The 63,569-nt window shown below is 41.6% G+C and overlaps 3 protein-coding genes across 6 annotated transcripts in view; 2 read left to right on the top strand and 1 right to left on the bottom strand.

Moving 5' to 3' along the window:
• Positions 1-12,303: 12,303 nt before the first annotated feature.
• Positions 12,304-38,008, top strand: CDC42EP5 (CDC42 effector protein 5). 2 transcript variants are annotated; one of them, XM_014065784.2, is made up of 3 exons: positions 12,304-12,407; positions 23,140-23,511; positions 32,896-38,008. In XM_014065784.2, the coding sequence occupies exon 3, from the start codon at positions 32,896-32,898 to the stop codon at positions 33,580-33,582; it is 687 nt and encodes a 228-aa protein (XP_013921259.2). In that variant the 5' UTR covers positions 12,304-12,407; positions 23,140-23,511; the 3' UTR covers positions 33,583-38,008. The 2 variants fall into 2 exon arrangements, with proteins under 2 accessions (XP_013921259.2, XP_087570006.1); XM_087713880.1 differs by lacking the exon at positions 12,304-12,407 and adding an exon at positions 12,465-12,778.
• An 11,920-nt stretch (positions 38,009-49,928) lies between these two features.
• LENG9 (leukocyte receptor cluster member 9) lies at positions 49,929-53,030 on the top strand. Of its 2 annotated transcripts, none has more exons than XM_087713878.1 (2): positions 49,929-50,042; positions 51,489-53,030. In XM_087713878.1, the coding sequence occupies exon 2, from the start codon at positions 51,491-51,493 to the stop codon at positions 53,006-53,008; it is 1,518 nt and encodes a 505-aa protein (XP_087570004.1). In that variant the 5' UTR covers positions 49,929-50,042; positions 51,489-51,490; the 3' UTR covers positions 53,009-53,030. The 2 variants fall into 2 exon arrangements, with proteins under 2 accessions (XP_087570004.1, XP_013921249.2); XM_014065774.2 differs by lacking the exon at positions 49,929-50,042 and adding an exon at positions 50,093-50,299.
• Positions 53,031-57,164: 4,134 nt separating this feature from the next.
• The window catches only part of LENG8 (leukocyte receptor cluster member 8), a 25,305-nt gene continuing 18,900 nt past the window's right edge, over positions 57,165-63,569 (bottom strand). For both annotated transcript variants that reach the window (XM_014065777.2, XM_087713877.1), the window contains exons 13-15: positions 61,698-61,827; positions 60,873-61,080; positions 57,165-58,889 (exon numbers count right to left, since the gene is read on the bottom strand). In XM_014065777.2, coding sequence (XP_013921252.2) covers positions 58,727-58,889; positions 60,873-61,080; positions 61,698-61,827 — 501 coding nt within the window. In that variant the 3' untranslated portion in view covers positions 57,165-58,726. The remainder of the gene's footprint in view (positions 58,890-60,872; positions 61,081-61,697; positions 61,828-63,569) is intronic.

The following is a 63,569-nucleotide window of genomic DNA, read 5'->3' as shown; positions in this document are numbered from 1 at the left end:
TCAGAGATGATTCACACCCTGGTCAGTGTCTATTCGCACTTCTACCATCAGGCAGAAGACATCAAAACATAGCCAGTCGAACAAATAGGTTTTAAAATAGTCTCTATCCTTGGGCGGTCAGACTCTTAAATACAACCACAATCACTCCATGCACACGTGGAAACGTATGACTAGTTTTTCTTTTTCTTTCTTTCTTTCCCCTCTTAACTACTTGCACAGGGATTATTCTTTATACTATTTATGTTGTTTATATTTTTGGTCATGGATTGCACCAGTGAGGCTAAAGCCAATTTCGTTGTATACATGATGTACAATGACGATAAAGGCTATACTATACTATACTATACTATACTATACTATACTATACTATACTATACTATACTATACTATACTATACTACCCTACCCTACCCTACCCTACCCTACCCTACCCTACCCTACCCTACCCTACCCTACCTTACCCTCAGAGGTGGGTTTCTACCAGTTCACCCCTATTCGGTAGAACCGGTTCGTCAAATCTACCGAACCGGTTAGAAGAGGTTCCACCAGTGGACCTGGAAAGCAGGCCACACCTACAGAAGAAGAGGTTCCAAACTTTTTTGAAACCCACCACTGTCTACCCTACCATACCATTCCATACCATACCATACCATACCATACCATACCATACTATACTATCTATATTGAGGGGTCCTTGGTGCTCTCTGACCTTGGTTGTTTTCTTGCAGACATTTCATTACCCAAACTAGGTAACACCACCAGTGCATCATGAGCACTGATGATGTTACCTAGTTTGGGTAATGAAATGTCTGCAAGAAAACCACCAAGGTCAGAGAATACCAAGGACCCTTTCATTTCAACCCTGAGCTACAAATATTCTCCTTTATTGGTAACGTCTGCAGTCTAAACTTACACTTCAGGTGTAAGATCTATCTCCCTGGGAAATTTGCAAGTACCCTGTAATCAACAAGTAGTTACTCTGTGGTTCCTCCAATCTACCTCATCTGTTCTCTATTTCTTTGAGTAATTAGGAGTTTTAGCCTCAGCTTGCAGGTTTTCCCAGCTCTCGTACACTACAATAACTTTCCAGACGAGGAGGAATTTCTTTCAGTCAATTTTCTCTGTTGTGTATATCTACCTTCAGATTCATGTTTGAGCCTCCCACACAGGCCAGGGCCCAGCACAGGAAATCTGCAGCCTTGGGCCCAGGAGGGGAATAAGCAGTGCCTGTAACGCATTTCCTGCCCTCTACTTAGCTTGCAACCAATTGATTTAGTGGGGAAACGAAAAACTTATTCCCTCCCCAGCTCAGCTGACAATATCTCAGCTGAAAATCTACTATTTACCCCCGCCCCCAAATCCATTAACTGGTTGTTGAGTTTTTCTGGGAAAGAAATGCATCTCAGAGAGGTGGAAGATTGCTCAAAGCCAGGGGTCTTAAGTATCCTGCAGTCTTATATGATTGCACTAGAGGGGAAAATGGCTTGATTTTTCTCTCTCTCAGAGGCAAACTCAGAAATCAGCAGAATGGGATGTCTGAAGCAAATCTTGCTTCTGGTGGATAATCTTCTCTTCCCACATGGCAATTCAGAGGTATTTGTGGCAAAATCTGCCTGCCAGGCTGCTTTGGACACTCACAACTTTAATTCACATGAATTCCTGGAGTTTCTCAGAAGACCCGGCAAGGACCAATTTAAAGGAGATATCAAGGAAGAACCACTGCAGCCAACCCTAAAATAACCAAGCAAATATCTATGTCATCTAGGTCATGGTTGTCCCATGGTTGTTTTTTCAAGAGGCAATGAGACTTTCATTCTTTCCACAATCCTTCCATTCTCTACCATTCATTCAGAACCGAAGAAGCTTCTCGGATGGGAAGTAAAATGTCTCAAGGAAAAACAAAGAAGTCCAGTTGCCTCTTGAAAAAATTCCCTTTGGGACCACCAAACAAAAATAGACCTACTTTTAATCCATGTAGAACTTGTATTTATATCCCTCCATTGCAAAAAACGATGACTAATTCTTACTGTCTGCTTTTTTAAGACAAGCATTTTAATTTGCAGTTGAGTTTCATCCAATTTATAGAAAATCCAAATTATATGGACCATAGTTGATAACCTTCATATGTTTTGCTGTCACTACAAGTAGTTTTCGACTTGTGACTACAATTGAACCCAAAATTTCTGTTGCTAAATAAAAAGTTTTGTTAAGCGAGCTTTGCCTATTTTACGACTTTTCTTGCCACAGTTGTTAAGTAAATCACTACAATTGTTAAGTTAGCAACATGGTTATTAAGTGAATCTGGTTTCCGCATTGACTTTGCTTATCAGAATGTTGCAAAAGGGGATCACATGACCCTGGGACACTGCAAAAATCATAATTATAAGTCAGATGCCAAGCATCTAAATTTTGATCGCATCACTGTGGGAATGGTGCAATGGTTATAAATGTGAAAAACGGTTATAAATCTCATTTCAGTGCCATTGTAACTTTGAATGGTTACTAAATGAACTTGTCTTTGTTTTTCTTCTAAAGAGGGAAGGGTGTAGAGGTGATATTCAGTAGGTTCTGACCAGTTCCAGAGAACAGATAGCAGAAATTTTGAGTTCAGTAAATGCCACCTCTGACTGGCCCTGCCCCCATCTGTTCTCTGCCTCCCGAGTCCCAGCTGATCAGGAAGACATGGAGATTTTGCAGTAACCTTCCCCTGCCACGCCCACCAAGACACGCCCCACAGAACCGGTAGTAAAAAAATAATAATAATCCCACCATTGGAAGTGTGCTCTGTTCTTTAGCAGATTACTGATTTTTAAGAAGATCTCTGATTATTTTTTTATTTCAAGAGTTTTGAAAAGGATTTTGTCAAAAACCTTCTGTAACTTATCTATCTGTTGCTCTTTTTCATCACACTTTAAAAGCCTCAAACAGGAGTTCATTCTGCTTGCTGAAGGCCTGTCTTTTTTTATCGCTTTAACAATACATTGTTAAGTATGTAAAAACAATATTTTTCAACCATGGGAATTTTAATATATGCAGACTTCACCTCGCAGAATTCTTGAAGTTTAAGACACATCTTAAAGTTGTCAAAGTTGGAAAAAACACTGTTTTCCATGATTAACATCTTGCTAAAGCTTGTCATCAACTTCATCAGAATAAACAGGCTGATTATAATTTCCTGGACCTTTTGTGGAACAGGAAAGAATTGAGGTCAAATATAACTTTAAAGTCACTGAAAAAGCAGAGCCCATTGTTTGAGAGAGAAGGGAATTGCCCATAATCTTAAAAGGGCAAAATCACAAAACATTTTAATAATAATTAGTTGTAAATTCTGACGTCGGAAAGTCTCTGTATTCCCTTTTGTCTCACATGTAATTCTAATTAAACTCACTGGCTGACTCTCCTGGGAAGTAGTAATCATTCATATTAATTGGACCTTAAGGCAGGTGTTAATATGTTCGGACCTCTACTTTCTTTTCAACTATCTATCTGTTACATGGAAACTAAAGGCCCCTCAATGGCGTTACATTCTCTACCCTTTTCTTAAGATTGACATGAAGAGAATAGCCCAACAAAGGAAAGATAAATTGATAGCCCCAATTATTCTGTGGATGGGAAAACCTGACAACCTGTGACATGAACAAGAGGTAAATTATGCTTGATTACAGTGAAATGGGATTGTGGCATCTCATTGATATAGCTGTGTAAAACTATATTGTATAGCTTTAATCATAATCAACAATATGACCGTCTTCTAGTTCAATCCCCTGCTCCAGCAGGAGACCCTATGCCTTTTCAGTCAAGTGGCTGTCCAGTCTCTTCTTAAAAACCTCCACTGATGAAGCACTTACAACTTCTGAAGGATAGCCATTCCACTGAGTAATTGTTCTCATTGTTATGAAGTTTCTTCTTAATTCCAGGTTGCTTCTCTCCTCGATTAGTTTCCATCCATTGTTTCTCATCTTGCCTTCTGGTGCTTCGGAAAATAAATTGACCTCTTCTTTATGGCAACCCCTGAAATACTGGGTTCAGCAGGTTCTGACAGGTTCTGGAGAACTAGGAGCAGAAATATTGAGTAGTTCAGAGAACCAGCAAATACCACCTGTGGCTGGCGCCAGAGTGGGGAGGGAATGGAGATTTTTCAGTATCCTTCCTCTGCCACGCCCACCAAGCCACGCCCACAGAACTGGTAGAATTTATTTTTTTTTTAATTTGACCACTGCCTGTATTTATCCTAATTGCTCTTCTCTGGACTTTTTCCAAAATCTCAACATCTTTTTTGTAATGTGGTGATCAAAATTGGATGCATTATTCCATACGTATGTTGTCCCCAAAACTGGGCTCTTGCTTGGTGTCGAAGCAAAGTCTGATAAGTTACCAGACACAAGGTGTGATACAGAATTACACTTTTATTTTGGTACCAAGATATAAGGACCCTGGTTCGAAAGCTCTTGCACTTGTTATGCTAAATAGCTAAATGTCGTGTCACCTGCCAACCCAGGTCAGTGGTATCTTGCAAAGTGTGCCAGCTATGTGGTTTTTGGGGTTTTTCTTAGAAGCGAGCTATTCTTGTGTCTAATATTCTGGCTAATGATTTTCTAATAGGTAAGGTCCTAACTTCTGTCCCACTACGACTGTGCAGCCTCCCCACCTTCCTATTGCAGAGCAGAATAAAAGAACAAACAATTTTGTCTCAAGGCAGCACCCCCACTCCCCCACAAGCCCCTCCTTCTGCAGAGAAAAATAAAAGCAGTTGTATGTTTTTGTCTGAGGTAGCATCCCCACTATCACCCCCGCAACCCCTGCCTCCTTCTGCAGTGAGAGAAGACAAGAAAGAGCAAAATTATTAAGTGTTTGTTGTAAGACAAAGAAATGGAGACAAGAGAAAAAGTTTTAACAGAATTCATATTCCTTACACTCCTGTCCTTTCCATCCATACCTGGGTCCTATCTCCACATATGACACTTCCTCTGATCCCCAGGGCCTCATCTGTACATACATTCCATCATCTGATCGTTCAGGTAACTAATGTTTTATAAAGTAGTACTAATACTTCACATGATTTTGTTTCTATATCTCCGTTTATACAACCAAAGATTGTACTAGCTTTCGTGGCTGTTGCCACACACTGCTGGCTATATCTTCTATCACCTTTATTTATTATGTGCCTGCCTGCCTGCCTGCCTGCCTGCCTGCCTGCCTGCCTGCCTGCCTGCCTGTCTATATCTATCTATCTAACTATCTATCTATCTATCTATCTATCTATCTATCTATCTATCTATCTATCTATCTATCTATCTATCTATCTACCTACCTACCTACCTACCTACCTACCTACCTACCTACCTACCTATCTATCTGTCTTCTGTATAGGAGAATTCACACACCTATGTCTGTGTATGTAAATTTTTATTTGCTTTTATTTATTTATTTCTTTTGATTTATTAACTTTAAGAGAAAACAAAAGACAAAATATCTCACGAACTGTCTGGCTTTCACAGATTCAAAGTTGGCATCTACTTTTTGTGAGAAGCAATAGCCCTCCACAACATACCCAAACTGGTAGGACTTAAACATTCCCATTTCACTTTCTGGGATGCCAGCCAATACATTGGCATGGCCTTTGCTTAGCCCATAGATCCCTGGAACACTAACCTAGGCAACCCAATGTATATGAATTGTCTGGTGTGCAGAAACCACAATGACCCAATTCAAATCCTCATAGATTGATCACCTCATCATGCTATATATAAAGCAGTCTCTTGGTTACCAAAATCACCATCCAAATCCATTTTCCATTCTTCAGACATTGTCTTTCCAAGACAATGGAATCCAACTTTTTCTGATGGTTCAACGAAATGATCACATGACCTTAGTTTTACTTTAATAGGAGTCTTCTAATATTTGAGAGCCTGTCATAGAGAAGAGGGGATCAACCTTTTCTCCAAAGCACTTGAGGGCAGGACAAGTAACAGATGGAAACTTACCAAGGAGAGAAGCAATCTAGGATAACTTTTCTGACAATGAGAATAATTAACCAGTGGAACAGCTTGCCTTCTGAAGTGGTGAGTGCTCCATCACTGGAGGTTTTAAAGAAGAGATTGGACAGCCATTTCTGAAATAGTACTATAGGGTGAATCAAGATTAGTGATTTTTCTCTGCTGTAGAAAAATCACTAAACCATTTCTGCATAACCCCCCCCCCCCCGCTTTAAAAAAAGCCTTTTTCTGTTCTTATATGTATAGGAGTTTTGGGGAAATTAATTCTCCAAACTTAACTGCTATTTTTTTTTTTTACGGAAAAATTATTTCCAGTGTGATTGTTTTGGGGAAGGTAGGAGGAGAAGATGAGAAGGAAGGAAGGAGAAACAATTCTGAGGAAAAAAGAGGAAGGCTGGAGGACAGATACTTAAGCATACATTGTAAAATGCAGATTTCTGAGTTGTAAAGAAGCTGTGATTTCTCCTCTAAATTGCTTTGAAAATTGTGGATTGGCCACAGATGGAAAAGGTGGCTGTTTGCGTGCTGGCTGAAGGTCCCAGTCCACTTCAAAAGTTCATTTTATCTGCCTCAGAAGGAGTAAGAGGCAAATTTGATCAAGCAGTTCAAAAGACAAGCCTAAACACTGCTCAAGATTTGTATTGGCTCTGGACACGAGAAAGAATTTACTCAAAGGGTGTAATCTTTTTGGAAGCTTCTGATCTCAAGGCAACCAATTCTTACAGCAATTCAGGGACAGGGAAAGGGTGGCATCCCCCACCATTGACCATGCTGGCAATGACTGATAGGTCCTGGAATTCCAACATGTGTATAGGCTATATTTGGCCAATCTGATTTTGTGCCATGATAGGAAGTTGACCCGGGACTTGTCACAGCTTTAATCTGATTTAGTAGTTCAGGCATTATCCTGTTTATGTACTTTCAATCAACTTAGCCATAATATATATATTTATTTTTCTTCTTCTCAGATAACACCAGAAAATATTACTCTGTCTGTTCCATAATGCTTGATTTTTTTTTTTACAGTAGGAAGGCCAGAAACTCAGTTTAGTTAGGAATAGAGAGGGATTACCATTCTTAATTGATTTTCATTGCTTTAATGTTAGGTTGATTCAATTTATTGGAATTTTTCTTGGAATCTGAAATAGTTAGATAATGTCTTTAGTGGTATATAGATAAATGGTAGATGGTAGATGGTAGATGGTAGATGGTAGATGGTAGAGTAGATAGATAGATAGATAGATAGATAGATAGATAGATAGATAGATAGATAGATAGATAGATAGACAGACAGACAGACAGACAGACAGACAGACAGACAGACAGACAGACAAAGATGATAGACAATATTAGAAAAGGCAATTGATAAAAGAACTAAACAGTTAACAATTCTCAACTATTGGAAGACAATATAACATATACAGTACAAGTTTAGAATGCATTTCTTTTTGTTATAAGTGGGTTTTTTAAAAAAACCTGTTTTTAACAATTGTGTTTGAATTTTGTTGATTGTCTTTTAAATGTGTATGCCATTTGAAGTCATATGCATGAGATGGGCAGCTATATACTATATAAATGTAATAAATAACTAAATAACAACAGGCTGTGGCAGTCTGATAAATCAACATCACCATGCCCATTCAGATTAATAAGTTCAAAAATAATGTTGAGTTGGAGAGTCAACTAAGAATTTCTAGTCTAATAAATTTTTGGGTGAATTTATGGTATTACAACACAGTCACAGAGCATCTACTGGTACCTAAATATCTAACAGGCCCATAAAGATTAAGGGTTTTGTCAAATACATGCAGAAAAGGCTGCATTTCAATTACACTGTGAGGTTGCACTTTTACTTCTTGAGTTGCAGGAGAGGGAACCCACTGAATGCAGCAGGATTTGACCATAAGTGAACAAGCTGTATAGAACTGAATTCAAGCCTTTAGTAAAATAGTCATTTCACAAAATCTACAGGTTTCATTTTGATTCAACATTCAAAATCTGATACAGAGTTGGAAAGGTTTGAAGTTTTTTTTAAAAAAAGACAACCAAAATCATGAGATGAGGATAACAGTATTTGAAATGCCAACAATTAGCCAAGAGACTATGTCTCAGACGTCTATAAAATTTTGAGTAACATTCCTCAAGGAGGCAGGAATTTTCCTATCCTTACTGGCTCCAGGAGGGCTCTTATGGAAATTGATTGGGTAGCGCATACTCACTCAGACAAACAGAAATTAATCTATGGATGTTGTTTCTACTGTATGCGGTGATGACCTCTGATAAGAAGACAGATGACTTAAATTTCTATTTGCCAAAGGAGGGACTCTGATTTGCATTCATCCCTGAACAAACAGCAATGTTGGCACAGGGGAAGAATTATTTCCTTGCTTTGTAGTAGTTTGGGTTTGCAAAAAGAATGCAGTTTATTTCTTGTTATAAAAAGGAGTAGACAACCTGTGATAGGTTGAGTCATTGTTTCAAAGTTGTTTCCTTACCAAAGAAAGGAGGAGATGGCCATGGGACAATGGTAGTGGGAGTGACTTCTGATTTCCTGTCGGCTTTCTCAGTTACTTTCCTTGTAGGAAACTGAGAGGGCATATTGGAAATGATGATCACACGACTGAAATCACGTAGCGGTACTGAAGCCACCACCTTTTTGTCAAATTTTAATCCCACAGAGTCAGATTTTGGACGCATTCTTTAAATTAGCCCATTTGAGGTATGTTGATTCAAAAACTGTTGCCCTTGGGGGCACTGTTTAACCCAGCTGAAGATTGCAAACAATCAAACTGACACTAGATTTTTAATAGAATTTAGAGTAGCAAATTAAATTATGAAAAGGGTTTTTCAACCCTGGCAACTTTAAGGTATGTAGACTTCAACAACCAAAATTCTTCATGCCGACTGGGGACATCTGAAGTTCATATACCTTAAAGTTGCTAAGATTGAGAAATACAGATCCGGACAATTAGTTCTACTGTAGAGCTGGTACCAAAAAGAAAGAGAGAGAGAGAGAGGGAGGGAGGGAGGGAGGGAGGGAGGGAAGGAGAGAGAGGGAGGCCATTATTGCTTCCATGCTTATTAAACATTTCCTCAAAGTTTTCCTGACTGAGTTTCTCCCAGTTGTCACAGGAGTGGGAAATACAGAAGACTGAAGTTGTCCTACTGGAACCTCTCAGTGGTGTTAATATTACACGGGATGCCCCAACACTACTGTTGTTTTCACTGTACTTGTAATTGCTGGGAAAATTCATTCTGATCTGATGGTGTTACCTTCTGAAAGTTCACATTGACATTCTAGATAACTTTATTAGAAAGGATACTGCAGCATTAGTACATAACGTCGTAATGATGAAGATGCAGCTCATCAAGAGAAGTTTGGCTGATGTGAAAATGTATTAGTCTGTTTTACAAATATATTAGTTACTAGCTGGATATTCGTGCTTTGCTACATGACCATTTTTCACACTTACGACCATAGTAGCATCCCCATGGTCTTGACATCATTGTCATCATCACCAACAAAGTATATATGTAGAAATGAAGGTTGCTGCTGATGCCATGCCATGATACTCCCTATCCTGTGGTAGGCCTGCCCCTGCACTTTGAATGTTGGCATAAAAATTCCCCCCCTTCACCTCTCTGGATCCAAAAGAAGTCAATTTGAAGCATCCGTTGTACTTCCTGGCAGCAGAAAGACAGTCTTTTCCCTTTAACTGATGTTACAGTAGAAGGAACAAATTCATCTTCACTGAGGTCAGTGCAAGAAGTGAGTTGGGGCTGGGACACTTGCAGGAGAAATTTGGTTCACAATCCATTGGCTTAGTGATGGTCGGCGACTGAAACACATAAGGGAATATTGCTCCCGACGCCTTGAATCCAGAAGCAGTTCTATCCGCGGAAGGCAGATACATTTTGGTGAGGTCCCGACGTTTAGTACTGTAAGGAGTCCCAGACCGCTCCTGAGTGAAGGAATGGAACATCTGCCAGTCTGAACTGAGGTAATGGAATGTGAGGCAACTGGCAGTTGGAAAGTTTCAGGTGGGGAGAGGGAATAGAACACTGTTTCTCAACCTTGGCAACTTGAAGATGTCCGGACTTCAACTCCCAGAATTCCCCAGCCAGCATTCGCTGGCTGGGGAATTCTGGGAGTTGAAGTCCAGACATCTTCAAATTGCCAAGGTTGAGAAACACTGGAATAGAACATCTAACTCCTTAGCATCAGAGCGTGTTAATATATTGTATATGAATATACTGCATATGAAATACTAATGATCTGATCTTCATTTCAAAAAATCTTTTCTTAGCGAGTACCTAGAAACCAAGAGGAACATACATGCCAAATTTCAAGTTTGTAGGCTTTACTGTTCTGGAGATTTTGTGATGAATGAGGGAATTTTGCTTGTGTGTGTGTGTGTGTGTGTGTGTGTGTGTAATACACTTTTTATTATTACACAGGTGGCTCTCAACTTTCGATCACAATTGGAACCAGAATTTCTGTTGGCAAGCAAGATGCTCATTGACATGACACCCAATTTTAAGATTTTTACCACTGATATCAAGTGAATCATGCAGTTATTAATCTGATTTCGCTTGTCAAAAGCCTGTTGAGAAGGTAGCAAATGGTGACCACATGATCCTTGGACACGGCACGTGTCATATGCACATGCCAGTTGCCAAAGGACCAGTTTTTTGCCATGTGACTATGGGATACTGTGGCAGTCATAAATTCAAGGACTGGTTGCAAGTCACTTTTTTCAGCGCCATCATAACTTTGAATGGTCCCAAATCAAATGGTCATAAGTCAAAGACTATCTGCAATCTTCTTATGTAAGATGTCATATCACTTACAATGATGGACTTTATACATTGACCCATTTAGGGTTAATAATGCATTTGTATATTTTCCTCATTACTTACTTTATTATGGGGGTGCTTTTTTATTTTTCAACATTTGCTGGATTGTGATATTTTGTTTCCTGGAAAACAATGGGAAAAATTAAAAAAAATGGGAACATCGAAAAAAGAAAGAGAAGAAAAGAAAGAAAAACAAGAGAAAAATGGAAAAGAGAAAAAACAAGAAGAAAAGAATGGGGGAGAAAAAGTAAAAAATGATAAAGAGAAAAAAAATAAATGTAAAGCAATGGGAGAAAAAGAGGGGGATAAAGCAGGGGAACACGGAAAAAAGAAATCTGATCGACTCCACTCAGCCATAGCTCCGTTGTTCCTGGGGAATTCCCAAGAGATTTTCCCCGGAAAATACGATCTCCCCCAAAAAGGCTTCATCAGGGAGGCCCCCAATTGCAAATACCCCATCGCCGTTCCCACCTACTCCCCGGCCCGTGGGAAGGCATCAGTAGCAGAATCTGGACGCGCTCGCATTGGAGAGGTAAGAGCAGGAGGCTGTTCCCGAGTCACCCCCTCCCCAAAACTCCTAGACCCGGGAAGTGAGCGGTGCGTTAGGCTGCATTTTGGCTGTTTCTAATTCTTAGACCCAGCTGGTGGGGAATGCCCTGAAGCCTCGCGTCACCTGAACGCAAGACCCTTGTTCTCCCGCCTGCCTGCTCTTCATTCACACGCGTTGGAAAGAAGCAGACGTGACCAAGCTTTATCGAACGTGCTTAGAACAAGCTTGCTTTTGCTCTGTACGTGCGAAGGTGCCTCCGTCTCCGCTCGCTCAGTCATTCAGTCGCCTGGTGCCTACCCACCAGACACTCGCCCGCGTTATGTCCTGCGCTCTCTTGCCCGCCCTTCTCTGGTTTCCCAAAGCAGAAAGCGTGTCGACCGGGGAGGTGATCAGACAAACTGAAATCCTCCCATCTGGAGGGCGCCAGGTTTGAGAAAGGCGGACCCTCCATACCTTCTAGCCTCCTTCTCCTGAGCTTTACTATATTCCAACAATCCTCCTGCTTTTCCTCCCCCTTTCCCCCCTTCCATCTGGAACTAATTATTCTCCCTGGGAAAGAAACTTTCAGGAAATTCCATCCTCGGGCTGGGTAAACCTTGGGATGGGCGGGAGGGGGGCGGGGATAGAGCGAGAGTCCCTTTCTCAGCAATGCGCTTTCCCTTCTGCCTCCTCCTCCTCCTCCTCTTCCTCCTCCTCTCCACGATCTACATTCTTCCTCTGGGTCTCCTAGAAAGCGTTTCTCTCCCGGCAGCCCCCTTTCCATTTCCCAACCGTTTGTTTGTTTGTTGATCGCCTCCAGCGCTTGCAATTACTTGCCCAAATCTCGACCTGGGATGGGATTGGGGGGGGGGGGTGCTCCTTTAAGAAAAAAGACAGCTAGGGCAAAAACCCCGGGAAAGTGGGCGTGTCTTGCGAGACACACCCCTCCCTTTTAACCGCTAGCTTGCCGGAGCTGCCTGCTTGGAAGGCGGTAAGCCGGATCAGAGGCTGGGAGTGACGCTCCAGGTAAGAGCGCGTCCCTGGTATAAAACATTGGGATTATTGCTCCGGTTTGGGGCGGTGGGGAGGGAAAGGGAATAATAAGAAGCAGAGCAAGAGATCAGGAAGTCCTGGGCTCGGAAAGAAAGAAAAACCTTCCTGGGATCTCAACAGATTAACGGGATTCTTGGGTTCGCTGGAAGGGGACGTGTGGTTTACAGTGGATTAGAAACGGTGTGGGATCGCTTCAAGGTGATTGCGGAGAGGGGAGCGGCGCAGCCCGAAGGATCCCTTCGCGTGGGGCAGCGCGGACTAGTGGATTCGCAGCCGAACAAAAGGCACCCCGTGTCTGCGATTCGTGGCAGAAGGGAGTGGAGCTTAACAGAGAGTTCCAGCGGGTAACTGAAATTGTGGGGTTTTTTTCCCTGGGAAAGGCGTCGAGCTGCAGGAATCCCATGGTTTTGCCGCTTTGGCTGTGTCCACCTCAGAGAGAGAGGTTAGATCCAGGTGGGGTGGGGCTGGGCGGGCTAGCGGTGGAGAAATGTGGCATCTCAATACGTGGGGTGATGAACTGTGGGCCACCGGAGTGAGCAATGCAAATGCCAAGCGATGAATCGAATCAATCCAAAAGGAATGGCAGGAGGCGTACAATGACGGCGAAACAAAGGGTGGAGGGCGTAAAACTGCAGGGACGCCAGAGCCTCCCCCTCACCCCCAATCTCCTGGGCATGTTCCCGACCAGTCCTCCTTTTTTCCTTCTAAAGGTGTGTTAGGTCAAATCGCCTTTCTTCTCCATAGTCTTAGCCCTGCTGGGTAAGGATGGTGGGAGCTGTAGTCCACCCAGGCTCGAGGTTAATAAGCGCGGACGAAGATGTATCTTGCTCCTTGTGCATTGTACCATATTGTGGCGGGTTTTTTTTTTAGCGGCATTGGGTTGGGGCAGGACTGGAAAAATAAATGGGGGGCGAACAACGAATTAGGGCTCAGAGCATTTGGGAACCAGTGGTTACTTTAGGTAGAAGGTGGGGAAGAATGTTTCTGCATTTATTTGATGTTTGGGGTTATCCAAGAGATTAGAAACTCAGGACAGCTCAGCCGCTGGGTTTACAGAATTATTGGGGTGCAGAATTGTGGATTTTCTAGTGAACTTTAGTAACAATGTGGCATCCTTGAGCTGCATGAAGCAAGGTTAGCCTGTGTCCCCAGGCAAAACCTGCCCTATTTGGGCTGAGGTCTATACTCCCAGCCGCACCTTTCAAGATCACATGAGTAGGAGGCATGTTTGAAGCATGTTCCTGATCTCCAGGGCAGTGGGAGGGGGCAGGGCACCATGGATCTCCCGCATGTTATATAAATTGGGTTCTTTGATTGAACAGCACCACGTGATTCATTTTCCCCCCTTCTTGCATAAGGGATTGATTTCCCCCCCTCTCTCTGTTTTAATGTTGCTGCTGTCTGTTAGGTCACTTTCACATGAAAATTGGATTAGCCATGCTAGGCACACTAGTCTTGTACATGTTAAAACTGTCAGTCTTGCTTTTTAGCGTCTATTTTTTGCTCTAGCCTGACCTACCTCACAGGGTTGTTATGAGGGGAAAAGTGGAAGAAAGCACTGAGGACACTAAGTAACTCACCTTGAGCTCCTAAAGCAGTGTTTCTCAACCTTGGCAACTTGAAGATGTCTGGACTTCAACTCCCAGAATTCCCCAGCCAGCGAATGCTGGGAGTTGAAGTCCAGACATCTTCAAGTTGCCAAGGTTGAGAAACACTGTCCTAAAGGGAAGGTGGAATATAAGTTTGTTAAAGAAATAAACAAAGTATTGCTGATTGTTATAGTTAGGCCAACTGCTTTCAGCAGCCAGAATTGTCATGAGGCAAAAAGTCAATAGGTAGAGCTGGTCACAGTGGCAATTTCTCAGTCGAACCTGTATTTGAAGAACTACTTCTCCTGTATAGGGAAGTTCTATTTAACTATAGAAAGTCCTCGACTTATGACCACAATTGAACACAAAATTTCTGTTGCTTTTGCCAAATTTTATGACCTTTCTTGCCACAGTTGTTAAGTCAATCACTTCCATTAAGTTAGTAACATGGTTGTTAAGTGAATCTGGCTTCCCCTTTGACTTTGCTTGTCATAAGGTTGCAAAAGGGGATCACATGACTCCATGACACAGCAACAGTCATAAATACATGCCAATTGCCAAACATTCAAATTTTGATCATGTAACCATGGAAGTGCTGCAATGGTCATAAGTGTGAAAAATGGTCATAACTCACTTTTCAACCCTGTTGTAACTTCGGTCGGTCACTAAACAAGTGTTGGTAAGTTGAGAACAACCTGTATTCTAATAACTGCTGGCTTACAGGTAGACCTCAAGTTACAACCATTTATTGAGCAATCATTTGAAGTTACAACAGCACTGTAAAAAGTGATTTGTGACCAGTCCTCATAGTTATGACCATTGCAGCATCCCCACAGTCACTTGAGCACTTAACAACTGGCATGTATTTATGGTGATTGCAGTTTCCCAAATCATGAGATTGTCATTCGCAACTTTTTCAGCTGGTTTCTGACAAGTCAGCAGGTTAAGCTGAAGCACAGGATTCATTTAACAACTGCAGTGATTCATTTAACAACGATGACAAAAAGTCGTAAAACTGGACACGACTCACTTAACAACCACCTGGCTTAGCAGTGGAAAATCTGGTGCTAATTGTGATTATAAGTAAAGGACAACTTGTATATCAAAAGGGATAGCAAGGATATGCTCTCATCTTTGCGAACTCTGGCATAGTCTTCTCATGTTTTTGGATGGAGTAATTGGGTCTAAGTGAAATTGAATTCTCAAAAGTAACATGGTCAAACAGGGCATGTTGTTTGCTGCTTATTAAAAGGCCATCCCAGGGCATGCTTTGTAAACTGCCCGGAGTGTGGAGCTGAATTTCAATGTTCTGACTACTCAACCAGATTCGCACCCTGGCTTACAACCAATATCATAGGCAGAACATTTTAGGAGAAAATCTTCAGCTCACCCAAGTTCAGCCTTTATCTTTTAGTTGGAGATGCCAAACCACTTTCGGAAAAGTGTTGCTGTTTAGCACCCCAGCAGGGAAAAAGAAACAGGACATTAAACTTTGGCACAAACCAAGAGCAGTAACATTTGAAAACCTGTTTATCACTTTGCTTGCCACAGCAAATGGTTTCTCTAGTGTAGGAGGGATAACATCTAAAAATAATGTTGGCTGGGTTATGGTGGCTGCCTAGAAGGAAATTCTGCCTGGCTCTATTTTCTCAGTTCATTCTGAAATGATCCAATTCCAGGATCTATTGGATGAAATTCTGCGCTTGATCTTATATGGTAATATTTCTGGGGTTTTTTTTTTTGCCCAATCATTTTGGTATGTGGAACATCCAATGCAATATCTGTGATCTCCTCTGTGTATGTAGATGGAAACTAGATGGCCCATAGCTTTCTTGCATATTTACAAGGACAGGTACAGGTAGTCCTCGACTTATAACAGTTCTTTCAGTGACTGTTCAAAGTTTCAACGGCACTGAAAAAAGTGACTTAATGACAATTTTTCACACTTTACGACCATTGCAGCATTTCCATAGCCACGTGTTCAGAATTCAGGTACTTGACACCTGACCCACATTTATGACGGTTGCAATGTTCTGCAGCCATGTGACCTCCTTTTTCAATTTCTGACAAGCAAAGTCAATGGAGGAAGCCTGATTCACTTAACAACCGTGCTACTAACTTAACAATTGCAGTGATTCACTTAACGACTGCAAGCAGCAAGAAAGGTGGTAAAATGGGGCAAAACTCACTTAATAAATGTGTCGCTTAGCAACATAAAGTTTGGGCTGAATTGTGATCATAAGTCAAGGACTACCTGTAGCGCTTCTGTAGATTTTGAATTCCTATTATCCTGTACTTGCAACTGCAGCTAACAAGCTCATTATGACCCTGCACCTCAAAATGAGTTTAGGATGATTCTGTATTATAGATTTGGTGAATAGGCTGTTTTGCCTAATAAATCAAAACTACCCCTTGTCCTTGACATATAACCATTAGTTTAGTGACCATCCGAGGTTACAATAGTACTGAAAAAAGTGCCTCACAACTGGTCATTGCACTTACGCCCATTAAAACAGCCCCATGGTCACATGATTAAAATTGGGATGCTTGGCAACACAAAGATGACATTACAGCATCCCGGGGTCAGGTGACTGTCACTTGGGACCTTCCAAGTAGCCTTCCAACAAGCAAAGTCAATAAGAGAGCCAGAATTGCTTAATGACTATGTGATTCACTTAACAACTTAAGAGATTTTGGTCCCAACTGTGGTCATAATTCGAGGACTATTTCAGCTTCTGCATCTGCAAAGACACTATGATCACAGGTTTTGCATGCTTTCTTACTCAAAAGTAATATCTTTGACAGATGTCAGTGAAGTGGTCCTGAGTTTCCACCTATCAGATTCGGTTCCTTTTCCAAAGAATGTTGGACTCCTTGTTTAATCATCAGGAAACCAAATTTGACACCATTATTTATGGACGAAACTTTAAAACCTTTGTCTTACTGGCCTATGCCTGAGACCTCATTATTTCACCCTTGCCAAACCTGGTAGCCCCTAAACCAGGGGTCCCTAACCCCAATCGGTAGACTGAGCCCAAGCCACAGCAGGCCATAAATTGGACCGCACAAACAAGCAAAGCCCCATCCGAAGGATGCAGGCAGCACATGGAACCATTCCCCCTCCAGTCTATGGGAAAAGCCTCTCTCCATGGAACTAGTCCCTGGTGCCCAAAAGGTTGGGGCGGGGGTCACTGCTCTAAACCTCAAAGGAGAGCTATATGCAATGAAATTTCATTTTAATGTATGGCGGTTAGTGTACATTCAAAGTGACAATAAAATTATTCTAAGTCTAACATCTATCACTAAGTGTTGTATACCAAGTGTTCATATCTTCAGAGAGCCAAGGTGGCGCAGTGGTTAAATGCAGCACTGCAGGCTACTGCTAGATCAGCAGGTCAGCGGTTCAAATCTCACCGGCTCAGGGTTGACTCAGCCTTCCATCCTTCCGAGGTGGGTAAAAATGAGGACCCAGATTGTTGGGGGCAATAAGCTGATTCTCTGTAAACCGCTTAGAGAGGCCTGAAAGGCCTATGAAGCGGTATATAAGTCTACTGCTATTGCTATCTTAATAATTTAATAATTAAAATTAATTAATTAATTTAATAAGTGTTATATTACTAAGGATTGTATACTAAATGTTCTAAGTCTAATATCTGTCACTAAGTGTTGTATCTTATGATTCTTGATGAACGTATTCTATTTTATTTTTCTTTACGTACACTGAGAGAAGACAAATTCCTTGTGTGTCCAATCACACTTGGCCAATAAAGAATTCTATTCTATTCCATTCCATTCCATTCCACTCTATTCTACTCTATTCTATTCTATCACCCAGGCTTTGTTGGATTTGCAGCTTCGCTATCTGGAATGCTCTAGACGGGGGAAGCCTATCCCATTTGACTCTAATTAAAGCAGGGGTATTCAACTTTAGCAACTTTAGCAACTTTTAAAACCTATGAACTTCAGCTCCCAGAATTTCTCAGCCAGCATTGTTGGTTGGGGAATTCTGGAGTTGAAATCTACAGGTCTTAAAGTTGCTAAAGTTTAAAGTCTGTGTCTGATGCATCTCTGTATGTAAACCTTTCACACAATAGCAAAATCAAAGTTCAGATGCTGTTAAGTAGCAGTATGCAATGGAATGGCTTTATGGGGGGGGGGGAAACCACAGGGGATTTTTAGCATATCATTGATATGGTATTTCTTTTGGGGGGGATGAGCTATTTTTAATTCATGATAGGCAACCTGGAGGAATCTGATTGTTTTAGCTTGTACTTTCTCAATATCTGGCTGTTGGCTAGATAGGGCTGGTACATCTAAAACTCCAGAACATCTCAAGGGCACCCATTTGCCAGTGCCTGAAGGCATAAAAAAGTAGAAACAGCTTTCCAATTAAAAAAAAAACCCATTAATCATATGGTTCATTTCCCCCTATAGTTGATAAATCAATACTCTATTTTTCTCACTGTCCTCCAAGGGTCCCATATTTTGCTCATTTTTAAACATGTTCACATTTATTCCATGATAACTGTTCCTCCTCTTGACTTGAGAAACATTTCACGTTTTTAATATGATACACTACTACTATCATGCTTGGATGAGACAGCTTCCATTTTTTTCCTTTAGTCTGATCAGAACAATATAGGACTCTTAAGAAAATAACTGATGGGTTTAACCTGAATTCACCATTCTGTTTCTTGAGCCTAAAATTACTCCAGAAGGCTGTGTTAAGGACCGTCACTGTATGGTTGTATGAGCCCATAATTGAGGACTGTAGGGCCACCTGAAGCTTAGTTAGGGGTTTCTGAACCAGTTTCCAGCATCCCTTGCTGTAAAGGTGATCCTCACTTGGGATTTGAACTGGTGTTTTGCCAATCTCTGTATGTTTTCTTGATGGCTTTTTAAAAAGTCTATTATGTGACAAGATACACTCACAGAAATGGGGTTTTCTTACTGATTAAATAAGTATTATGCTAACTGACAGCCAGTTTGGTCTAATGCAGCTAGGTAAGCAATAGCAATAGCAGTTAGACTTATATACCGCTTCATAGGGCTTTCAGTCCTCTCTAAGCGGTTTACAGAGTCAGCATATTGCCCCCAACAACAATCTGGGTTCTCAACTATGGCAACTTTAGGACTGTGGACTTCAACTCCCTGAATGCCCATCTCTGATCTAGTGATTAAGGCACCAGGTTAGAAAGTATGAGACCATACATTCAAGTCTCACCTTAGCTTCATCTCACCTCACAAGGTTGTTGTTGTGGGGGAAATAGGAGGAGAAAAGAGTACTGGATTTGTTCCCATGATTTAGGCCTTGAATTATTTGTAAAAATAATAAAGGTGGGGTATTAATCAAAATAAAATCCTAGACATGGGCAATCCTGACATTCCCCCCCCTCCAAAGAGAAATAGTTTTAATTCATTTTCCTTACCCCACCCTTCCAAGATGTTCAATCCCCCTTCAATGTTTTTCTCTTCTTCTTTGAGCAGCATCTCAAAATAACCAACTGGGATTACAACTTTTTATACTCTGCAGAGATATTTGAGGCCCAAGGTCATCTCATTAAGAAATTAAGATATTAAAAACAGGACATTTGTTCTACTGCCTTGCGGTTTCCTTTAAAATGAAAGGAAATTCATGTTAGGCAGAGCTCAAAGGTGCCCAGAGGAAGTATCCCAAGGCGATATATTCCTACCCCTGCATTAGGCTAACCATAGTTTTTTTTGTCATAGGTTTAACTCTTCCAATTGCATAAAGCTATCCATTTTTATAGGGCTAATAAAACAAGAAAAAAGTTACAATTTAGACATGCAATAAAGTAGGAAGGATTGTGATCAAGTATGCCAGTTAAGATGACTAGAGGGTTAAACCCCCCCCCCAATTCCTGCTTGCTAGAAGCCAACCTGAGTATGCAGAAACAAAGACCGTCTTCTCTGAATTTTTTTGTTGTTGCTATAACTAAATAAAGACCTAAAGATTAAATAAAGATAAAGAAGAAAGATGCTGAGATGGGGTGGGGGTGGGGGGAGAATGTGGTCTACAGAGACCCATAGCTGTCTCTTGCTCATCCTTTGATCTCCTTACCCATTTCTTGTTTTGTCCACTCTAAAATATAAGCTTTGAACCTGATGTTCACAAACAGAGATAAAAAAATCCTCCACTCTTTGAGATTTATGGCTATTTGCACTAACCTCTCTCACCCCTGGGTTCCAACACACCAACCCAGATCTGCCTTCCCATTTTTTTTAAAAAAAAACACAACTAATCTTCCGAGCAATCACTCTCTCAAACCATTCATCTTTTAGTCTTTTCCTTTCCTTAATCCCACCCTCTGTCTATCTTTCCAACACTACATCAATCCATTGGAATGCAGAAGCCATGTTTGTCAACTCTGATTTGAGTCAATTGCTCAATTAAAAAATAATAATAATAATATTCTGAAGTCTGGGCTGATTCATTTATCTGTGGGTCTCTTCACACATTCTCCAAAAGGGAAAAAAAATGAGCTTCTTGGTCAGAGGCAAAATATCAACAGCAAAAAAAAATTTGTATTAGGGTTTTATTTCTGTTCTGGTCAATTCAAGGATTACTTCAGGCAATGAGGAAATGTTCTTCAAACATGTGCAGAGTGCAGGTAGTCTTCAACTTGAACTGGAATGAACTCCCCCGCAGGGATTCGGACCCTCACCTCTCTACAGGCCTTCCGAAAAGCCGTCAAAACCTGGCTTTGCCGGCAGGCCTGGGGGTGATAGGTTCCCTCCCCTCTCGACATGTATGGTTGTCCGACTGTTGTCTACTTTTATTATTTGTATTTTGTCTTTTTATGTTCTCCCTTTTTCCCCCCCTTGAATTGTTCGCCGCCCTGAGTCCTCCCGGAGAAGGTCAGCATACAAATAATACAATACAATACAATACAATACAACTTACAACAGTTTGTTTAGTAAGCATTCAAAGTTCCAACGAAGTTTTCCACAGTTATAACCTTTGCATCCCCATGATCATGTGATCAAAATTCAGATTGGCAACTGATTTCTATTTATGATTGTTACTGTGTCCCAAGGTCATAAGATCTCCTATTGCAACCTTCTGGCAAGCAAAGTCAATGGGGAAGCCAGATTCACTTAACATCTGGCATACTAACTTAACTGCAGTAATTCACTTAACAACTGATGCAAGAAAGGTCATAAAATGGGGCAAAACTCACTTAGCAAATGTCTCACTTAACAACCTAAATTGTGGCTTAAATTAAGTCGAGGACTACCTGTACACTGTGTTATATGCAGTTGCCATAAACCCTCTATCCGTATATGTTTGGTTTCTTAGTCCACCTTTCTGCTAAAAGTAACAATTCAAGCCAGCTAATGATGAGATTATAAAAAAGCTATAATAGAAACCTGGATTGAAGCAACCTGTTAAACAACTCTGAAAAAATGGCTGGCATGTTAGAAGGAAATGCTCTGCTTTTCTTGCTGGTGTAGATTTTTTATTTATGAAGAGTTTCACATTGAAAGTTAATGACTGATGACCATTTCTCTTTTTTTTCCCCATCTCTGATTGCTCACCACAATTGTGTTCCTTAAAATGCATGAGATGCTTAAAAAGCATGAATTATGTTTCATGCTGATCAACAGAATGTGTCTCTGCTTGGCAAAACAGGATTTAAACCAGGATATGTTTTAAATGCTGATCTATACAACATGTCATGTATTGTTTATTAATGTGTTTATTGCATTTTATTGGAATGGTGATTTAAACATTTCTTTGTCTCTGTGATTTATGTGCAAATTTGCACACATGTACATTCATACAAGCATTTTTCTTTAAAAAAAAAAACCTGACGAAGCTTCTGTTACTTTAAGTGTTTAAAACACTTCAAAATATATTCTTACATTAAGAAATATTTTAAATATAAAGTATCTATACAAGGGGAGTTGTCAAATTTGCTGCCACTGCCACCAGACCAAAGAACTAAAGTTATCTGGGAAAGGTGCAGATGTAGAACAATGCAAATTTTTGTGCTGCCATATCTTCAGAACCAATGTTAAGGACTAGAAAGTTAAGGAGAGGGACACAAAGTGGAGATGTGTTGTGTCTTTGTAAGTTGTAAGTTTATAAGTTGTAGAAGACTAGGGAACTTGGCTCTGTCTGTAGAGGTATATGTCCCCTCAGCCAGCCAATTCTGTGTTAGTGGTTCTACACTATTGATCTCCTTCAAGGATATACTTTTACAGGTAATCATTGACATGAAGCCATTTATTTAACAACCATTCAAAGTTATAACATCATTAAAAAAAAATGACTTAGAACTGTTCCTCCCTCACAACAGCCATCACATGATCCCCAGGGTCAAAATTTGGGTGATTGACAACAGGCCTGTATTTACGATAGGTGCAGCATCCCGATGTCACATGATCCACCATTTGCAACTTTTCCAGTTGGCTTCCAACAAGTGAGGGAATCCAGGTTCGCTTAACGACCACACGATTCACTTAACAACTTGCAACAATTTGTTTAACGACCATGGCAAAGAGGTTGAGTGTAAAACTGAATGTGAATCACTTCACAACAGCTTTATTTAGAAAGGAAATTCTATTCCCAATTGTGGTCGTAAGTCGAGGACTGCCCGTACCTCAAAATAAGGCAGTTCTAACACAGTTTCGATGTGTCTGCTTTTTTTCTTCCCGTACAACTTCCAAGTTTCTTTGGAAAAAGTGAAGGTGAAGGTGAAGGTGAGGCTAGTTCAGCCATCCTTGCCTAACTAGTCCCTCTCTGTGTGTGGTATGTGTGTCACACACCCCAGAACGTGTCACTTCACTTTTCAAAGCCTAACATTTAGAGACGCTCCTTTCACATCCCTGCATTATCTATCATTTGGTTCTTAGCCGGGTTTCTGAATATGCCAACCAAACTCCGGAATTCAGGAATGTGCTGAACTTTATACAAAGTTAGAGGCTGTTTATTTTCCCCCTAATGTGTGGGTATGCGTTTAAATTTCCTGCCCGGGGATAATATTTGTTTTGGCTTTTGTTTCCCAGTTTCTCTCTTACAATATCCTCTGTGGCGCAGTTCGGATTTTATTGGTGTTTCTGACATTTGCGATATTTTCTCTCTTGTTCAGGTACAAATAAATAACTTTCTGGGGGCGCCACCTAAGAAGGGGTGGAGTGAAAGCTGGTGAAGAAGGAGGAAAAAGAAAAAGAGAGCCAGAGAAGTGGACAAATGAAAGGGGGAAAAAAGAAATTTTCTGGGGATTTCTGAGAAACTCGAAGCAAACTTCCCGGACATTGCTGGACAAAAGTGGAACAGGATCCAACTCTGAATGCTGGGAGGATATTGAGTGGGTTGGTTTTTTTTGTGGGTTGCTTTGGCACTGCCCCTTGGCGGAGGCAGCGGATTGGGGCGACTACAAAAGCAGGAAGAGAGTCGGGACGTTCCTGTGAGTCACTTGAGGTGTGGGAAAAAGGCAGTTGCCGCGCTCTTTTTAGCAAAGGTGAGTTTGCTAACTTAAAAGCCTTTTTCTCCCCCCCTTATCTTTCGGCGCCTGGGGAACTCTGGCTGGGCAGTTGGAAAAAGACATGTGTTGAACCATCTGACATCTCTCCTGGCTGCAGGGAATTACGGTTGCGGTGGGGCTGGGATGGGGGGAGGAGGGGGGCGACTCTGACTGTAGCTTGGGCTGTAGTAAAATAAGCCAGCTAGGAACTGGAACTCATTAGTCCCCCATTATAGAGTGTGATTTAATATGGCTAGCTGATGATCTGGAAACGAAGGTGAGGCAGAGGATTGTAGGTTCAGAATGTAACCCGGGAATCCGGAGAGTTGAAAAAGAAAGCAATTTCACCTGGAGAACAGCTAACCTTAACCAGGTGGCCAGCGCAGGCATTGGGAAAGCAGGATGGTCTCTTTGGATAGCCCTCTTCTCTAAAGGAGGGGAGTGCAGGGGATGAACTGACCTTTAATCTCGCACAAGGATCAAAAGGAAACTTGGGGGTGTGGTAGCACAAAGTCTTGTCTGTCTGTCTGTGTATGTGTGTGTCTGGAAGGGAAGGAATAAGTGAGTAGTCATAAATCAAACCGCTGCCAGGTTGAAAGCAAGACAGAGAAGGGGCTGCGGCTAAGCCACATTGACACCACGACCACCCCCAGCCACATATCTCTGCCTTGGTTTCTTGAGATATTTCTCCTGGCATCTCAAAACTTTTAACACAACCACCACTCTGCCCCCTCCCACCCTGCCCCACCCCCACTGTTTTGAGGTTCTCTCTTCAATGACCTAATTCTTGGAGGACCCCTGATATAAAATGCTCCTTTGTTCCTTGTAGATCCTTTCTTCTGTGGTTCCCTAGATTTTTCTCCTGGCCCACCAACTCTCCCCTTGAAATCGCAATTTGGTTTTTTTTAGCCCAATATCCCTTCTTTCTGTAAGGACCCCAGAATATATTCTCCTAACTCATTCTCCGCTTCTTGCTTGCTGGATCTAGCTCCTTTTCTAGATAAATCCAGAATACGGGCCCCTTCCCCACATAGATGTAGTTTCTCTGCTCCATCAGAGTTAGACAATCCCACCAGATCTCACCCCCTGCCCAGCGCCTAACTGTTTCCTTAATCCCAGCTGTGCACAAGCATTTCCAAAGGATTTGTGCTAATTTTTTGAAGGAAATTCCGTCATTGTCCTCTGGGGCTAGTAACCATATCTGTCATCCGCAGACAGAGAGGGGAAGGATGGAAGGGAAAGGAATAGATATATTTTCCCAAGAGACTTTTTAGAATAAGCCCGCTTGGGATCATGCCAAGATCGTGTCAGATCCAGTGGTTCTGATTCTCAGCTGCTCCACGCCTCACATTTTTGCATGCCCTCTTGATGTGTTTTTGTGGTAGACAGCCAACGTGCCATCCCTGAAGGCTGGGATTCTGCTGAAAAACTTTTTTTAAAAAACACACCACCAAATGAAAGTATATTGTCCACAAGCTGCACAAATCCTCTCTTTCGGCAGCCCCCAAGTGGTCATAGGGACCTTCAAGCAAAAAAGCTTGAAGGAAAAATAGACTTATTTGATAAAAGTTTGTTTGATCCAATGAATAGCTTAGGCCGGAGTTTCTCAACCTTAAAACTTGAAAATGTATGGACTTTCGACTCCCAGAATTCCCCAGCCAGCCAGATTGCCCTAAATTAGAAACACTGGTTTAAGGGCAGTTCATTCTTAAAGGTAATTTGTTTATCCGGTGATATGTGAATGTCATGCTTCCCACAAATATATGCATATGGCTTTCTCAAGCTAGTTCCTTCACCCTATCCCTACTGCTTTGTCTCGATGCTAGAGCATTTCCCAGAAAAATCAGTTAATTTATTTTCATTTTTAAAAAGGAAGAAGCCTTCCTTACCCCTTGGGATATTTTGATTTAAACTTCATCTTAGGAGAGGAACACATTTCTGCCTCTGCCTCTTTTTCCCTCTTTGCTCCTTCCATTCATAAGGTTTAAGCTCATCCTAAGTTCACAGTTATGTCACTTTATGGCCAATTATCCCTTAAACTGATAATCAAGGACTCTTGGATTACAAGGATTGCATTTGAGAGCCCACTTCCAAATTGGAATCATCATAGAATAAGTTGTCCCTGTACCGTACATTTCAGCAGAAACCAAGCAAGCTTTGATCTCTTTCTTGGCTTGCATAGGAAACTATTTGACAGTCGAGTTCTCCACTTACAACCAGAATTGGGACCAGACATTTGGTTGCTAAGCAAGGTGTCAAATCAAATAAGTTTATTACAGTCAAAGACCAGAACATGTTAAGAACACTCCAGGAGTACCCAGTTAAAAATTCGAGAATAAAATAATAAATAACAGATAAAATCTACATTATAATCACAATTTGGCATTCAATCACAGAAAAACACAGCATGGCCTAACTATTACGATATCAATTCTTAAATGTGAGGCCCTTAATAATTGAATATTAAAATGCAAAAGAGTAGTAATGCAAAAGGGTTTGCCAGAATTCCCAGAGCTGTTGCACGGAATCTAGCCTCCTGCGCTGCAGTCACAGTTTGTTCATCCTTAAGCAGCCACTGGAGGTAAGTAGTACCGAAATGGCCAGGATACCTATCGATTATGATGTATCTCTATAAAAAGAGATATCCCCCCTGAATCTATCATCTATCTATCTATCTATCTATCTATCTATCTATCTATCTATCTATCTATCTATCTATCTATCTATCTATCTATCTATCTATCTATCTATCTAGCTATCTAGCTATCTAGCTATCTAGCTATCTAGCTATCTAGCTATCTAGCTATCTAGCTATCTAGCTATCTAGCTATCTAGCTATCTAGCTATCTAGCTATCTAGCTATCTAGCTATCTAGCTATCTATCATCTACGGCATAACTCTGGAACACCTCAAGCAATTTCAACCAAACTTGGTACACAGATGACTTACTCCCTGGAAACAAATACTGTGGCGGGTAAGACACCCCTAACACTCCTAGGGGTTTATGTTCTGTTAAGATGCAGCCTGTTTGCCTTTAAATGGATTCTACTGCACTGCTGTAAAATGGCTTCTACTGTACAGTGTAGTGGAGTTGCCACGGTAACATCTTCACAGTATTCCATAAGGAGGTTCTCTCTGGTAAGGGAGAAAAACATTGGAAATTACGTTTGGTCCGGACATTTCTCCCCTATAAATAAATACCCGGGCAACGCCAGGTTATCGGCTAGTATCTCTATAAAAAGATCATCGAAGGAGAATGTGTTCAATGGTCTCCACCTTTCCTGAGCCACAAGAATAGAGTCTTTCAGTCAATGGTATATTTTTTACATTTGCTGCGCAGAACGGCCGATGGAAGCACAAGGCAGGCACTGTGCAAGCAAAAATGCTTTCCCGCGGTTCACAGTCTCCCAATTGGTGGTTGTTCAATGAGGCACACTGATTTTATGACCTTTTTTGCTATGGTTGTTAAATGAATTATTATAGTTGTTAAGTGAATCATGTCACTAAGCGAATCCAGCTTCCTCGATTCCCCCCTCCCCCCATTAATTTTGCTTATTGGAAGTCAGCTGGGAAGTGACAATCACATGATCCCAGGATTCTCCAACCATTGTAAATACCTGCCGGGTTGCCAAGCGCCCAGATTTTGATCACATGACTCTGCGGGTGCTGCAACAGTCGTACATAGGACTGATCATCAGTCACTGGCTAGACTACTGTAATGTGCTCTATATGGGGCTGCCCTTGAAGGGTATCTGGAAGCTTCAGCTGCTGCAAAATGTTTCAGCTGGCGCAAGGTGTTACAGGAAGTCCTCCACTTACAACAGTTCGTTTAGTGACCATTCAAGGTTACAACAGCACTGAAAAAAGTGACTTATGACCATTGCAGCATTCCCACGGTCATGATCAAAATTCAGACACTTGGAAACTGGTTCATATTTATGATGGTCGTAGTGTCCCAGGGTAATATAACCAACCTTTTGTGACCTTCAGACAAAGTGAATGGGTAAGCCGTTATTCGTTTAATAACTATCGGTAATTTAACAAGTGCAATGATTCACTTAATGTGTTTCCCCGAAAATAAGGCAGGGTCTTATTTTCTTTTGACCTGAAATAAGCACTTGGCCTTATTTTGGGGGAGGTCTTATTTTTTTTGAGGTGCAGGAGGGGGCGAGCGTGGTCACCTCATGGCTTCTGCTGTGTTGCAATATTTTTGGGAAGGGCTTATTTTAGCGCATGCGCTCGAAAGCCCGATGTGGTTTATTATCCAGGGAATCTTATTTTAGGAGAAACAGGGTAACAACTATGGCAAGAAAAGTTGTAAAATGGGGCAAAGCTCACAACTGTCTCACTTAGAAACAGAAATCTTGGGATCATTTGTGGTCATAAGTTGAGGACTTTACCTGTTTTTGTCTGTCTGGAATATATGTTGTCCTTCTGTTTTGTGAGCTGCACCGGTTTCCAAGTTTGTTTCTGGGTCCAGTTCAAGGTGATAGTTTTGACCTTTGAAGCCCTACATGGCATGGGACCAGATTGCCAGAGGACCACTTCTGTCCAATTACATCTGCCCATCTCACCAGACCCAGCAGAGAGGGAATGGATCCCATTGGCTAGGGAACCAGCATGTTTTCCCCAAAATAAGAAAGACAGGGTCTTATTTTCTTTTGACCCCTAAAATAAGTGCTTGGCCTTATTTTCAGGGGTGACTTATTATTTTTGAGATACAGGAAGCGGCGAGCATGGTCACCTCATGGCAGCTGCTGTAATATTTTCGGGGAGGGCTTATTTTCAGGGGAGGGCTTATTTTAGTGAATGTGTTCAAAATCCCGATTGGGTTTACTTTGCAGGGGGTTTTTATTTTCAGGGAAACAGGGTACATTTGATGGGTCTCAGGCAGCAGACTTTTTCTATGGAGGTGCCCAATTTAGGAAACCAAAGTGGGCACCTCCATAGAGGTGAGGCAACCAAAAGTGAGGCTGGCCTCGTTCCTTTTGTCTTTCTAGAAGGCAACAAAACCTACCATTAGTTCTGGGGACCCCATGGGACCAGGGAGACGAATATTATCCGCAAAACCAGGGTCGTGTTTCAAGGACTTTACAAAGAGAGATGATGGATGGCAGAAAGTAAGAGTAGCATGGTCCATGAACCAAGGAAGATGGGATGATGGTGCTGCTATGGAAGACTTGATGAGGTCTTTTCATTTAGGCCAGCCCTGCACCCCAAACCATTGACCATGGCCCGCTAATGGACCGCAGCCTGCTTGAAACTGGACTGTGGGAAAAATGAGCAATTGTGTATGCCTGAAGCTCCACTTGCACAAGGAGTGGACGAGCACGAGAGAGAGAAACTCTATGCATGGAAGCAGAGAGCACTTGCACTCGTGTGTGAAGTTCCACTCATGTGAGTGGAGGGTGCTCGTGAGAATGGAGCTTCACGTGTGAGCACAAGTGCCCCCCGCTCGCTTGAGCGGAAGTTCATGCGTGAGCATGCACCTGGCCCAGAGGTGGGTTCCTACTGGTTTGGCTGAGTAGGAAGTAACTCAGCCTGCCATGCCCCCGAACTGGTTCTCTTGGCGGCATCATAGACACCACCATCTTGCTTTTTGCTTCTGTGCATGCACAGAAGCAAGTTTTTTTAGTAATATGCATGTGCGCTTAGCACACACAGCACATCCCTGAGTAAACTGGCACTAGCAGCAGCCATGAACCCACCCCTGACCTCCCCCCCACACACACACACTGCACCACGCCAGGCCATCAAGCTGGAAAGATTGGGGATCGTTGATTTAGGCCATGAAATGCTGGCAGTGAATTCTGGGAACTGAAGACCACACACCTTGAAGTTGCCAAGATTGAGAAACATTGATTTGGGCTGGTTTCAGATCACTGCAGGCTATGTCAAAGGTCTTCAGCCTATGCACCTTTTGGGTTTAGTTCCAAAAAGTTATTTAAGGCAGTTGCATCTTTTGTGTAACAGCCCTCCATAGCTGCCTTGCAATCTTGAGCAAAAATGTTAGTGCTTTGGATAGGTAAGGTGCTTTTGTTCCTGTTTGATTTAAAATAACTTTTATGGAACTGAATCCCGAGAATTGGCTTTATTTCTACCAAACGGCTAATAGCACCCACTAACAAGTAGTTCTCTTTGGTAGAATAGCCAGAGGCAACATTGGGCTGATGCAATGCAAACTATCCCCTTATATACGTATCTTGGAGTTGCTCATGAGTGTGAAAGGGTAGGAGCTTGTGATGTAATGCTGAGTGTTGCTTTGGTCATTTTGGAACGCATGGATACTTAGAGGGCACTCCTAAAAAAATTCCCTACGAGGAAATGACATCCTTGAAGGGTGATTTCCTCTCATTACCTCTGGATACTGTTGGAGGATTGGTGTTTTTTCTTGTGTGCTTCTAGTACTTTCCAATAAAAAGGAATAGAGCAGTGGTTCCCAACCTTTTTTTGGCCATGCCCCACCTAAGCATCTCTAAAATCCTGGTCCCCCCGCCTGTGACATGTAATTCTTACTTTACTCAAAAAGTGAACTCTGCTCATGTGCAGGAAGCCTAAAAGGCCATTAACTTGGTTTAAACAAGGTTCAAATTGCTCCCCTATGGGGTGTGGGCCCAAGTTGGGAACCACTGGAATAGAGTAAAAAGGAATTACGACAAGAATTGAGCCCAAAATTTCTGTTGCTAAGTGAGTTTTGACCCATTTTATGATCTATCTTGCTACCATTGTTAAGTAAATCACTGCAGTGGTTAAGTTAGTAATATGGTTGTTAAGCAAATCTGGCTTCCCCATCGACTTTGCTTACCCGAAGGTCGCAAAAGCTGATCGCGTGACCCTGGGACAGTGCAACCATCATAAATATGATTGTTAAAAGAGTCTGAATTTTGATCACGTGGGAATGCTGCAATGGTTGTAAGTGTGAAAAACGGTCATTAGTCACTTTTTTTTTTAGTGCCATTGTAAGTTCGAACGATCACTAAATGAACTGTTGTAAGTTGAAGGACTACTTGTAATGCCCTTTATTCCTCATCCCTTCTCATCCACAAAGGAGAAGGCTCCTATCCATCCATCCTTCGCCAACTCCTGAAACTGGCATTGGTATCACAGGGATTCGTAATCCAGTCGGAGAGCTTCTTCCTAGATTCCAAAGAAAGGGAACAATGAAGTTCAGGAGATTAGATGAAGGAATCCAGGATTCCTGAGTGTTTTTTTCCCCTGTCTCCCGATACCTACACTGGGTTATTTACCACCCACAGCTGACTCAACTCTTAGGCCGTTTTCCACTCCTGTCAGCACTTTCTGATCTTGGGAAGGAAGGAGAAGCCTTGCTTGACTCTCCCCTCCCCTCCTCTGCCTCCCTCCTTTACACTTGCCCAGACAATGTCTCCCTTCCACCCCCAGTGCAGCTCCATTATTCCCATTCAACATGAATCACCTCTCTTAGCTCATCACACCTCCGACAAGAACATTGCACTGTTGGGCAGGTACGAGGAGAGACAGGAAACTCCAGCATCTGTAGGCCTGGTCCACCTTGCGTGTAGGGGAGGGCCAACCATGCCATCAGGACAATATTTTGGGGAAAGCATCCAAACACGAAAGGAAGGAGGGGGAATCTTCCTTGCAGTCTGGTTTCCTGTATCTGAGTCAAGGGAAGTAAAACTCTCTCTTGCTTTAAACAGCCAGTCACTTCCACACCTCAAATTCCATACCAAAGTATCCAACAATATTTCTGCTGTGATTACCACAAGTGTTCACAGCATTGTAGAGAAAGAAACTCCCTGTTTCTTAGATAATGCATCCATTCCTGTTACCCATGGATAGACCTAGTTTGGTTTAATACAACAAGTTACGGTTGCAGTTTAGTGTTCTGAGCGAACACAGCTATTCGGGTTTCCTAACCATGGGTTGATGTGTTAAAACTGGGTAATTGTGGATTAATAAACTACAATTAAGTAAATAATGTCTTAGGTCTTGTGTAAATTCAAACATAGATCCTATAGAGCAGAGGTCTTCAAACCTGGCAACTTTAAGACTGGTGGACTATAACTCCCAGAATTCTCCAGCCAGAGAATTCTGAAAGTTGAAGACCACAAGTCTTAAAATTGCCAAGTTTGAGGAGCCCTGCTGTAGAAGATCTGTGATATCTTGAATATGCTCTACTCTGCTATGAATAACAGAAGCTAAATTCTGCTTCTGTTGACGAAATGATACCTAGATTGGGTTTTTTCCCTCTTGGGCGTCTTTAAAATCTTCTATCCTCCAGATCGTGCTCCTCTTCTTCAGGAACTTGAGTCTTCCAAAGCAGCCTAAGTGTTCCTCAGTCAAAGAACTGGTTGGACAAGTTATATGTGGGTGGCCAGTAGGTGTGAAATATCCTAAGCTGGGTCAGGAGGGAGCAGTATTCCCGCAACTCTTTCGTTTATCCCAGGCCTTTGTCCCCTCAGACTGAAAGGAAAGTAAGGCCGGATCGGTTCCTGTAAAAGTTGTGAAATTTAGCACATTTTGTGTGAATTCGGTAGATTGAACAAAACCAAGAGAATACCTTGGTGTGAAGGATTCTCTCTTTTGTCTAGTCTATCTCAGAGAAGCTAAAATATGATGGTCACCATAATTAGCACCTCGTAAAAAAAAAAAAAAAATCCAGACAGGGTAACTGCTTTTCAAAACTTGTCTTCTGAGATTATTATTCTTTCATATCATTGGTCCCTGTGCTATCTCTCTTAGAAGAAAACCACAACAATCTCCTGGCTGCCTTCAAGTCGAACAAATTTATTACGGGAGAAGATTTCGTGATGAGTCATGGGCCCAAAGTGTTAGCTAAGTTACAGATAAACTCAGAGCTGGCTAGAAAGGAGGGACAGTAGATGTGAGTCAAGGAAAATGTGAAATACGGGAAGCCAAGGACTGCTACCTGGAAGGCTGCCACAAATTAACACTAGCACTAAAAGCAAACATCCTGCCATGGGTAAAGTAATTAATGTATGGTGTGATTAAAAATGGATTGTGTTCATTTAGGGCAAAAATGATAGCCTTAATGCAATGGGAATTGATAGGGAGCCGCCCGGAATTGGCTTTAAGGTAGGCAACTATATAAATGTTTTAAACAAATAAACAAACAAGTAAATAACTCATGCTTTGGTTTCATGTTTCAGCTATATAAATGTTTTAAATAAACAAACAGCTTATGCTTTGGTTTCGTACTTCGGCCTCCTGGCTTGCACTGGGATGTGCAATCTTTTATTTATCCCCAGAAGGCCCCCTTTGTTCTCCTGGGCCTCACAAAAAGTGGGGCCTAGGTTGTCAGTAGGGGATTTTGTGGCAGACTTTGTGCTGGTTCCAGTGGGAACGCTTTGGACCCTAATCTTATGCCTCTCTTTTCAGATGCCCATCCTCAAGCAGTCTCCAGTTTCTCATTCCAAGAAGAGGCCCCGTCTGGATCGAGCCATGATTAGCGCCCCTTTGGGGGATTTTCGACATACAATGCACATTGGCCGCGGGGGCGATGCTTTTGGAGACACATCATTCCTCAGCAACCACGGGGGTGCCAAAACCAATGGGTTGCCTCACGATGTAGCAGTGTCTCCTGGGTCTCTTGGTTCTCCTGGAGATGTTTCTGGTTGCTTTGAATTGCTCTCTCCTCCTGGGAGCGGGAATGGAGTAGTCCAGAGTCCAACAACATCAACCCCTGATGGCAGCTTCATGGTACTGCAGAGCCCAGAGAAGGCTGACTGGAATCCCCCTAATGGAAAAGGTTGGGACCTGCAAGAGAAGTTCTCCCTGGATAGCCCCACTCTGGACCACGCTGAATCCCTTCTCTCTTTCCAGCTGGACTTGGGCCCTTCCATCTTGGAGGATGTGCTGGGAGTGATGGATAAAGATTGGGACAATATTAAAGGGCAGGATCAGGAAGTATTGAGAGATGAGAGCTTAAGCCCATTGGGATGCTCCCAGCAGGAAGATGAAAAAGAACAGGAGGAAGAAGAAGAGGAGGAGGAGGAAGAGGAGGAGGAAGAGGAGGGACAGGGCTACAGTTTTGAAGATGAACAAGATGAAGAGATTGGGTTATAGGAGGAGGAACATCTTGGTTTTTCTCTTTCTTTTCCCCACCCTTAAATTTCTGCCAGCCTGCTCTTGCAGAGTCTTTCAGCCTCTACTACTGCAGTAGTCAGCAACTGGCAGCCTTTTGGCCGTATGAGGCCAGCAAATGACTATTTGTAATCCACCATTTTATCCCTGCTTCTTCCCATAGAGAAGCCTTTTTTTTTACCTTCAGATTTCTTATTGTGGTGTTGAAACAGGAAAACGCCAATCAGAATCCTATGGCACATTCCATGATGCTACTTCTGAAAAATAAGTTCCAGAAGGTGCTTAATAATCCTTGTTCTTTCCCCCATCTTCTTGTATTCCTTCCAAGTCCTGGGACAGTGCAGCTTCTTTGTACTGGAAAAATACGTCTTGGCTTCAGCCCATCTCTCTATCTGGAATCTAAGTGACATACCACTGAGCCTGTTACGAAACTCTCTGTCCATCATCTGCTCTTATGTTTATCATTTTTTTTTTACTTAACCATCTTGAATTCCAGCTGTCTAACCCCCACTGTTGGTTTCCCTCTATGAACTTGGAATGTGCTTTGAGGAAAGGTCACCTAAGAGAACAGAGTGAGAGAATGTGAGGACAGAGTCTTAACCAAGAGTCACATGGTTGAAAATACAGACTAAGAATGAATGATACCATTTTGGAAACTCTCTAATGATCTCCAACTATGTGGCCAATCTCTTGTACCAACAAGTGTGCTGTTGGGACATTCAAAGGTATGAAGCCTTCTTCTGTCCACCAGTCCCTTTTCAACGGATGAACATAACTTAGCTCAATAGCTTCCATTTCAGAATTCATTCACTTTTTTTCCTCTTAAACCTGTGGATCTGTACATCCAAGCAGTATTGTGTATCCAAGCAATTGTGAGATGTCTTCTTAAGAGATGATCTTGTGTTAAGAAAAGAACAGGATTAGAGGGAAGACAGAAGAACTTTGACATGTTTTCTTGAAGTCAATGAAAAGGATAAAGATCCTTTCATGGCATGAAGAATGAAGAAAAGATATTTGGTTCATAACTAGAAGAGACAGATGAGTGGCCTGCAATTAGCCATGTACCCTAGCTGCCTCTGACAAGGGACAGAATTTTCTGCCAGCGGCCCACCTCAATGTTTTTTGCACCCTGTATAAAAGAAGCATCTGTTTTTGTCAGCAAAGTCATGTACAAAAAAGGACAAAGTTTTCAACAGATATGATAGCTGGAACAATTCTGTGTTATTTTTCGCTCTCTTTTGGCTAGTCACTTTTTAAACAGATTTATTTATGAAGGACAAAACTTGGAGTGCTCGTGTGGAAAAAATATGCATCATTTTTTTTCTTCATTAAAGCTGTGATGGGGTTGAGTGGTAAGGCAAGGTTGCATCCATAGATAGCATCTCTATCCAATTTGAACTGGATAACCTTTTAAATCAGGTGCTTTTAAATTAATAAAATTCAATGGGCTGGAAGCGGCAATAACTGGAGAGGGATTTATACTGGCCAACGTATTTTTGAACAACACTTTTATAATCCCAGATCCTTCAAATTAATAGCTTGTCTTTTTGCCCATCAGATATTTTTTTTACATTCTTTTTAAAGTGATATTCTGTTACAGCTATCTTGGCTTCCCTAAACTGGCCTGCGGGGAACATTGTCAACTCATTTTTGGAAGTTAATGGTAAACAGTTGGGAAACAAATCTGCCTGTTCTCTGTACATATGCAGAGGTGGTGGTACAGCTGTAGATTTGTTTGTGCTAAATGCAAGAATACGTATATAGAAATAATGCCTTTCCCTTACTGTACCCCTTGGTCCTGTCCCATTAAACTTTATTCATCCTCCTGTTCCTAGTCTAGATCTATCGGCTCCTTAGGGCAATGTTTCTTAATCTTGGCAACTTTAAGAGGTATGGACTTCAACCCCCACAATTCCCCAGCCAACATCTTAAAATAGCCAAGGTTGGGAAATGATGTCTTAGGGATTGCTTATAGACAGATCTAGTCTATATGTTTTTTTTTTATTCCACTGTGTTTCTGCTTTTGTGTTCTTACTCCCAATTCATTTATTGCAATGGAAAAGGTATATAGAACTGCAATGTATATGGCCTTACCTGAAGTATTTATCTGCTACAAAAAAAGAATAAGTTGTTTTTACTGCCAGAGTGAGTGTTACCACCTCCCTCCTCTCTGCCTAAACGGGACAAGGTTTAAATATGTCAGAATTAAAGTAGATAAGGATGCTCAGTACATTACTACAATTGACATTGCTACAAGATAAGATATTGATCTTAACCTTAGCATCTTTAAGATGAGTGGACTTCAGCTCCCAGAATTCCCCAGCCAACATGGGAATTGAAATCCACTTCTGGGATTTGACTTCCACCTATTTCAAAGCTGCTAATGTTGAGAAACACTAAGCTAACCGGTGGCTCCGAGAAGCTATGGATGTAGCCAATGAACTTCTCCAGAAGTTGCTACTGAGTTGTAGTTTTTAATATAAGGAAGGAGGAAGAAATAATTAATTTCACAGAGAGCAATCATGCAGACTCTGTTTTGTTTAAAACTCAATGTCTTTGTCTGGCTTTGAGAGCACATGCCAATTAAACAGCCAGATGCATCCTTCTGATCATAAAGAGATAAATATCTTTGCAGTAGATCTCAGTTACTTACCGTTTAGTAGTCTATGGAGAGTCTCAGTCAACCAGGTCATTGTTGTCCCAAAAGTGCTTTTTCAAGAGGCAACTGGAATTTTTTTTTGTTCTTCCTTGAGCAGGTTTTGCTTTTTATCTTGGATGTCTTCAAGGAAAAACAAAATCCAGTCGCCTCTTGAAAAAGCACCTTTGGGATTAAACCTTGCATATAGCACCAGACATCTCTGCTTTTTTGCAAAAGAGACAGGCGAGTGGGGATGGGAGAGTAGGAAAGACTGTTCAAGTTGTGACCATGTTTTTGCATCACACATCCTTTCTTAGAAAGCTGTCCTGGCTTTGTGGTGGGAAACATGCTTTCTAGTTTAGTTTTGCTGGATCCCATGTGCCAGCAAAGCAATTTCAAGACTGAAAGTGAATATAGTGCCACTTACCTGTGTTTCTTAGCTGAAGAATGTAGGTTTGGATAGGGGGGGGTATCAGTGAAGCTTAAGGAAATGGGGGTTCTCCATCATTTGGGATTCTCCATGTGAGGTATAAGGAGAGTTTTAATGTATGAGGACAGAACGGTTGGGTTTTCTAGGAAGTAATGTACAGACAGTTTCAACAGAAGCTAGAGTCCCATAAATTAATGTTAGTCAATACTCAGATTTATTATGGGTGGAGATATCTTCCAACTGCAGCTAACTACCAACAGGAGCTTTTCTGAAGAGTGTTTCACAATATACTACCAGTTATTGCTCCAAATAGTTAGTGCATCAAGTATAATTTATGGCAGGAGACTGCTCTGGAATTCTGGTTTTCAACAACCGACTCCCTGAAAGTAACAAGATGATAGAAGTGTGATGCTGTTTATGAAGAAGACAAAATAAAAATATTGGGATGACAAAGAGGTGGGGAGAGCAGGGGGGGGGAGTAAAGATATGGGTGTGTCTTTCAAAGTTACAATTCCACTGTTTGATTCTTCTTTACTGTGTGGTGACTTTACCCACGTAATATAAGCTACAGTTCCTAAAGCAGTATGTCTGCATTGTGAGTATACTCCAAAAGAGGAGGAGGTTTCTAATTCACATAAAAAGAAATAAAAATGTCTCTCATGTATCATCAGGGGGTTAAACGTGGGTTCTTGAGGAGTGAATATTACAGCGTTCAAAACTCTCCAACCTGCGAGCATGACAGATGTTGTAGTCCAGGTTATATGGAGGCCTCTCTGCCCCAATGTATATTGTAATCCCAAATTGCCCCTCTACTTATCTCCATGTTAAAATAGGGGAAACTGGACACTTTTTTTTTCCTCCTGTGGTGGTGAGTGTGTTTTATCTCTGTGGTATGATTTTAAAGTTGTTCCATTAATGAGGTTTGGTTATTGACTGCAAATGAGATTGGGGCTGGTCTCTTATCTCCAGTTTTCCTTTGGGAGAATAAAACCACCTACCTGTTTGCTATTCTCTACTATTTGTATGCATTTCCAAACAATTCACCCTCCTGTCCAAGATTTAATCCTGAAACCTATTTCTTAGATCCCCACAGATCCTTAGATCTTTTTATTTTTTAAATAATCCTTGCAACTGATGTAGCAAGATGGCTCTGTGTACATTACATTTATTATTTTGTAATAGCTCATTTTATGGGATTGCTATGTAAGAGAATGTCTATACAGCTCTATTCAGCTCCCCCCACTTGATGTGTTTAACTATCAACCTACTATCAGACTATTTGTACAGTGACCAAAATGTGTTTGATATTTCTTGTAATTAAAAGCAAATTAGTTTTGGATGCTTTTGTGTATGATACCCTGCCAACAAAACTGCGTATAGTCAAGGCTATGGTTTTTTCAGTTGCAATGTATGGTTGTGAAGGTTGGACCATAAGAAAGGCTGAGCGCCAAAGAATTGAGGCCTTTGAACCATGGTGCTGGAGAAGACTTCTGAGTCCCTTGGACTGCAAGGCAATCAAAGCAGTCAGTTCTAGAGGAGATCAACCCTGACTGCTCTTTAGAAGGCCAGGCGCTGAAGATGAAACTTAAATACTTTGCCCAACTAATGAGAAGGAAGGACTCAAGGGAGAAGAGCCTAATGCTGGGAAAGATTGAGGGCAAAAGAAGAAGGGGACGACAGATAATGAGGTGGCTGGATGGAGTCACTGAAGCAGTCGACATGAGCTTAAATGGACTCCAGAGGATGGTAGAGGAGAGGAAGGCCTGGAGGAATGTCGTCCATGGGGTTGCGATGGGTCGGACACAACTTCGTAACTAACAACAACAACAACCTATTCCCACCAGACTCTTTGCTATCACTGCCTGGTTCATGGAAGGAGTACTAGAACTGCTCAAGGGTGGGGTTTCTTGCACTGAAGAAGAACTACAGGTAAGTCTCATCTTATGACCGTAGCAATAGCTCTTATAAGTATATACTGTTCCAGGATGAAACTGCTGGCAGTCAGCAGGGTTAGCCTGCAATACTGCATTCTAACCACTGCACCCGCACTACCATAATTTAGTCCCAAAATTCTCTTTCTAAGAAAGACAGTTGCTAAGTGAATTTTGCCCCATTTTATTCCTTTTTTTGCCACAGTTAAGTGAATCAACTGCAACTGTTAAGTTGGTCCCGGTTATTAAGTAATTCTGGCTTCCCCACTGACTTGTCCGAAGGTTGCAAAAGATGATCACATGACCCTGGGGACACAGCAACCGTCATAAATATGAGTCAATTGCCAAGTGTCTGAATTTTGATCACATGACCATGGGGCTGCTGCAGTGGTGGTTATGTGTGAAAAACAGTCACAAAACACTTTTTTTCAGTGCCGTCAAACTCTCACTAAACACAGTAAATTGTAAGTCGAGAATTATCTTTGTAACAGTATTCTGAGTCAAGGTATATTAGACCCAAAGCAAGCCAGGATATTTTGGAATCTTGTTCAGCATTCTACAGATCTTCTTGACTTCGGTTTCCTTTCCTTGTTTCTCTTATATGCATACCAGAAATCATTATACTACCCTTCCATGTTGCCCAAACTGGCCCTCAGTTGCACCAATTGCTCCTCATCCATTGTGATCTTGATCAACTAATGTGATTCCTCCCCATGGACACCTCCTCATAGTGGTAGATCTTGTAATCTTGTTTCCATTTCAGCTGATCAAAAAAGGAAAACTGGGATTTCTTTGTATGCAGTCTTAGCCGTAGGAGTTGCCATTAAAAAGGAACCCTAAATGTGGTAGCTTTTGTTATTTAAAAAAAAAACACCTTTCTGCTCCTTTTTAACCTGCTAAACATAATCTAACATCCAGTGCTCTACGGCTTCCCCTATTGGCTCTGTAAATAACTGGCTAGATGGGTGGCTTTTTATCAGGAATGTGATCAAGGCATCTTCACTGTCACTGATTCATTGTCATTCCTGTCATTCCTAGTACTATGACTGGATATTTGAGAGAAACTGTGTAAAGATGTCTCAACACTGGTTGTATAACAGATTTATTCGTTGATTTTATACACACACACACACACACACACACACACAAATACATACATACATACATACATACACACACACAGACACACACACACACGAGATAAGGGAGGAGCAGTAAGGGTATGGCTAGCTGATGAGAGCGAGATAGCTTGAAATAAATCTTTACAAGTCTCCCTTTCATTTATTTATCAGCAAAAATTATATCTATCTATCTATCTATCTATCTATCTATCTATCTATCTATCTATCTATCTATCTATCTATATCTATCTACCTACCTACCTACCTACCTACCTACCTACCTACCTACCTACCTACCTATCTATCTATCTCCTGGATGGGGAGCACGAAGAGAAAAAAAGCAGACTGGCAGTTGTCTTTCTCTGAAGACTGTTATAATGATGGCAGCACTGACCTAGAAACCAGGAAGACTCAGTTCTAGACCTGCATTAGCCATTAAAGCCAGCTGGGTGTCTGGGACAATCACTAGGACAATGTGAGTTCTAGTTCTGTCTGAGGAATGAAATCTATCTGGGTGACTTTGGGTCGGTCTTTCTCTTTCAGCCCAACCCACCTCACAGGGTTGTTGTTGTGAGGAAAATAGCAAGAGGCTATATGTTCGCTGCCTTTTATTATTTGTAAGTAATAAAGTAATAAAGATGGGTTAAAATTCTAATTAATTAATAAAAAAAGTGTATGACAGATCAGTCGAAGCCATTTCTGGCATTCAGAAGCTGTGGTTCTGAAGAAGCTAGGAGGCCCTGGGCAGGGGTAGGCTAATTTTGGCTAAAGTTGAATCAGCCAGGTCACTATTGTTTGCCCTAATAGCTGGTAGTTATTCTGGGTATCAGCCATGCTCCTTTTATTGCCTGCTTTCTAATCCTATCAAAATGCCAGCTGGGGATACCAGGAATCAGACCTCCAGCCACATCGTAATGCTGTACCTTCTCTTCAGTGTGGTTTTGTATTTAACCTGGCACACAAATGCCCTGATGACCCTTGAAAGGGCTTTGCAACAGATGGGAAGTTTTCTGCTTCATCCGAGTGGCCCTGCACTACGGATTTTCTAGCCGTGCCTGGACTAAGGGACAGGCTGGTGTCATGCACCCAATCTTGAGGCCTCATGTTTCCTGTGGCTGGGCCCAACCCTCCCCGCAGCTGCTTGTCATTTGCAAAGCATTTCCTTCGTTTCCGGTGGTCAGGCTCGAAATGCCAACATGTGAGTGGTAAGCACGAAGTCGGGAGAAATGCAAGGAGTTGCAAAGCAGACATATTTGGGGGGTGGGGGGTGGGGAGATGAACAGTACTCTTTGGGTCCAGCTGAATATTGGGGGTGAGGGGACAATAGAAGAAGATACAAGAGAGGAAAATAGGAGAAAGTTGCTAGAAGATTGATCAAAGAATACCCGCAATGCACTGTTATCAGTGTTTCCTCAAAGGAATTATTGAGTCTGTCATCTGCACCGCCATAACTATCTGGGTCTGTAACCAAACAGAAGCAGACTTTAGAGGATAATTAGAACTGCAGGAAAAAAAAACAATTGCTACCAATCTGCTTTCCATTGAGGATCCCTATACTGCACGAGTGGAAAAAAAAGATCTGAGAAAATATCTACAAACCCCTCAAATCCTGGACATAAATTGTTTCAACTCAGAAAGATGCTATAGGGCACTGCACATCAGAACAACTAGACACAAGGAGAGTTTCCCCCCGAATGCCATCACTCTGCTTAATAACTAATTTCCACAACACTGTCAAATAGTTTACTAAGACTGTATTACTATTATTCTTCTCATCCTTCCTAGTATCTATCTCTTCTCACATGATTATAACCATGTTGCTTGTATATTTAAAATTTATATTGTTTTTGTTTCCTAATACGATTTGATAGCTTATTAGTAACTGTGGCTATCACTAAGTGTTGTATCATTTTATTCTTGATGAATGTATTTTATACTCCTTATGTACACTGAGATCATATGCACCAAAGACAAATTCCTTGTGTGTCCAATCACACTTGGCCAATAAATAATTCTATTCTATTAAGACATGTGGACTTCAACTCCCAGAATTCCTTAATGAGCATGGCTGGCTGGGGAATTTTGGGAATTGAAGTCCACACATCTTAAAGTGGCCAAGACTGAGAAACACTGTTAAATTGTGAATTTCTTCAGCTCTATCTGTACTGGGATGGGTATGGGAACACCGTGATTGAAAAGGACCCCTTTTCAAACAAAAGGGGTATTAATATCTGGATTATTTTACTGAGCTTGTATTGGCTAAATCAGGCCACAACAACAATTAGCCACAATGGCTGTAGATTACTTCCAGGATCAAATGTTAGTTTTTAGGGATCACAAGAAGGAAGTAGCAATTATATTCATATCCCAGCTTCTTTTTGTCAGCATTGTAGGAACCAATTGCTGAACCAGAATGGCTGTGTTGTCACCCAGCAGGATGTTTATTAAGGCTTGCATTCCTTAACAAAGCTTCCCTTCCCAATAAGTAAAGCAAGATAGGAGAATATTCATAGATTTGGTCAAAAAAGTCAAAATGGCAGCCACAATGGTTTATTATTAAATTCATATGCCACCCATTTCATTATCAAGCAGTCCTGAGCAACCTACGTCATAAATAATGATATAAAGCAATTGAAGAATAGCTATAGTACATAGATACCGCTTCATAGTGTTTTGTAGCACTTTCTAAGTGGTTTACAGAATCAGCCTATTGCCCCTCTATAATCTGGGTCCTAATTTTGCGAACTTCAGAAGGATGGAAGGCTGAGTCAACCTTGAGTCACTTAGGATCGAACTCCTGGCAGTCAGCAGAGTTAGCCTGCAATACTGAATTCTAACCGCAGGGCCACCATGACTAAGCCGTGGTTTTAAAAACTTTAAAATATTGAACATTAAAATTAAAACATTAAAATTAACTACAAAGTGAATAAAAGAACTAACTTAATTGGAGTTTGCAAATAAAAGAACCAATTTAATTGGTGTTTAATTGAAACTGTCTGTTTTTTTTTCTGTGTTGTACCTACACTGGCTTTTGATTATTTTGATTTTTGATTTTTTTTGGACTCTGATGGCTACACTAGGCAGATACCCTGGTGTGAGAACTGAGAAGCAGACTAGATGACAGCATTGGGAGGAGGAGGGAGATGGGTTTTTAATCGAGTTTCAGCATTTGCCACCAATTACGACTGGGATTTTCCCTCCACCCCCATTCCCACAAAAAACAGGGATCAGATCAGAAGGGGGGAAAAGTTGGCTGATTAGGCTGCCTTCCCCATCTCCAGCTGCAACGTGTCTCTGGAGCCTTATCTGGGGTCCTGGTGCCTCCGTTTGCCGGTCAATTCCAGCTGTGAATTTCCTGTTGGAGGATAAACAGGGCAGCTGGAGGGTGGGAGGGAGGATTTGCTGACACAGGCCAGGCCTGACAGGATGAAGGAAACCATTGCAAAGAGAACCTGTGAAACACACCATCTGCGGGTTGGCTGACAGGAGACAAATCTTCTCGTATTCCAACAATGAAGGGTCCAAGCTTTGGTTCCAAACATTTTGATGAAAAATATGCAACCTCCTCTCCAGAAAAAGCAGCCTGTTTGGTTTATGGGGGGAAGGAGGCAGCCATCTACAGATCACTGTGTGGGGAGAACTCATGACTCAGCCAGCCCTGTGAGGACCTCTCCCCTGCCTTGATTCAAAGGTTCAGTAACCCAAGATTTCAAAAATGAGGGCTGAAAAATACATTAGGAAAATTAGTGGGAAGATCTTAGGGGATTGTTCTCTGTGATCAAACACAATAGTGCTAGCTGTAGCTGCTTCCTGCTCGTACTCATTCATGGAGAGCCATTCAAGTAGTCCTCAACTAATGATCACAAGTGAGTCTAAAATTTCTGTTGATAAGCAAGACTTGTGAAGTGATTTCGCCTCACTTTACAACCTTTCTTGCCAGAGTTGCTAAGTGAATCACTTCAGTTGTTAAGTTAGTAATACGATTGTTAAGTGACTCTGGCTTCTCCATGGAGTTTGCTTGTCAGAAGGCCACAAAGGGTGACCATATGACCTCAGGTCACGGCAACCGTCATAAACATGAGTCAGTGGCCAAGCTTCTGGATTTTGATCACATGACCATGGACATGCCTGCAACAGTCATAAGTGTGAACAATGGTCATAAGTGATTTTTCTCAGTGCTTTTGTAACTTTGTCACTAAACAAATGCTAATAAAAATCAGGAAAAGTGTAATAACACTTTTTCCAAATAACACATTTTATGAAAAGGCAAATGTTTATGTGAGTTGCAGCTACTGAATGTTGAGGCTAGACTAGTGTTTCTCAACCTGGATAACTTGAAGACCTGTGAACCTTAGCCAGCAGGGGTGGGTTCCTGCCAGTTCTAACCTCTTCTATAGAAGAGGTTCCATTTAGAACCGGTTCCAGCTCCCTCCCCCCTCCCGTCTGCACATCATCAAGATGAAGAGCGAGAGGAGGAATTCTGGGAGTGGAAGTCCACAGGTCTTAAAGCTGTCAAGTTTGAATACCCCTGGGGTTTTTTCCCCTAAAGGGTTAGGGGTGCAAGGGTCTTGTAACTTGACAGCTTTAAGACTTGCGTGCTTCAATGCCAGAGTTCCTGAGCCAACATGACTGGAGGAGGAATTCTGGGAGTTGAAGTCCACAAGTCTTAAAGCTGTCAAGTTTGAACACCCCTGGGGTTTTTTTCCTAAAGGGTTAGGGGTGCAAGTGTCTTGTAACTTGACAGCTTTAAGACTTGCGTGCTTCAAATGCCAGAGTTTCTGAGCCAACATTTTGGTTGCTAAGCAAGAGCGTTGTTAAGTGAGTTTCACCACATTTTACAAGTTGGCCATGCCCACCCAGTCACATGACTGCCAAGCCACTCCCACTCAGTCACATGGCTGGCAAGCCACTCCCACCTGGTCACATGGCCAGCAAGCCACACCCACAAAGCAGGCCACACGTACAGAAGAGGTTCTAAAAATTTTTGAAACCCACCACTGTTAGCCAGCATATTTATTTATATAGACTGAGGAATTCTGGGAGTCAAAGTCCACAGATATTCATATTGCAAGATTGAGAAACACTGAACTAGCCTGATACAGGATTTCTATACATCAGTCTAGCTCAGGGGTGTCAAATTCGATTTCATTGAGGGCCGCATCAGAGTTGTGGGTGTGGCCAGCTCAACATCACTCATGTTGGGGGCACCTGTGGTGGCCTACGTGTTCTGCTAGTGAAAATGGGGTCCCAAGCTCTGTTTCCGTTTCCAGCAACACGTGGCCTGCCCGAGTTCTGTTTCCACTGGCAGAGCCACCGCAGGCCGATCCCTTGCTGTTTTCAGGGTGGCCCCACGAGTCAGATCTAAGTACCCCGTGGGCAGGGGTGGGTTCCTGCCAGTTTTAACCTCTTCTATAGAAGAGGTTCCACAAATCTCTTCTATAGAACCTGTTCCAGCTCCCTCCCCCTGCCCGTCCGCACCACACTTGCCCTGCCCGCCGCTCACTGATTGACTGGCTCACCAATCGCCCTGTCTGCCTCTAAGAGTCCTATCTAAACCTTAAAGTCTTAAAGCTGTCAAGTTTGAACACCCCTGTGGTATTTTTTCTAAAGGGTTAGGGGTGCAACGGTCTTGTAACTTGACAGCTTTAAGACTTGCGTGCTTCAAATGCCAGAGTTTCTGAGCCAACATTTTGGTTGCTAAGCAAGAGTGTTGTTAAGTGAGTTTCACCACATTTTACAAGTTGGCCATGCCCACCCAGTCACATGACTGCCAAGCCACTCCCACCCGGTCACATGGCTGGCAAGCCACTCCCACCCAGTCACATGACTGGCAAGCCACCCCCACCTGGCCACATGGCTGGCAAGCCACTCCCACCCAGTCACATGACTGGCAAGCCACTCCCACAAAGCAGGCCACACCTACAGAAGAGGTTCTAAAAAAATTTGAAACCCATCACTACCCGTGGGCAAGATTGGGCCCGCGGGTCTTGAGTTCAACACCCCTGATTTAGCCACTCCATAATCTCCCTAAAGTGAGCTGTATTCTTCGAAGCATATGTCTTTTAACAAATGTGCTACAGATTCTGATTTTGTTTGTTGAACACACATATTTCCTTGTTTCAGCTATTGAATTTCTAGGATGTAAATAATACAGAGGGACGCGGTGGCTCAGTGGCTAAGATGCTGAGCTTGTCAATCAGAAAGGTCAGCAGTATGACAGTTTGAATCCCTAGTGCCATGTAACAGAGTGAGCTCCCATTACTTGTCCCAGCTTCTGCCAACCTAGCAGTTTGAAAGCATGTAAAAATGCAAGTAGAAAAATAGGAACCACCTTTGGTGGGAAGGTAACAGAGTTCCGTGCGCCTTCGGCGTTTAATCATGCCAGCCATAATACCATGAAGACATTTTCGGACAGTTTGTCTACCACAAACTGTTACTCTCTGGAGTGAAAGCCCCTTGCCTTGTGGCAATTTCATAACCATGCATGTAGAGGATTATGGGAACTGCAATCCAAGGCATTGGGGGCAGCCAGAGGGTAGGGAAGTGACTTATTTGTTTCTGAAATCCATATCTGAAATTCCAAGGATACAGGTGTTAAAGTTCCAAAGTTTGGACAATCCTGTTCTAGATGTTTCATAACATAGAAGAAGCCCCATTTTCAACAGAAGTTGAAAAAATTTCTATGAAAGTTTAAGGCCTAAAAAGCAAATGTTTGGAAAAGAGCAAAAGAATGTTGATTTTGGAAAGTTAATGAAGTCGATTGACGTAGAAAAAAAAACATTTCCTGTGGGTTGTTTAAAATTTTTATAAAAGACTATATGAAGATTTTGAAATTAATTCTAAAAAATACTCCCTGGGGAAAGTTTCTTGATTAGAAAATAAACAGACAGTTGTTGACTAGAGAGAAGCAGAGAGAACTAACAGATATTCTTAAAGGAGACAAGTCACATTAATACAATGGAACAAAACTATTTGACTATAGAAGAAATAAATGCTGTTTGGGAACAATCTACACAGAAATTCTTACAGGTTTATCTGATACAGGTAGTCCTCCACTTAGAAGATAGCTGAGCTCGAAATTTCTATTGTTAAGCAAAACAGCTGGTAAATGACTTTTACCCCATTTTACGATCTTTCTTGCCACAGTTGTTAAGTGAATCACTGAAGTTGTTAAGTCAGCAGTTTGTTAAATGAATCTGGCTTCCCCATTAACTTTGCTTGTGAGAAAGCTACAAAAGGAAGTCACTTGACCCTGGGAAACTGCAATGATCATAAATATGCACAAGTATCCAAATTTTGATCATGTGGTTGTAAACAACTTTTTTTCATGTCCGTTGAACTGTCACTAATTGAATGATTGTAAGTTGAGGACCACCTGAACTATAACAGAGGATATAGAAGCACAATATATTTTATTGGATAAACAGAGAATGGGGCTGATTCGAATGTGGATTTGGAATTTTAAAAACTGCCAGATTATAAAAGTGACGAGGAAAAGGATGATGTGGATCTAAACACGGATTTAAATATGTCAAAATTTAAGAGTGATGTAGAAAAAGATGCCACAATGGATTTACAAATGAAACCATCTGATGAATATAATTAAATGTGATTTTAAAAGTCTTTTTAACATAGATTTACAAAAAGAACATATTAAATTAATGAAGCTGTTCCTGAGAGGAGAAAAAGAGAAAATAGTAAGAAATTAGTCGTGGGACATTATTTGATAAGATTTAAGTAAGCAGGAGCAGGAGGAATTCAAACTGGAATTATTTGATTAGGGTTAATATTTATGTTGTGATTTCTGATAGCCGTTAATGGATTTCTTTTTAATTAGAACTGAATGATGAGGCTTTAAAGATCTGTTTATAAATGGGGAGATTTACAGAGAGTGCTGTAAAGTACTATGGAGCAGTATATATGTCTAAGTGCTATTGCTATAATGTGATTATTGATAAGGAATGAGATATGGAAAGAAGGTATCTTTTAAAAATTGAAATACTAGAGGAAGTGTTAAATTACTGAAGTTGTTTATACTTGCCCAGAAGAGTCATCATTTATATATTTTTGTTTCTTACTTTTTATTTTATTTTGTTCTATCTCTTCACATTTTTCTTTTCCTCTTGTTTACATTTATATCTATCTTTGTTTGCATTAGTCTTTTTTATGTGTGTTATCTGTAAACTCTAATCAAAATTGTTATTTTAAAAAGCCCTTCTTATGTATCCAGTTCATTTGGGTTCTTCTCATTTATTTCTGATCATTCTTCCTTTCCTGGCCTTAAACCATTGTGTGAAAAGAGTAAATCCTTTCTTTGAAGCAAGAAGGAAGAGAATTAATAGAGAAAACCTTTCCAAGGAAAGTGATTTAGGTTTGACTTTCAGGAAACTCGCGGAAGATGGTGGTACAGGAGTATCCACAAAGTATGGGCAAAAAACCCACAACGGTGTATCAAAGCTCTGTCTGTTTTTCTGTGCATTACACAGAGAAAGTACAGGGTGTCCTCAATCACAATTGAGCCCAAAATTTATGTTAAGTGAGAAATTTGTTGTTTTACCCCATTTTACAACATTTCTTGCACAGTTGTTAAGTGAATCACTAAAGTTGTTAAGTTAGTAACCCAGTTGTTAAATGAATCTGGCTTCCCCATTGACTTGTCAGAAGATCTCAAAAGGGGATCACGTGACCCTGGGATATAAATATGAACCAGCTGCCAAAAACCTGAATTTTGATCACGTGACCAAAGGTTGTAACTGTGAAAATGATCGTGTCACTTTATTCAATGCCATTTTATCTTTGAACGGTCACTAAATGAACTGTTGTAAGTCGAGGGTTACCTGTACTGAACTGATTTATTTGAAAGAAGGTGGGGCCATTCCTATTTCTCAAACCTTTATCCTTAATGGGCATAGTGTGAGAAATGATAGTGACCACTTAGCCCCGTGATGACCAACATATGCCATGTGTGCCAGAGGTGGCCCGCAGAGCCCTCGCTGTGGCCATGCATGTCACCTGCTGCTCTTCTGGTTTCCAGCACGCACATGCGCCCCGGCCAGCTGGTCTTCATGGGTGTCAGAGTGTTGGAAAACGGCCTGAAAACAGCCTATTTTCTGAGCCGTTTTAGGCCATTTCGGAGCCATCTTTGGGCCATTTTTCATAATGGCCTAAAAATGCCCCAAACCAGCCAAAAAACAGGCATGCGTGTGCCATCCAGCTGGTCTTTGGGTTTTCGGCACTCTAGCATACGCAACCGCACACATGCAGGTGTGTTCGGGTTTGTGCACTCAGTGCCGAAAAGATTCGCCATCACTGACTTAACCTATCATTTGAGGAACTTTGCTTTTTAAAATTGTCATTATGTCCTTTGGGATAAGATTGGATCCCAACTCAAATTTAGCCTGAGAGAAGTTCTGAGTAATTATTTAGTAGAGCCACACAGGGGTGAGATCCTATTTTTGCAACTATTATAAAGCTCATGTGCAGAACAATTTACAGTGAACTGCATATGTGTGCACAATACTACACAACATGCCGGTGACCGGGGAACTGGTTCGGGGGGGCGTGGCCAGCCTGGGTCGCTGCTGGTTCTGCGACCTAGGCCTAAATTCCACTAGCGGTTCGGCCAGAAAATCCATCTATGTAAGAGAAGAGTGATTTGAGGGCACATATTAGAATGAATGAATGAATGAATCAAATCAATCAATCAATCACTTTAGAAGAAGACATCAAAGAAATAGCTGGAGAACCAGTTTGGTCTAAGGTGATCTAGAAGCGGGAGACAGTGAGTTCTAATCCCACCCTAAACATGAAAATAAGCTGAATGGCTTTGGGCCAGTTACTCTCTCTCAGTCCAATCTACCACAAAAGAGCTGTTGTGGGGGAAACCAAAGGAGTATTAAGTATGCTTGCCACCTTGAGTTATTTATAAAGCAATAAAGGCAAGATAAAAATCAAATAAACAATAACCAAATCGCTCTCAGGGCAGAAGGCAGGTAGGTGTATATCTACCCAAAAGGTCCCTAACCCTTTCCCCCTTTGCTTTGGAAAGCGGGCCCAATGCAGCAATCGATCGCAAATAAGGGCTGCGTTAAGTTGGTGGAGCATTGCCCTCTGCTGGCTTTGGCAGTGAAAATGGGCCTAACCCATCGATATCATCCCCACAATGCTTTTCAGTTTGTTTGCGAGTTGTTTCCTTGTTTTCCACCCACCCACAAACGGGACAAGGAAATCAGAGGCGGCGGCGGGGAGCGGTCGCTTCGGGCACCAGGACTGGGTTTCGCCGAAACTCAGACCCGGAAGCGGGTGGGGGTGATCGGGGAAAGGTAGGAGATTTCTCCCCTAACTCGATCCACCTTCTGTTTTCCCCTCTCCCCCCCCCTCCCCGCTGCTTTTGACTTTAAAATATGCGAGGAACTAAAATAACCCAGGTATCCTGAGTCCAATTATCTCCGTATCGGTATTCACACCTGCGTGTGTGGGAGAAAGAGAGCGAGGAAGAAACGCTAGCTGATAAGAGAGTGGAAAAAATGAAAAAGATAAGCCCCAGCTCCCGTTACTGAGACTTCAGGAGATGTTCAGGGTGTGTGATGGACATTGTATGTCAACCTGCGAATAGCGGCAGCAACACTGCAATTCATGAGTAGAGCAGGACTGGCAAAGTGTCTTAAAAAGTGAGGTCATGCCTTCAGTTTCCGATGATGATGACGGTTCTTGGTTGATACCTAGGATGCTGGCAGCAACCGGTATCAACTATTAGCACCAATCAATAATATTTATGAAATATTTTTAAATGTTCAGTTGACTGAGTTTCATGTTTAATGAATAAAAGAAGAAGAAGATGATGATGATAAAAAATGTGTATTTCAGGTCCTTGGTATGGATTTTAGGTAGACAAAAATGCGTAATCCAGTCTGAACATTTGGCTGATTGAGATGATCAATAATAATATTAATGATAATTATTATTATTTATCAAATTTGAGTGCTGGCTGACCCTGGATGGTTTATAACAAAGAAATTGCAATAAAACATAAAATATGGCAAATGTGCTGAAGTACAGGAATGGTGGATGAGTTACTTTAGTCAAAATTAATTAATTTTGGTTTAGGAATTTGTTTTGTTACCTCAACTCTGGTTTACATGCTTTGTATATCACCTCCGTTACTTTAAAATGTACTGATTTTAGTTCTGGAAGTTGAAGCCTGCACACATTATGCTGAAGTTGAAAAAACATTGGGCTAAAGGGAAAAAAGCGGGTATTAAACTACTTTGTGGTGTCTTTATGCCCACAATAAAAAAAAAAGGATTGAATTTCATCAAGGTGGTTGAAAAGCTGTGAGGCATGGACATACTGCACAGGTTACAATTAGCAATGGAGGTAAATGTCTCGGTTTCTGAATCTCTGAAAACCCAACATTGTTGAAAAAGAAGAGTGCCTTGAATTAATGTATTGGGAGGCTTCTATCTGAGACACTAATAGGGCAGAATAATTCATTGATGTCCATTACTGTAGCATATTCTGTTAGCGTCTCCATGGGAAAAGATTGGCACACATCTGAATTTTGATTTTTTTGACACACTTCCTGGTTCATGATTCACCATCACACTGCCTAGAGCCATTAACGTTTGCCCTTAAAGTGAATTGCTCAGTTCAACAATCCCACTCATCCCATAATTTCCTTTCTGCTATGAACTGTCCCCTGGGACAGCAAGTGAAACTACCTGTGATCAACTTTTGTACTTCTGATCTTAATTCTTTCTCTCATACAGCGATGGATACACTGGCTGTCTCCTCTGGAAAGGACTTCACTGACCCTTCTTCTGACAGTCTTCTGGAACCATCAGAAGATCCAGACTCATCCTTGGCTGAAGAACCATCTTCTAATATCAACCCTCCCTGTCGTTTTTTCTTGGAGGGACGCTGCCATTTTGGTGCCCGCTGCCAAAACTATCATCCTGGCGATGTTGGTGAGGTTCACCATTTAAAAGATCTTGGACCTGTCCATGTTCCTCCCTTGCAGCTCACAGAAGGTAAGAAACCTGCCATGAAAACAGCTGAGGATGTCATTTCCCGACTCCTCTGGGATACACAGGTACCTGCTGAATGGTTTTCTATCGGCTACCTTGACCGGTTCCTGGGGATCTTGGAGGAATCTTTTACTTCTTTCTCGTGGGAGGATCTAGCTTCAGTTGGTCCTGGTGTACTGGCTATCCCTAAACATAGGATCCAATATTTTAAATACAGAGACCGTGTAGTTTGGGACAAAGTCAGTCGCACCGATGACGTTTTTGGTTCGACTGGAGGTGGGAAAACCATCTTAGAAGTGATGAAGGAAGAAGACACCCGAGCTAAGAAGGAACTATCGGGTCTTCCAAATAGCCTCCAAGTTGAAGAAGGGGCAGATGGGGATTCAACCAAGGATGAAGAGTTGAACGAGACAAGTAGTGGGCCGAAGTTAACGATGGCTTTGGGCAAAGCGGGGGATAATTTGGAGTTGGTTGAAGACATTTCCACTAACCAAGAAGGAAACTTGGTCAGCAAAGAAAAGGAAAGAGTGATAGTCGGCTCAGTTAAGTGTGAAGAATTCAAACATGCTTGTGCTGTCGGAATAGAAAATGAACCGGTGGTGGCGAAGAGAGAAAACGTGGATTTGGAAAAGGGGGGAAGGAGGAGCTTCTCCTATCCGAAGGAGCGCCCCACCCATTTCATAGCTATCCCAATCACCAGCCCAGAAATCTGGGAAGCTGTGAAACATTTCCAGGAGGCCCTATGTGCTGTCAGCTCAGATTACGCTCCCTTCTGTGTGCCCAGAGCTACACTGCATATTACGCTTTGCCTGTTGCACTTGGATACCCCTGAAGAAATACACAAAGCGATGATGGCTCTGAAAGAACTTCAGGCTGGTTTTCAGCGACTGCTGCCCCCGGTCCTGCTTCTCTCCTTCCGTAACGCAGAGTCTTTTAATTCACGGGTTTTGTACTTGACACCAGACCCTGTACCCCAACTGGGAGCCCTGGCTCAGAGTCTGGAAGACACTTTTAGGAAAAAGGACTTGACCGTGATTTGCCCTCCCTCCAAAGGGAAGTTCCATTTGACCATCGTGAAAGTTCCTCCTAGGAAGGGAATGCCACAGCTCCCATCAGGTTTGGCTTGGGCTCCTACGATTGAGGATTTAGGAGTCCAGGCAGTAGAATCCATAGGTTTCTATGAGGTAGGAAAAGGCAAAAGAACTGATAATGTGTACGTCAGCATACTGAAATTGGATTTATATGGAGGAAGAGGAACTTAGTGGGAGATCCCTTCCAAATGCACATCTAGCAATAGCAATAATAGCAATAACAGTAGACTTATATACCGCTTCATAGGCCTTTCAGGCCCCTCTAAGCGGTTTACAGAGTCAGCATATTGCCCCCAACAACAATCCGGGTCCTCATTTTACCCACCTCTGAAGGATGGAAGGCTGAGTCAACCCTGAGCCGGTGAGATTTGAACCGCTGAACTGCTGATCTAGCAGTCAGCCTGCAGTGCTGCATTTAACCACTGCGCCACCTTGGCTCTATTCCTAACAGTTGGGCAACTTGAAACTGTATGAACTTCAACTCCCAGAATTCCCCAGCAGCATCGGTTTGGAGCACTTTAAGTAAACTCTAATGGGAAAGATGATCAAAATGGGGCAGAGAAAACAAGAACAGGAACATTGCAATGATGATTATATATTTTTGCCTTACTTGATTTAAATAGATTAATAATAAAAGCAAGGCGTTTTTACAACCCCTTTTCAGATACTTTAAAATAGCGTTATAGGTATGCTGCATTTTTAGACTCCTTTGTATTGGTGGTAGAAATGAAGGAAAGGGGGACTACATCTTTTTCTGGAATTGTGTAATTGCTGTCCACAGATGATCCTACAAAAGGACATTCTGCTTTAAGGTGTTGCAAAGGGTTGACTGAAATATTGTCGCATTTGTATGCTCCAAGGCTGCTTCTGATGAGTAAATCCAATATGCTAAACCAACCCTGAAAAAAAGACCTTGATGCATAAATGCTATAAAAGGTGCTGCAAAGTGCTGACTGAAATACGGGAATTTTATCTGTATTAAACCAAAGTCCTTTGAGGTTGCAAAGATGGAAGAGAATAAAGAACAATATAAAGTATGGTAACTAGCTGTCTTGTGTTCTCTTAAGTTTTGTTTTTTAAGGGACACTGAAAGCTAATGTATAGTCTCTTTTGCTTTGGCTTAGTGCTTCTGGTTCAGTCCCAACAGTCCGTGGTTGAGGGAAAAGGTACTCTTGCTTTGTTTAGTATAACCAAATTAAATGTAATTTTCAGTGGTTAAAAAAATTGACACCAGTTGTAATAAAGGCCTTTTCTATTAAGAAACCTATCTCCTGATACGTGTATTAATGTTTGGGCCTGCAACATACATTCACCTTCGAATCTGGAAGTGTTTCCAGGACTTTCATCTAACCAAAATAAAAAAAAACATTACTTGCCCTGTAGATTAAAAAATTAAGATATAATCCTCTTAATTGATAGTAAGACTTCTCTGTCTTTGGCTTCATGCCATGCCTAGAAGCTCCAATTTGGTGTTGCCATCACCAGAAAAAGCAATGAGCCCTTAACCTCTGGAGAAAAAAAGCAAATTTATATTGATATTTAAGAATGACAACAGAGGCTCTCAAATGTGCCAAGACATTTTAGAATTAATATTCTATTATGTTCCAGTCATACTTATGGGGGACCACAGCTAGGTTACTTGGGCAGCCACTTACTATCCACAGGTTATCTATCTCTTACATATACTTTGAAAATAATTGTCCCATCTGAGCACTAGTTATACACCTGCTTCCATTACTAAGACCACTCCATATCAGAAGATGTAGCTATCTATAATAACCTTATTATTCTAATCTGATATTCTGGAAACCAACCAGAGTTAATATACCATGTTAACTCATCAATCTTCTCCAATAAGTATAATAATGAAATTATTTAGTACAATACTAAAGGGCTTTAGCAGAAACTAGCAGAATCAAATTCAACTTCTAGCTTCTATATGTTTACACTTGAAAAAACTGCAGAAACATTAAGTTTCTGCATTAAGATCCTTGAGTTATCAATTTCTGCACCATAAGTCCTAAATTTCCAAACCGTTTTACATGAAATTTGTCTGCTAGAAAAAGTAGTCCTGCTGGATCTTGAACATTTCTCTCCCATGAGACAGCCAGATGACAAACCAGCGACACAAATATGTTAACACCTTTGTCCCATTGCTAGTAGCTGGAATATGCAAAGCTGGGGAAGGACAAAACAGGTAGTCCTTCATGTATGATGGTAATGCAGGACTGCCCATCAGTTGGAAATTGTGATGATTGTGAAATGGGTTGGTCACATAAAGACTTCCCATTCCCTGCTCCATGTCCCAGTGCTGCATTTGTGTAAGTGGTGCACTCACCTGCGAAACCATCCCATTCTCCCCCCAGCTGCCAGTCCAGAGCCGGAAAGATTGGGGATCACTGGGTCACATGACTGACCTGATTTTACTATTTTTTTTTGCAGCTGTTGTTAAATAAAGCAATGGTTTTGTCGAAAATAAAACAGATGTCGTGGGGGTTTTTTGGTTAAAGACATACAGGTGAAACTTGAAAAATTAGAATATTGTGCAAAAGTTCATTTATTTCAGTAATGCAAATTAAAAGGTGAAACTAATATGAGAGAAGACTCATTACATGCAAAACAAAATAGTTCAAGCTGTGATTTGTCATAATTGTGATGATTATGGCTTACAGCTCATGAAAACCCCACATCCACCATCTCAGAAAATTAGAATATTACATGCAATCAATAAAACAAGGATTGTACATAGAACAATATTGGACCTCTGAAAAGTATAAGCATGCATGTGTACTCAGTACTTGGTTTGGGCCCCTTTTGCAGCAATTACTGCCTCAATGCGGCGTGGCATGGAAGCTATCAGCCTGTGGCACTGCTGAGGTGCTAAGGAAGACCAGGAGGCTTCAAAAGTGGCCTTCAGCTCTTCTGCATTGTTCAGTCTCATGTCTCTCTTCTTTCTTTTGGCAATGCCCCACAGATTCTCTATGGGGTTCAGGTCAGGTGAGTTTGCTGGCCAATCAAGCACAGTAATCTCAGTCATTGTACCAGGTTTTGGTGCTTTTGGCAGCGTGGGCAGCTGGAAAATGAAATCAGCATCCCCATAAAGCTTGTCTACGGAAGAAACCATGAAGTGCTCAAAAATCTCCTGGTAGACGGCTGCGTTGACCCTGGACTTAATGAAGCACAGTGGTCCAAAGTCCTCTTTTCTGATGAGAGCAACTTTTGCATCTCATTTGGAAACCAAGGACCCAGAGTATGGAGGAAGAATGAAGAAGCCAATCAAGCACAGTAATCCCACGGTCATTGAACCAGGTTTTGATGCTTTTGGCAAAAGTTGCTCTCATCAGAAAAGACTTTGGACCACTGAGCAACAGGACTTTGGACCACTGTGCTTCATTAAGTCCAGGGTCAACGCAGCCGTTTACCAGATTTTGGAGCACTTCATGCTTCCTTCCACAGACAAGCTTTATGGGGATGCTGACTTCATTTTCCAGCTGCCCACACTGCCAAAAGCACCAAAACCTGGTTCAATGACTGGGATTACTGTGCTTGATTGGCCAGCAAACTCGCCTGATCTGAACCCCATAGAGAATCTGTGGGGCATTGCCAAGAGAAAGATGAGAGGCATGAGACCGAACAATGCAGAAGAGCTGAAGGCCACTTTTGAAGCTTCCTGGTCTTCCTTAGCACCTCAGCAGTGCCACAGGCTGATAGCTTCCATGCCACGCCGCATTGAGGCAGTAATTGCTGCAAAAGGGGCCCAAACCAAGTACTGAGTACATATGCATGCTTATACTATTCAGAGGTCCGATATTGTTCTATGTACAATCCTTGTTTTATTGATTGCATGTAATATTCTAATTTTCTGAGATGGTGGATTTGGGGTTTTCATGAGCTGTAAGCCATAATCATCACAATTATGACAAATCACTGCGTGAACTAACTTCTTTGCATGTAATGAGTCTTATTTCATATATTAGTTTCACCTTTAAGTTGCATTACTGAAATAAATGAACTTTTGCACAAGATTTTAATTTTTCAAGTTTCACCTGTAAACTGGAATGCTGCAAACAACTATAAATATGGTCCAGCTTCTGAGCACCCAAAGTTTAGTCATGTGACCTTGAGGGGCATCAAAATTTCTAATCTGGTCATACGAAGCTCCCAAGTAGATTTATCATAACCATGACTGGTTGCTAGTCAACCAGTCGTAAGTCAAGGACCACTTGTATAAGCAGAAATAGACAACGGTCACCCTTCAGAATCTTAAGAGTCACTGCTGCCTCTGATCTCTGTTAGACTTTGAACACCACCACGCGGAAGCAGATGCTGCTGTTTTAAAAAACTGACTTTTAATCAAATGGAAGAAAATTCAGGTTTCTGAAAAGGAAAAAGGAATCTTTGAAAAATCCAGCCCAAGCCAAAATATCCCAAAATTACACATGTTCAAAAACAAAAAGAAAGAGGTGTTAGAGCAGAGGAGAACAGAGGGGAAGAAGGGATTATGAGAAGCTAAAGAGACTAAGAGTGGGGAAGAGGGTGGGAGAAAGAAAACAACAGAAAAAATTATTGGACAATCTTTCAAAACAAAACTGAAATAATGTGACGAGAGAAAAGTGAAAATGGGTGGTGCATTTTAAAGTTTACCTGTAAAGGACTGAGGACAGAGGGAGAAAAAAATAAATTAAAAAAACTTAGCATGACAACTCCAGAACACAATAGAAGAGGAGACTGTGAAGATCATCTTGTTTGTTGATCTGATTTCACAGCTGCGCACCATGCCTTCTCTGGATTTGCTTTGTTTGTCGTGGCCACATCCTTGTGGGGTTTTGTTAACAAAGAAGTCTCTCACATTCTCCTTTGCGTAGGAAAAAAGTCTTTGAACTGGTAGGAAATATGTGAAGACAGATTTTGCTTTGCTCTTTCCCCCTCAGGCTGTTTTTGTGTTCGACCGGAGAGGTGGCATCTCTCAAGCTTTTTCATAGCCAGGCCGTAGCTCGGAAGAGGAAAAAACTGAGACAGTGTTAGTTTTTGAGGAGCATAATAAAGAACACAAAATGTGCACGCAAAACCTGAATTTTTCATCTTCAGAGGAAACGGTTAAATTCATCATTATAAAAGTAGAAAAACATGGGATTTTTTTTTCTCTTAAGAAACAAAGAATTTGCCTAGTATTATTTACAACTTGTAGCTTCTGTACAAAACCATATTTCATATATATTCACATCTAGCCATATGCGCTCATGTACCGGTGCCTTTTTCAGATCTGCCAAGTGGAATAAAACAGCGCCTGGTGAGACTTTTACCAAAAAATAATAATTAAAAATAAATTAAGAGGGCTTGCTCTGTGGCTTAGGGAGAAGATCTTCTAGCTTCCTGAATCCTTAGGACAATGAAGAGATGGCAACACCCAGGGCAGCAATTTCCATCATCTCCCACAATTAATCCACAGATTTCCAACTTTTTATCCTGGCAATTTCGGACTATGGGGGAAGAGAGACAGGGGCTCTAGCAACTCATGGATCTTGACATGAGAGGAAGGGGGCGGGGAGGAACAGATGATTGTAAATGGTGCAGAACTATTCTTCCCTGAAATCTCCTTTCCCTGTTGCTGGCAAACCCCCAAGACTCCTTAGACCGAACTCTCTGCTCTTCTGCTTCCGGTGATCTCAGATGCCATCTGATGTCCGTGGATCTTACCCTCTTCTATCCAAGTGTGTTGTGGACAGCGGGCGAAGCAGCAGAGCAAGTCCCAGCTTGCCCACAGCGGCCAACTGTTATCTGATTTTATATACATATATACACGCACAAACACAGACATATATATATATCTATATATGTACATGTTAAAAACAGGCTAGAACAGGGCAGTGGGTTTTTGTTTTTCTGCTTTCAGAAATTGGCCAGGACCGCCAAGCTCTGCTTGCAGTCAATCTTGGTGGCGTCTGGACTAGTGTACACAAGGGACAGAGCTGCAAGGAAAGCTTGGCACTCCTCCTCGCTCTCGAAGGCCAGCTCTGACACAACGTAGGAGACCGGAAGCACCGGGCGGAAACTGAGGGAGATAAAAAAAGACACTGGTGAATGGGAAAGGGTAGCATATGAGAAACTGACAAGCAGCACATCCTGCTGGTGTGTGGCTCTTTACCTTTAGTTTACCCTGGCAATAGGTGGAAACAAAGTCAACCCGTCTTTCAAGTTTTTTCACTTCAGTATTTCAACTGACCTCGGAATTTCAGCAGGGAGGACATACTTATGGAAGGATGGACCTGCATATTATATGCTGCTTGCAGGCTTGCCAGATATTGGTTGGTCACTGAGGGAAAAGGGCTGGACCAGACAGACTTCTGGTAAGAGTTCAGGCGTTTTCTTATGTTGAAAAGGGGAGAAATGGAACTACTCGGAGGCTTTGAGTATCTCCACCACTGCCACATCTCACAAAAATGAGAGATTTTGAGTTTAAACTGCCTTCTACCTATTGGAGTGGTTCTGAAACATGAATGGGGAGGGGGGGGGAGAAGTACTCTTTACAACAACTCAAGATGAACAGATTGGGATGCTTGAGAATGGAAGCTGGCATACAATGTCTAGTAGATACCTTTTTTTTTTTAAGGTAGTTTGCTGAGATTTGTTTTCTTGGTATGTTTGCTGATCATGGTGCCGGTGTAATACAGTGTGATGTGCTTTTTAAAAATAATAGGTTAGCCAACCAAATCAAAAGAAGCATTGTGAGGGGTTGAAAGGGACCCTTGCTCATCATTAGAGAGCAGGAGACTCAGAAAAAGGAAACGATGATGTCTCTTCAAGACAATAGGGACAGCAATATAGAAAATAAATAAAAGTTGTGCCTCCATTGTAGAAAAATAACCCTGCAACAGACATCACTTTCTATGGCATTCTTGTTGGTGGCTAAGACTAATTTTTTGGAAAGCAGGACAGTGTATGGAAGAATACTATGTGAGCAATTAACACTTATTATTTAGAGCAAATTCAATTCTTCCTGCCTCCCTGTTCACTAATTATTCACTACCAGAGACAAGCATACAAAATAACAGATTTTATCTTTTTATCATTCACCAAACATTTTGCTCCTATGCCCTGGCCACTTCTTGCTCCCATGCTACGGTTTCTTTCTGCACCAAAGCTACCTTGATCCAATCACCGGGGATCATCTCTACAGCAGGGTCAATCATCAGTAAATCACCTCTTCTCACTGTCTCCCTATTTTATCTACCCAAAATGTGGGACTGGAAAAAAACAAAAAGGAGAGCTACAAATGGAGATATTGCCTCCTAACTGAAGACTGCGAGAGAACCAGGATGAATATTTAAAGCATAAAACGAAAGAGCAAAGTATAAACCACAAAGGCAATCTGGGATCTACTCTGATTCTTCCCACAACCCTGTATTTCCAGTTTGACTTTCCTTTGTCTAGTGGCTTATTTTACTATTTGATTTATATCTCACCTTTATTTGTGAAACTCAAGCCAGCGTATGCAATGCTCCCACCTCCTATTCTCCCTATAAGCACAAACCTGTGAGGGGATGTGGGCCAAGAGACTTCCCAATCACCTGCCATTCCTAAAGGAGGACTAGAACCCACAACCTGCCAGTTTCTAGCTCATCCCCTAAACCACCTATCATCACCAAACTGCAGCCATTTCTTAAATGAACATTGTTTTCTAGATTCACATTTCAGAGTCAAAGATTTCTGCAAAAAAAAAATGTTTTCTATCCAAGCAAACTAACAAAGTTCTAGCGACCTGGTTATGAGAGACAGCCAATCCAGTTTATAATTAAACATCCTAAATACTTGCCTAACTAGGCCGCAGCTACTGTACTTACCTGCCCAGGGCTTAGACACCTTTCTTGAAGTTGCTGGAAAGAGTACACCATTTGACCCACTTTTTACTACTGGACACTATTCTGCCCCCTTACCAGACATTGCAACAAAGGTGGAGTGGGAGTGGGAAAGGAGTGTGCAGGTGTGTGGCATTCCCCTCCCATTTCAACCCGAGGACAGGTTCAGCTTCACATACGTTTTGATCATGGCTTTGAGGGCCGTTTTCCTCTCTCGTTCAGCAAACTTGTCAATGAGGTAGCCAGACATGCAAGGGGCCTGACGGTACAGACAGAAGAAACGGTGGTAATTGGAGAGGGCCCAGGCAGCTCGCAAGGCAAGGGCATGTGCCACACAAGGGTCCGTTTTCAACTCCTTTGTCAGGTATGCCAGCTCAGTTGTGATGTCTACAGGAGAGAGAAAGGCAAGTCACCCCAAAAGTCTCATGAAATAACCCATTTCTCACTTACAGGTATTCTCCAACTTATGACCACTCATTTAGCAACTATTCAAAGTTATGATAGTACGGGGGGGGGGGAGAGCAAATTATGACTAGTCTTTGCACATGCAAAGCATCGCTGTGGTTACATGATCATGACCGGAATGCTTTGCAACTGACTCACCTTTATGACAGTTGCAGTTTGTCATTCCAGAGTCACATGATCATCATTTGCAACCTTCCCAGTCAGCTTCAAAAAAGAAAAATAAATGGGGAAGCCAGCAGGGAAGGTTGAAAATTGAGATCAGGTGATATCTTGCTTAATGACTGCTTAACAATTTAATTTTAAGTCTCCTAAAATGACTGATACCAGCTATTACGGGAAAAATGTTTTGAGGAAGAGATATGGAGTCTGGGAGAATCTGTACAACTGCTTGGGTTAAACAGGCAAAGATCACAACCTGGCCAAAAGATTTATTAAGAGTGTATGTCAGAAATTCTTCACAACAGGAAGGATTCCCAGATGTTGAAGTAAATTCAAAGACTACCCTCAAAAATCTATCTCCCAGCAGGCCCACTACGCACCTCCAGAGTTCTTGGTAAAAATGTAATAGAGAATACGATAAGCAGTGAATTCTCCAACATTTCCTGGAAGATTCTCAGCATAAAGAGACTTCAACTGTGTCTGGCACTGGTTGAATTCCTCATGATCACCCTGGAAAAGATAAATCATCATTACGGAAAATATTTAAGGTGTCTCACATCAGAACTTTTGTTAGAGTACAATCTCAAATTGAGCAAGTCTGAGCTTTCTGGAAAAGTTTGTTAAACTAGGAAAGTTAGAAAGAAAAAAGAAGACTATCACCAGCTAGGACTCAATGATAGTATCAGGTCCCCATAGATCCCTATAGGAATGCTGCCATTTTGGCAAGAGGGAGGGGCGGGCGGTGATATTTTATGATGTTCCCTAGTTCTGCTCTTTCCTTCAATGTATCTTCCTGGGAATGGGGGTGGGTGGGAGGGATGAACCTGGGGCCATCGGTTTTGTCTGGGTTCCTGAGAACAACTTGTCTTATTGCCTAAGAACAACTTCTAAGAACATCTTCTTATTGCTTTCTCCGCATAAGTTTTCACCACAACTTCACACCTGTGGACTGACTTACCTTGGAATGGACAGAGGGGAAAGTTTCTACAACTTTTAACCTAATGTTTTCCAACAGGAATTTTAGATCCTGCCTATTCTCCTTGCTAACACTAAAGGCTCCCCTTGTACATATGTGCTAGTTGTTCCCGACTCTAGGGGGTGGTACTCATTTCCATTTCAAAGCCAAAGAGCCAGCTTTGTCCGAAGACGTCTCCGTGGTCATGTGGCCAGCATGACTAAACACCAAAGATGCGCCAAACACTGTTACTTTCCCACCAAAGGTGGTTTCTTTTTTTCTACTTGCATTTTTATGTCCTTTCAAACTGCTAGATTGGCCAAAGCTGGGACAAGTAATGGGAGCTCACTGCATTACGCCGCATTAGGGATTTGAACTGTCGACCTTTTTGATTGACAAGCTCGGCATCTTAGCCACTGAGCCACTATGAACTAAGAGCTAATGGTACAGGTAGTCCTCAACTTACAACAATTCATTTAGTGACCGTTCGAAATTACAATGGCACTGCAAAAAATGATGACTGTTTTTCAGTTACAACTGTTTTGGCATCCCCATAGTCACATGATAAAAAACTCAAGAGGCTTGGCAACTTACAACTGCCGTGACCTGGGATCATGTGATCACATTTTGAGGTTTTTTGACATGGGGAAGCCAGGTTCACTTAACAACTATATCACTAACTTAACAATTGCAATGATTCAGTTAACAACTGTGGCAAGAAATGTCATAAAATGGGGCAAAATTCACTTAATGTTTCACTTAAGAGAAATTTTGGGGTCAACTGAGGTCTTAGTTGAGGATTACCTTTATATAATCAATAATTCAATCAAAATGTGAGCTAGACCAATTGGTTCTCTTGTATTACCATGTAGTTATGAGTAAAACATAAAAAGATAAAATGTATACTTTTTATGCTCTGCCAAATGTAGAAGGGGCTGCAATCTTTATGTCACGTTTATCTAATATTACACTATATCTATACTCCCTTGATCCAAGAGGAACACATTCACCATAAAGAAAAATCAAATATTTTCTACAATCCTTAAAGAATATGAATTGCCCAAATATTTTGGGGATAGGAAAGTGTACATGGTTAAAAAAAAAGGCAGGGAGATAAAGTTGTTGAATAGGACTTCCAAGTTATCCCTCTAGTCATTTTCCTATTTTGGAAATAGGAAATTAAAAGTGTATTTTCAAAATTTGCCCAAGAAAATAGATTTCCTAAAATCTAAACTAAAAACCAAGAGGGAATTGGCTCCTTCTAAATCAGATTTACCACTGTGTGGAAGTACCACAT

This window comes from Thamnophis sirtalis, unplaced genomic scaffold, assembly GCF_051295495.1.
Source record: "Thamnophis sirtalis isolate CommonGarterSnake01/CBP01778 unplaced genomic scaffold, rThaSir2_p1.2 scaffold_4, whole genome shotgun sequence".
In the NCBI taxonomy this organism is placed as follows: domain Eukaryota; kingdom Metazoa; phylum Chordata; class Lepidosauria; order Squamata; family Natricidae; genus Thamnophis; species Thamnophis sirtalis.
Note: the sequence above shows the minus strand (reverse complement) of the source record. Positions and strands in the feature narration are given on the sequence as shown.

Coding starts and splice junctions, on each gene's coding strand:
- CDC42EP5 (XM_014065784.2), top strand. CDS start 32,896: ATGCCCATCCTCAAGCAGTCTCCAGTTTCTCATTCCAAGAAGAGGCCC.
- LENG9 (XM_087713878.1), top strand. CDS start 51,491: ATGGATACACTGGCTGTCTCCTCTGGAAAGGACTTCACTGACCCTTCT.